At 35.5% G+C, this 72089-nt stretch overlaps 1 protein-coding gene across 1 annotated transcript; it reads left to right on the top strand.

Annotated features, from left to right (window-relative positions):
• Nucleotides 1-31351: 31351 nt before the first annotated feature.
• LOC130842430 (BET1 homolog) lies at nucleotides 31352-31948 on the top strand. The gene has a single exon (XM_057719085.1). It carries the CDS (start codon nucleotides 31469-31471, stop codon nucleotides 31823-31825), a length of 357 nt encoding a protein of 118 aa, XP_057575068.1. The 5' UTR covers nucleotides 31352-31468; the 3' UTR covers nucleotides 31826-31948.
• Nucleotides 31949-72089: the final 40141 nt, after the last annotated feature.

Here is a 72089-nt window from a genome sequence, read left to right on the forward strand (position 1 = left end):
TTCTAGATTTACTATACCCTCATTGCTCTTTACAGAGCTTTTAAATAGCTATAAGGTCAACAGTTCTGACTAGGGGTAATCTAGCTTAAGAAAATATAGCTAATAGACTTTGCCTTTTAATCCAATTAATAGAAGATCTAAAAGTCAAGCACAAAAATATATATGCCAGGCTACAATATTCACATTTTTGTGAACATTTTTATTTGAAGACACTATTTAAGAGGAGATGAGAGAAAAAATAAACTCCTTCAAGAAAAAAATTAATAGGAGGGTGGGGGGGGAGTTGAGAGAGGGAGGGAATACGGGGATATGTGTATAAAAACAGATGATTGAACTTGGTGTACCCCCAAAAAATAATACATAAATTAAAAAGAAAAAAATTAATAGACCATTTTCAATATGCCTAACCTGAAGGCAACTAGAAAGTACTTTTAAAATCAATGAACCATTGAGGTTTAAGGACAAGATTGGCCTTACAGGGTGGTATTTGTAAAAATTACAGGCTTCCTGACATTTTATTTATATTTTCTTCCGTACTTGCAATAAATAACTTTCTATCTGAATTACTTATCAGCATTAGGAAAAGAAAGTAAAAACAAACCATTAATGTTTAGATAATGGAAAATAAGAATGAATACTAAGTGAAATCTTTACTCTGGGGGACAAAAAGGCATCTGCAGGAAACAGAATTCTTATGTACTCATTGAGGCTCATTCCTGATGTGTTAAAAGATATAGTCTAACTGATCAGAAGGAGTTATTCTGCAGTCAAATCACATTATTTTTCCTGGAAACTGCTGTGACAAACACCTTATCTGCAAAAGAAAAATTAACCTTCTTATCTATTTAACTTAGCTTGTGAAAAGGCACAAGGTCAGTGCCTGGAAGAAAATCCTATTTGATCCATGTTTCTTCACTTTTGTGTAGAAATTCTATAGAATTTATATGATTTGAGAGGGAAAAAAAATAGAAGGGACCACATAAGGAAATCTCCCCATTTGGTTAACTTGAAGACTTTGGTAGCACTTTAGCATATCTAAATAGTATATTGCTAGGTTGATTAGGTTGCTTCCAAGCACACTTTCCACTTTGCTGTTTCTGCTGACCCACTGAATGAGTCTACAAATATTAATTCTCTAGACAATAGTCAACACAACTCAGAGCTTACAGTCAAACTGGGCTATTGCCTGGAAACTAGGTAGGAAGGAAGGACAAAAGTAAGGGGAAAAAGATTAAGAAAGAAAAGGAACAGTTGTAGGCAGGCTTAAGATGGCTTCCATGACTCTTGTCTCCTGGTATTTGTGCCCATGTGTCATTCCCTCCCACTGAGGGTACTTCTAACTAATAGAATAAAGGTGATGGGGTGTCACTTCTATGAATGTGTTAAAAAAAGATTAACTTTTATCTTGCCAGAGACAGCTATCATCTTCTTGGCCTACATGTTTTGATGAAGAAAATACATGTCAAGGAACTTAAGACAGACTCCAATCAACAGCTTGTGAGAAACTGAGGCCCTCAGTCAAACAACCCGAAAAAGATGGAGTCCTGCCAAATATTACTAAGTGATCCTTTACCAGGGAAGCCTGGGCCAACACCTTGATTTAAGCCTTGTGAGAGACCTTAACCCACAGAAACTGTGAAAAAAAATTGTCAAACGGGAATAGATAACTAATACAACAAAAATTAATTTTAGGGAAATACTATAATTGTTAGTAAATTTACACTGTTGCACCTCAGAGAATATCACTGGGAAATTAGAAGCTAAAGCAATGAGAAGAGACCTTTCACAAGCTTCCATTACCAAATGCACCTACCTACCAGCAATAGTGTGTAGATACCCAGCCTTCCCTGCCATTACTATGGATGAATTCTTAGCAAAGGCCAAGCTCTGCACTCATTCATGAGATCCCATGCTCGCTCACTTACTCAGAGGCATTGATCTAACAATTCTTCCTCTCTCCTATATCACTGTTTTTTCACTTTACCAGATTGTTTCCATCAACATTTAAACGTTATTTTTACCATCCTAAGAACAAAAAGTAAAAAAAAAAAAAAAGAGAGAGAGAATAATACCAACAACACTCTCCTAATCCCATTTGCCCTTCTATTCCTACCTGTGAAAGTATCAGCTCATCAATGTTTCAAATTCTTGTCTTCCTATACTTTCATGAACGCTTTTGCTATGAGTTGAAATGCACCCCCCCAAAAAAAAAAGATGTGTTGAAGTCCTAACTCCTGGTACCTGTGATAGTGATCTTATTTGGAAATAGCATTTTTTGCAAATGTAATCAATTTTAGGTGGGGTGATTAGGGTGTACCCTACTCTAATATGACATGTGTCCTTATGAGAAGAAACAGAGAGACAGATGTACAGTGGTTAAGATGACAGAAGACACAGGGAGAACACCATGTGAAGAGAGACATAGAGACTGGAGTGCTGTGCCTATAAGCCAAGGAACACCAAGAATTGGCAGCAATCACCAAAAGCTAGGAGAGAAGTAAGAAATAGTTTCTCCCTCAGAAACTACAGGAGGATTGAACTTTGCTAACACTTGGATTTCAAACTTCTAGCTCCCAGAACAGTGAGAGGATAAATTTCTGTTGTTTCAAGCCACCCAGTTGTAGCAATTTGTTATGGCATCCCTAGGAAACTAATATACCATTCAAACTGGAATTTTACTTACAGCACTCCACTGAAACTGTTCTTGTCAAAGTTATCAATGATCTTATGTTGCTAAATCCAAAAACCATTTCTTACTTGTCATTTTAAACTATCAGCAACATATGAGAGTTAATCATTCATTCCTCCTTAATACAGTTTCTTTCCTTGGCTTCCAGACCACCACACTCTTGGTTTTTATTCCAACTTATTAGTCATCACTTTTCTATTTTCTTTGCTGGTTGCTCCTTAACATTGGAGTACCCCAGGACTTAGTACTTAGATTTCTTTCTCCTCTTTCATTCACCTTCTTGGTGATATACAGTCTTATTAATTTATGCTATCCATACACTTATGACTCTAAATTTTATATTCCTAGCCTTGACATCTCTCCTGAATGCCAGTTGCCTATATTTGGATGTCCAATAGTCTTCTACAACTTAACACTGGCAGGCTCACTCAGTCATCATGAAATCAGGTAGGAAAGCAAATGGTGGCTCTATATACCATGTGACAACCAATTATTCCTCACCTCTCCAGAGCGAATTACAACCTCTGAGTTATGTACTTAATGCTTGGAAGGGCTATGAAAATGCAGTTTATCATCAGGTAGAAAACCTTGCTTTTAGATGATCAAGCTTAAATATAGAGTCCAGACAATGGTAGAAAATACTCTTTGTATTTCCAAACGGTTGTCTGTCAAGCTATATTCAGTCCACTTCTGATGGTCATCAGGGAAGGGAGATCCCCCTTCTGTTCTCTCTCCTTCTTTTCCTCCTTCCCCATAACTCATTGGTTTTATTATATCTCTAGGGTACAGATCCTCCTCCCTCTCCTCTTCCTCCTCCTTCTCCTCCTCCTCCCCTCCTTCAAGACCTCTGGTTTTTCACTGTTAGGTAACTAGTTGCATCTAGTTTCTCCCTTGATAGAACTGAGGCAGGGGGAGCTATTGTTACTTTAGGTCCTGTGAGTCATAAACATTGCAAAAGAGAAGTGGCACCCCTGTCCAGACTCAGAGAAAAATATCTAAAAGACAAACCTTTCTCTTCATAATATTAACCACCTCTTGGTGTATATGTCTGTTTTTATGCAAGTAACATACTGTTTTGATTACTATACCTTGCTATGTTAATTTCAAATAAGGAAGTGTGATGCCTCCAACTTTGTTGTTCTTTCTCAAGATTGCTTTGACTCTTCAGGGGTGTCATATGGTTCCATGTGAATTTTAGAATTGCTTTTCTATTTCCATGAAGAATGCCATTGAAATTTTGATAGGGATTAAGTTGAGTCTATATACAGGTTGGGTTATATGGATATTTAGACAATATTAATTATTTTACTCCATGAACACAGGATATCTTTCCATTTGTGCTGTCAATTTATTTCATCAATGTCTTATAGTTTTCATTATACAGATTTTTTTACCTCCTTGGTTAAATTTATTTCTAAGTATTTTACTCTTTTTGATACTATAATAAATGGGATTGTTTTCTTGATTTTCTTTTCAGATAGATCACTACTGGTGTAAAGAAACACAACTGATTTTGGATGTTGTTTTTGTATCCTGTAACTTTACTAAATTTATTGATTAGTTCTAACTGTGTGTGTGTGTGTGTGTGTGTGTGTGTGTGTAGAGTCTTTAGGGCTTTCTACATAGGGGATCATGTCATCTGCAAGCAGATAATTTTACTTATTTTCTGATTTGGATGCATCTTATTCTTTTTTTTTTCTTGGCTGAATGCTCTTGCTAGTACTTCCAGTATTATGTTGAATAGAAGTGGTGAGAGTTGGCATTCTTGCTTTTTACTGGATGTTAGAGGAAAAGCTTTCAGTTTTTTTTCCAATTGATTTTGATGTTAGCCGTGGGCTTTTCATAAATGACCATTATTATGTTGAGATAAATTCCTTCTGCACTTATTTTGTTGAGCATTTTATCATAACTACATATTGAATTTTATTAAATGCTTTTTATGCATCTATTGAGATGATCAAGTTGTTTTTATCTTTCATTTTGTCAAAGTTATATATCACATTGACTTGTATATGTTAAAACAAACTTACTTCCCAGGGATAAATACCATTTGGTCATGAAGCATAATATTTTCCTTGTGCTGTTGAATTTAGTTTGCTAGTATTTTATTGAAGATTTTTGCATTCGTATTCAGAGATATTGGCCTTTAGTTTTCTTTTCTTGTAGTCTTTGTCTGGCTTTAGTATCAGGGTGATGCTGGTGTCATCAAATGAGTTCAAAAGTATTCTCTCCAGTTCTGTTTTTTTTTTTTGAAAACTCTAAGAAATATTGATGTTAATTCTTCTTTGAATGTTTAGTAGAATTCTGCCATGAAGCCATCTGGTCCTGGACTTTTGCTTGGTTGGGAGGTTTTTGATTACTACTTTGATTTCCTTACATTTTATAGGTCTGTTCAGGCTTTTTCTTTCTGACTCAGATTCAGTGGGTTGTACATTTCTAGGAATTTATCAATTACTTCTAGGTTATCTAATTTGTTAGCATATAATTGTTCATAATAGTCCCTTACAATGCTTTTCATTTCTGAGGCAACCATTGTTACATGGCCACTTTCATTTCTGATTTATTTGTTTCCTTAGTTAATCTAGCTAAGAGCTTGTCAATTTTAACTTTTCAAAAAACCGACTCAGTTTTGTTGACTTTTTCTATTGTTTTTCTGTTCTCTGATTTCTTTCTCATTTGACTTTTATTATTCCCTTCATTCTGCTAAATTAGACTTAGTTTTTTCTTTTTTTGTAACTCCTAGAGGTATAAATTTAAATGGTTTGAGATATTTCTTCTTTTTTTAATGTAGGCATTTATCACTATAAAATTCCCTCTTACTGCTTTGGCTGCACTCCAAAAGTTTTGGTAAGTTGTATTTTCATTTTCATTTGTCTTGAGGTATTTTTTTAATTCTCTTTTGATTTTCTCTTTGATTAACACTATTGTTAATAGTATGTTATTTGGTTTCCACATATTTGTGAATATTCCTGTTTTCTTCCTATAATTGATTTCTAGTTTCATTCAATTGTGGATGGAAAATATACTTAATATGACATCAATCTTCTTAAATTTGTTGACTTGTTTTGCTACCTAACAAGTGATCTATTTGGAGACTGTTCTATATGCACTTGAGAAGAATATGGTTTCTTTTGTTGTTTGGCAGAAAGTTCTGCCTATGTCTGTTAGATTCATGTGATCTATAGTGTTGTTCAAGTCTACTGCTTCTTTACTGATTTTCTGTCTAAATGTAATATCTATTATTGAAACTGGGGTATTGAATTCCCCCACTGTTGTATTGCTGTCAACTTCTCTTTTCAGATCTATCAATATTTGCTTTATACACTTACGTACTCTGATGTTAGGGTGCATATATACTTACAATTATCATACCTTCTGTTGAATTGATACTTTTGTTATTTTTAAATGACCTACTTTGTCTCTAGAGAGAGTTTTGACTTAAAGTCTACTTTTTGTAATATAAATATAGGTACTTCTGCTTTCTTTTGGTTACCATTTGCATGGAATATCTTTTTCCATGCCTTCACGTTCAGCCTATGTGTGCACTTGAGTCTAAAATGAGTTCCTTGTATATGACAAAACAGAAATAGACTAACAGATATAGAAAACAAACTAATAAGCCTGGTAGATAGCCCCATCCACCAGAGGGCAGACAGCAGCAGCAAGAAGAACTATAATCCTGCAGCCTGCAGAATGAAAACCACAGCCACAGAAAAATAGAGAAAATGAAAAGACAAAGGAATTTGTATCAGATGAAAGAAAAAGGTTAAACCCCAGAAAAACAGCTAAATGAAGTGGCGATAGGCAATCTTCCAGAAAAAGAATTCGGAATAATGATAGTGAAGATGATCCAGGACTTTGAAAAAAAGACTGGATGCAAAGATCGAAAAGTTGCAAGAAAACTTTAACAAAGACATAGAAGAATTAAAGAACAAACAAACAGAGATATGCAACACAATAACTGAAATGAAAAATACACTAGAAGGAACCAATAGCAGAATAACTGAGGCAGAAGAATGGATAAGTGACCGGGAAGACAGAATGGTGGAAATCACTAATGCGGAAAAGAATAAAGAAAAAAGAATGAAAAGAAATTAAGAGAAATTAAGAGAAACTAAGAGACCTCTGGTACAACATTAAATGCACCAACATTCACATTATAGGGGGTCCCAGAAAGAGAAGAGAGAGAGAAAGGACCCAAGAAAATCTTGGAAGAGATTACAGTTGAAAACTTTCCTAACATGGGAAAGGAAACAGTCACCCAAGTCCAGGAAATGCAGAGAGTCCCAGGCAGGATAAACCCAAGGAGAAACATGCCAAGACACATAGTAATCAAACTGACAAAAATTAAAGACAAAGAAAAACCATTAAAAGCAACAAGGGAAAAACGACAAATAACAAACAAGGGAACTACCATAAGTTTAATAGCTGATTTCTCAGCAGAAACTCTGCAAGCAAGAACAGAGTGGCATGATATATTTCAAATGATGAAAGGCAAGAACCTACAAACAAGAATACTCTACCCAGCAAGGATCTCCCTCAGATTTGACAGAGAAATCAAAAGCTTTCCAGACAAACAAAAGATAAGAGAATTCAGACCACCAAACCAGCCCTACAACAAATGCTAAAAGAACTTCACTAAGTGGGAAACATGAGAGAAGAAAAGGACCTACAAAAATGAAACCAAAACAATTAAGAAAATGGTAATAGGAACATACATATCGACAGTTACCTTGAATGTAAATGGACTACATGCTCCAACCAAAAGACACAGACTGGCTGAATGGATACAAAAACACAACCCATACATATGCTGTCTACAAGAGACCCATTTCAGATGTAGGGACACATACAGACTAAAAGTAAGGGGATGGAAAAAGATATTCCATGCAAATGGAAATGAAAAGAAAGCTGGAGTAGCGATACTCATACCAGATAAAATAGACTTTAAAATAAAAAATTTCACAAGAGACAAGAAAGGACACTACATAAAGATCAAGGGATCAATCCAAGAAGAAGAGATAACAATTATAAGTATATATGCACCCAATATAGGAGCACCTCAATACAGAAGGCAAATGCTAATAACTAGGAATGAGGAAATTGACAGCAACACAATAATAGTAGGGGACTTTAACACCCCACTTACACCAATGAACAGTTCATTCAGACAGAAAATTAACAAGGAAACACAAGCTTTAAATGACACAAGAGACCAGCTAGATTTAATTGATATTTATAAGACATTCCATCCCAAAACTGCAGATTTCACGTTCTTCTCAAGTGCACATGGAACATTCTCCAGGATAGATCATATTTTGGGTCAAAAATCAAGCCTTGGTAAATTTAAGAAAATTGAAATTGTATCAAGCATCTTTTCTGACCACAACGCTATGAGATTAGAAATCACTTACAGGAAAAAACTGTAAAAAGCACAAACACATGGAGGCTAAACAATACCCTACTAAATAACCAAGAGATCACTGAAGAAATCAAAGAGGAAATCAAAAAATACCTAGAAACAAATGACAACGAAAACACAATGATCCAAAACCTATGGGATACAGCAAAGGCAGTTCTAAGAGGGAAGTTTATAGCAATACAATCCTACCTCAAGAAACAAGAAAAATCCCAAGTAAACAATCTAACCTTACACCTAAAGAAACTAGAGAAAGAAGAGCAAACAAAACCCAAAGTTAGTAGATGGAGAGAAATCATAAAGATCAGAGCAGAAATAAATGAAATAGAAACAAAGAAAACAATAGCAAAAATCAATAAAACTAAAAGCTGCTTCTTTGAGAAAAATAAAATTGATAAACCTCTAGCAAGACTCATCAAGAAAAAGAGGGAAAGGACTCAAATCAATAAAATTAGAAATAAAACAGAAGTTACAACAGACAACAGAGAAATAAAAAGCACCATAAGAGATTACTACAAGCAACTATATGCCAATAAAATGGACAACCTGGATGAAATGGACAGATTCTTAGAAAGTTATAACCTTCCAAGACTGAATCATAAAGACATAGAAAATATGAACAGACTAATCACAAGTAATGACATTGAAACTGTGATTAAAAATCTCCCAACAAACAAAAGTCCAGGACCAGATGGCTTCACAGGTGAATTCTATCAAATATTTAGAGAAGAGCTAACACCCATCCTTCTCAAACTCTTCCAAAAAATTTCAGAGGAAGGAACAGTCCTAAACTCATTCTACAAGGCCACCATCACCCTGATACCAAAACCTGACAAAGATACTACAAAAAAAGAAAATTACAGACCAATATCACTGATGAATTTAGAGGCAAAATTCCTCAACAAAATACTAGCCAACAGAATCCAACAACACATTCAAAGGATCATACACCATGATCAAGTGGGGTTTATCCCTGGAATGCAAGGATTCTTCAGTATATGCAAATCAATCAATGTGATACACCATATTAACAACTTGAAGGATAAAAACCACATGATCATCTCAATAGATGCAGAAAAAGCTTTTGACAAAATTCAACACCGATTTATGATAAAAACTCTCCAGAAGGTGGGCATAGAGGGAACCTACCTCAACATAATAAAGGCCACATACAACAAACCCACAGCAAACACCATTCTCAATGGTGAAAAACTGAAAGCATTCCCTCTAAGATCAGGAACAAGACAAGCATGTCCACTCTCTCCACTACTATTCAACATAGTTTTGGAAGTCCTTGCCACAGAAATCAGAGAAGAAAAAGAAATAAAAGGAATCCAAATTGGAAAAGAAGAAGTAAAACTGTCACTGTTCACAGATGACGATACTACACATAGAAAATCCTAAAGATGCCACCAGAAAACTACTCCAGCTAATCAATGAATTTGGTAAAGTTGCAGGATACAAAATTAACACACAGAAATCTCTTGCATTTCTATGCACTAACAATGAAAGATCAGAAAGGGAAATTAAGGAAACAATCCCATTCACCATTGCAATGAAAAGAATAAAATACCTAGGAATAAATCTGCCTAAGGAGGTAAAAGACCTGTACTCAGAAAACTATAAGACACTAATGAAAGATATCAAAGACGACACAAACAGATGGAGGGATATACCATGTTCTCGGATTGAAAGAATCAACATTGTGAAAATGACTATACTACCCAAAACAATTTACAGATTCAATGCAATCCCTATCAAACTACCAATGGCATTTTTTACAGAACTAGAACAAGACATTTTACGATTTGTATGGAAACATAAAAGACCCTGAAGAGCCAAAGCAATCTTGAGAAAGAAAGATGGAGTTGGTGGAATCAATACGAACTGATTTTAAAGATATCATCTAGCTGATAAAAAAAATTAAGTCAAATTCAAAATTAGGCAGATGAAATGTATACATATTATAGATGTGTGGGGAGGGCACCATATGCTTTTCATTTTTAGTGTTAGTGGTGACTATGAATTGACCCTAAGAACTAGAGATAAGGAAAATAAAAAAATAAGATAGTCTTCTGAAATGTAATTCAGTAAAATTCACTAATATTGTGTGAATAAGCACCTTAGAAAGTAAATAAGGAATTATGTGTGAATTAACTCAGAAAAGTTTAGACACAAAAAATCCAATCAAGATGACCCAAGGAAGCAAGGCAGAAATGTAATTTTAATTAAATTAAATGGAAGCATAATCAACCGAATTTCATCTTGTTTGGAAATTTAATGAACTGTGTGGTACTCTTTTTAAAGAGAGATTGGGTGAACAGAAGAGTCAGCTGAAATTACAGAATTTGTGAAACCCAAAGAGGCAGATGTGGGCAGTGTCTACCCAAATATTGTCCAGGGGAGAGTGTTTTATGTGGCACTATTCTTCCTCTGATTCTACATCCAAAAAATGTTTAATCTGACAATTTTCTTGAATACAGGGAGAGATTGTCTAGATCTAGAGAAACAAGCATTCTAGCCTTCTTGATATTTTTATTTCTCAGAATAAATAGACATTTGTTTCATATATCCATCTTTCCTACCATGGTTAATGTTAATCTAAGCTTCCTGTCCTCCTCATTCCCACAAAGGAAACAATTACTTTGATGTGCTGAGAGAATCAAATTCCTGATGGCCAAACCCTGAAGCATAGTGAATTTATCAAGATAAACACTAAGCTGTGAGGCCTTTCAGCACTCAACCAAGACTTCTGTTAGTATATTGTGGTGGGAAATTAGAACAACTAAATTGATTATTGTGGTTCTTATTTATAATGCACTTACTGGCCCAGAATATTTTCCAAGTATTCTCAAAAATAAGCTTAGTCTGATTCCTCAATATAGAGAAATGGCTTTTTACCAAATGAGTTGCTGAATTCAGCCACTGTTTCTATTGTCAGTGCTTTCTGAAGCTTCCTTTAGAATTGAGGAACAGAAATGTGACTTTAAAAAAAAACAAGGTCAGACATTTTGAAAAAGAAAATTTGAATGAGGTTATTAATCTATTGTGAAACTTTAAGAATCATTCATGTTTCGTTCCTCTCTTCTGACAGCTTATACTTAATATGAAAGGAGAGACATAAAAAAATTACTGACCAAGAGAGCAACTAACAGCACACTACCTGTTAGTTTGACAACTAGAGAAACCAAGAAATTCATCAGACATATATTCTCAGAATGGTACTTTCAAATTGTCAGATCCCCAAAAAAGGTCCTGGCTTTTACTGATAGTTGAAGTAATAACTATTTCCAGTTAGGACTCTGGTGGCGAAAATGCTATTTTATAGCCTCTCTATTGCAGGTCTTTGTATATGTAACAAAATAATATCTCACCTGTTTGGAACTGAATTCTTCAGCAAACCAAACTGTCCATTATAGAGCTGAAAACCAGAGGATAAAAAATGAATTGTTTCATTCAGTGAAAATAGCCCATGCAAAAAAAACTCATGTTATTTTACTAAAAGGAAAACTTCCCAGTCCTCTATTCATAGCCCGTGTCTATACAATTCTAACAATCTTGGTTATACGCTTTACCAATTAGAGTCTATATATTAGAATGAAGGAAGGGATGTTGAACTAGGAAGTCACACTCTGCAAGAAGTGACATATGATAGCACAGGAGAAGACAGAAACATAGAAGTCACAGATGTAATCACCATTTCTCCCCACAGAAAGGGAAAAAAATGCTCTTGTCTTAAGCCCCTATTACTGGAAAAAACATGTGAGCACACTTAATGAAGTTCTGAGCATAATGATAGCCCTGAATCATTGTTAAAAGGTAGAATAAACAAAAGGGTATATTTACTCTCGTTAAGGTGATGGAAAAGTGGGTCACATATTATGAAAAACATTGCTAAATATATCTTAAAATAATGCTTAAAGAAATATGCCCAACACAGGTATCCAAAATAGCTCATTTTCACTTAATTTCTAAATGGCTCAGATTTCACTGTAAGTGTACTTAAGACTACTGGCAATCCAAGACTTCTGGACAGGAGGCTTTGAGTTAAAGTAAAATATCATATATCTATCTATACAGCCAAATAAATTTCTGGAACTCAGATGTTCTATATCAGAGGTTTTCAAATGAGAGTTCCTTGGATCTCTTCAGAAATAAGACGGTAGGAGGCTTCTGCCCTGTTTTCTGTTTCATTTATTGGGCTTTCAAATAGAGTTTATTTGAAGAAAAAGGCCTAATGCATTTTAAAAGTTTTATTGATGTATAAATGATAAAATATAAACTGCACTTTTTAAAAATTTATTTATTTATTTATTTATTTATTTATTTATTTTATTGGCTGTGTTCAGTCTTCGTTGCTGCACACTGGCTTTCTCTAGTTGCAGCGAGCAGGGGCTACTCTTCCTTGTGATGTGCCGGCTTCTCATTGTGGTGGCCTCTCTTGTTGCAGAGCACAGGCTCTAGGCACGTGGGCTTCAGTAGTTGCAGCACATGGGCTCAAGAGTTGTGGCTCATGGGCTCTACAGCTCAGGCTCAATAGTTGTGGTGCATGGGCTTAGTTGCTCCGTGGCATGTGGTATCTTCCTGAGGCAGAGATCGAACCCGTGTCCCCTGCATTGGCAGGCGGATTCTTACCCACTGCGCCACCTAGGAAGTCCTAAACTGCACATTTTTATGTGTACAATTTGGCTAGTTCTGATATCTATACACTCATGAAACCAATAACACAAGCAAAATAATCAGCATATCTATCACCCCTAAGACTCTACTTATAGCGCTAATAAGCCCTTCTTCCATCCTTCTCAAGCAACCACTCATTTTTCTTGTCACTATAGATTAGATTGCATTCTTTGGAATTTTATATAAATGGAATAATAAACTATGTACTCAGTTTGCTGGCTTCTTGAACTTATCACAATTACTATGAGATTATTCATATTAGGTATGAATAGTATATTACAGTATGTATATATATATTCATATTATAGTATCAATAGTCTTTTCATTTTGTTGATGAGTAGTATTCTATTTTGTGAATATAGCAAATTTTTTTTATCCATTCACCTTTTGAAGGACATTCGGGTTGTTTCAAGTTTGAGGCTACTATAAAGTTCCTATGAACATTTTGTGTACAGTCTATATGTAGATATATTCTTTCTTGCCTCTTGGGTAAACCCCGAGGAGTGGAATGGCTGAATCATGATAGATGTATGCTTAATTTTTAAGAAACTACCAAACTGTTTTCCAAAGTGATTGGGCAATTTTATCTTCTCACCAGCAACATGTGAAAGTCCTAGCTGAACTAATATTTGATATGGTCAGATTTTTTAATTTTAGCCATTCAAATAGATTGTTATGATATCACATTCATTACCTGATGTTCATTATCTCAAAAACTGTTGTTTCATTTATTTTCTGTTTGTTTGCTTTTAGGTGCTACACATAGAAGGGTAAACCTGGCCTTTGTTACTCCATTTTAGCTAGGACCAGACATTCTAATTCTTTATGATATAATTTTAAATTGCTGATATAGAAATAACATTTACTAGAAAATCTAAAATGAAAATGAAAAATTTTTTCACTTTTAAAACTAATTACTTATTGACTTTTACTCTTGATATGCCCTCTCTATAGAGAAAATTCTCAATGAAATTCTTCTAAGATACCTCATGAGTCCTGTCTTCTGTAAACCATCTGACCCTGTGTAAAGTAGTTTACATTGTATCTGACTGCTATTCAGATGGACTTGAATATTGCCACAGGGCAATGTTCAAAATGTATTAGAATATATGAGAAAATTTTGTCACATTAGAGAGTAAATGGGATAAATAGAAGTAGCCATTTGGTCACATATTTTAATTACCTGAATGTTAGTTGATGTCCTCTTAGTATTCAGAATTTATTAAGATATGAAATATTTGAAGAACATATAAAAATATTAATTCCTAGGACCAACTTCAGATCTATTGAATGAAAATCTGAGAATTAGGCATGGAAGTGGGAGACATGCTTGGTAATTCCACTTTAAACAAACTCCTCAGATAATTCTTATGCATGCTAATGTCTGAGAACTACCTGTTTTGTACTAGCCCCTGTCCTTGGTTCTTATGTTCTTACATAAAGGCTAAGACACAGCCTCACTCCTTAAAAGAAATTTAATGCATTGAGGTGTGTGCGTGTGTGTATATATATGTATATGTGTGTGTGTTAATACATTGTATAAATATTAAAACAGAGAGATGTACAAAGTTCTGAGTGAAGGCTCAGGAGAAGGAGTTACATGTGAATAAGGTCTCCAGAAATAAATAGGAATTCCACCAGATAGTAATTTGAGAAAAAAGGCATTGGAGGTCTAATGAGTGAATGAATACCTTTGCAAAGCTATGGCATTGCAGAAAGTGAAGAACATTTGAAAGAACAAGGAGAAATTTGGGAGAGCAGACAACATTGCAGTGTTTCTGAAATTGGAGCATATGAATCTCCTGGGGGCTTGTTAAAAATCTATATTCCTGTGTCCTATTCCAGAACTACAGAATCAGAAACTTAGGGAGGACTTGAGGGATCTCATTGTCAACTTCTCTTGGTGATTCTAATATGCAACAATGTTTGAGAAATACTCACCAGGTTGATTTGCCTTTATTTCCCCATTGAACTTTCTTTTTAGAATGAATGAATGAATATAAGGCAGTTATTTAAGCATGCCAAAATCACCAGTGCTTACCAAAGCCATGTCAGACAAAAATTACCTTCATTACCTCCCAAAATGATGGGGGAAAAATGTAAATATTGCACCAATCCATTGTAGTCTGGTTAGTATTTAGATTAATTTTGCCAGAAAACTTTCTACTTTATATTTATTTTTCTGTTTAGATTAAGCATTATCAGAATGTTGGTCAAAGGTTTTTAAATTGTTGTCAGATAACATAGATTTTACCAAATGTAGTTTAAGATATATTGAGGATTATAGCTCCTCATTCAAAACAGAACAACATACGGGATGGGGGGAAGCTCTTTCAAATAAAGAATCTTAAGATAGGTATTGACTGTAATCTTCAACACCTATTTTATATAACAGGTTCACTTCAATATATGTAACATCCATTTCTTCTTTTTACTGTGGAATTTGGGCCTTTGAAATGCAACTTTCAGATATATTCCATTTAGTTAAATTTAATACAAATGCAGATTTAAGTTTCTATATTTTCTGCAAATGTCTGATCACTTTATTATGTATACATCTAACTGCCTTTTATAATAAATTTACTTTTATTTAAAATACTTTCAATTTTATTCCTTTGATAGAAATATTCAAGGACATGTCAATTAATAGTTATGTTCAAAATGTTTATGTTTTTGTTTCCTGGAAAAAAGAACTCTACTCTTTACCATGAAACCCAAAGAACCTACATACCTTATAGGCTTTTAACTCACTAAAAACTGACAAAGTCTGAGAAAATCAAGAGCACTCTACTCTACTACAGATTGCCTCTCATTAGACTTTAGACAAAAGAAAAAAATGTGACTCAAGAATTCACTTTGAAGATGGGCTATTTTTATTAATTATAGAAAGCAAGATTCATTAATCAGGAACAATGGATAATCTATGACATGAAGCTGGAAACATACTTCATGCAATTATGGTTAATTTTTCTCATCATCAAGATAAGTATCTAACTACATAACTGAGTAAAACAAAATTCTCAAGTATCAGCCTATGGCAATTAACTAATGCTTTATATTTGGCCTTTTATGGAATCCCCAGATTCATTTATACATCAAATTACATACCACTTTATTTTGCACGTTGTATGTAAGATTCTATTCCTACATTTGAGCACACAGTCTACTCTAAGAGATCTCGTATTACATTTACATGATATATTTATGTCTAAGTGCCACCATGGAAGTATATACTACATGACATGAAAACCCAAAGATATCAGAAATAAACCAACTATTTACCTCTAGAATAGCCAGGTAGAAGTTAATTGAAAAGGTGAAATTTAAGCAGAAAAAATGGAAAATGGGAAAGGGGGGTGCCAGGTAGAGATCAGCACATGCAAAGGCCCCAGATATGTTTTGTGGTTGGCTAGTAGTTTGATGTAGAGAAGGAGTGGAGATCAAACTATAGTATGACTACAAGATACTCAGGATGGCAATGTGAAACCACTGAAGACTTCAAACAGAGGCAATGATAACAATCATATTTGTATTTTACAAGGTCCGTGTGGCTTCAGAGTAGAGACTGCATTGAAGAGAGGGAGAATGATTTCACTTTCAATCCTGTTAAATATGAAATATATGCAGGATATCAGGGAAGGATATTTAGTACCCAGTTGGGTACAAGAATTTAGAGCTTAGGAGAAAGGAGGCTACTGGAGAAAAAAATTCCCATGGATTCCGTAGAAGTACATAGAATTACCTAGAGAGACTATGCATGCAAGAAAAAAATAAATGATGAGAGTGATGACTTGGAGAGCAACAATGTTTGAGCATTAGGTAGAGAAAGAGGAGCCAGCAAAAATGACGAAGAACTAATGAGGGAGGTAGAAAAAGCAAGAGAGAACTGTGTCGTGGAAGGCAAAAGAGAAGAGGTTTTTGTGCTTGTCTGTTTGTTTGAGCAACAGGGCTAAATGCTGCACAGAGAAACGAAGCACAATGAGGAACTGAAAAACAGAATTCCGGATTTGGCAGTTTCAGGGAAATGATGGAAATAGAAAGGAGGACGCGACAGGTTAAGAATGTGAGAAAACTGATGCAGCAAGTGTAGACTACTCTCACAAGAATTTGGTTGTGAAGAGAAGAATACTAGTACTTGGCATGTTATAGGCATCCAATAAATCTTTGTGTAAGAGAAAAAGGAAAGGAGTATGGAAAGCAGCTGCTTAAGAAGATAGCCTGATGGATAAATGAGAAAGTTTCCTTAATCTAAGGATCTCACCAAAAAACAGAAGTGACCTTACCAGAAGAAAGTTGTTTTCTTAATTTGGTCAACAAGAAGGTAAAAGAGCATGTCTAACCAACTCTTTGAAAATTATGAACAGTACACAAAGTTATAAGCAAAGCAGCTGTTCCATGAATAAGTAATTAATGTTTCTCATTCTAGACTTTACGAACAAGGGTTACGGGGCCTTTATATGCTGCTTGCTCTACCTGGAATGTCATTCCCTCAGAGAAGTGTTTTCTCATCCTCCAAATGAGGCCATATTCTTCCCATGATACTCTCTCTGCTATGGTCCCAAATGCCTCTCCTTCACAACTCATGCCTTAGTTTGTAATTATACATTTGTTTGTGGGATTGCTAGCTTCTCGGCCTCATCTGTTTGACTACAAATTCTATGAGAGGATGACAGGCCTGCCTCCGCTCATCAAAATGCCCTCAGTGCCTGACAAATAGTAGGAACTCAACAAATATTTGCAGAATGAGGATCAAGTGAAAGGTCTATATGATGAAAAAACTTCCTAAACTCAGGGCCTTGCACTGGAAGTGTTCATGCTCTCTGTGGCCCTCTTCTTTGAGGCAAATACAGATAAAGGTCAATCAAACTGAGATAACTTACATCAGACTCATGATACAAGTGTCACCTCTCCCCCCAGAATCGGTAATTCTTAGCTATTTTTGTTAGATTTCTTGATGAATAGCTAAAATTTTCACCTGAAATTTGGAAACTCTTTTTTTGCTTGATGACATCTCAATAGCTTCCTAATGACAGCTTTAATGTTAGCCTCGGTTAAATGGGCACCATAGCACCTCTATCCCCAGAAGTAGCAGGGGCTTCATGTAAGAGAAAGGAAAAGGTTAAGATAAGAATTCTGAAGAAATAAAGATAGCAGGGAGCCAGGCATCTGAGTTCAAATTCTAGCTTCATTTTCTAGATTTGGAATCTTGACAAGTTACTTAACACCTCTGAGACTCAGTTTCTTCATCTTTGAAATATGAATATCAATATGGATACCAGCTGTTCTGAAAATTAATCTAGTTAACATATGTAAAGGACTTAGTGCCTATCACATAGTACATGCTCAATAAACACTAATTGTTTTTATATTATTATTATTGCTCAATATATATGACCCAGCCTTGTTCCAAAATTCAGTATTTAAGGTCCAGAAAACATACCGCCTAAACCATAGAGGAACACAATCCATCTTTGCCATTTTACCCATTCAGTGGCTTCCCAATTAAAGGGAAATAAACTTACTTTGTAAGACTTTTTTCACCTCTATTCCATTCCAGTAAAGTAAAGGAAAATGAAAACATCATAATTTAGCCTTTGTTCCTTCCTTCCCTACAACTTTCCCAGTCCTCTCCCTCCCACTTAACTTCAGGAATATCCTCCAGTCACCTCCTCCATTTCTAAAGGGAGGATTCTGTTCCTATGTATCTCCTACAAGCACTGACAAAATAAGCTGACAAGTCTCAAGCAAATAAGCTTATAGAGGCCACCTACATAGGTTTGTTTAGCTTGCAACCAACTCGTACTATTTACCTACAAAAAATATCTTTGGTTTTACCCAGCTGTGTTTGAATCAGCTTAACTTCCAAGGAGGTTAAATTTTCAGATAAAAAAAAACATCATTCCTTCTGGATTATATTCAAAGAAATATCCATCTGCATGTCAGGATGGGTGCAGGATGCCACTGTGACTGAGAAGTGGCCTGAATATGCCTTTACATGTTGAAAAGCAGGGAACACAAGGCTAATCCCTGATGATTTTGTTGATTAAAAACTTCTAGGGGCAGAAGGACAGTTGCTTTTTTAGCACTTTCAAGTTTTATTTTGTTTATATAAGTAATGATAATATAGAATATGTCATGATGCATTCCAAAAGAGAAGTATAAAACCGTTCTGCCTTCATAACCCAGAGGAAACTGTAACCAGAGCTTCTAGCATAGAGTCTTTTTTATATTCTAATCCCAAAGCACAACCTTCAGAGTCCAAGACATTATTTCAAATAGGAAGAAAACGTACATTGTAGCTCTCTGGATTTCTTACATCAAAAGAAGGTTTTCTCAGGTGGAGAGACAAGCCTATTACTTTATGAACTATTAATAGTAAAGAGTGTATTGCTCTTAGTGTCTAATGGTGAGTTCCTCCTAACTTGCTGTGTGAGCTTGACAAGTGCCTTCACCTCTCTGGTAAAGATATTCAACTTCACAAATGTTTTGAGAGGATAAAATTAGATAAAATACGAAAGTGCTTTGAAAATGTTTCAGGTCCTCTATTACTGCCTGGTATTACTACCATATGGTTGATGCCAAGAAAAGTTTGCTTAACTCATAAGCTTGAGTTAGTATATATGCTGTTAATTAATTTTATTACTTTTTATTTTAAAATGTCATGCATGTTAACTTTTGTTCCTAGAAATAAGGCAGATTAAACATCTTGAGAAAAATCCATTAAAACTCCAAGAAATTCTGGATAAAATACAATGACTGCTATTAAATTCATAGCTGATCAAAATATAAAGTATGAGATCCCAAAAAAGAGAGCAAATTTTTGAGGTAAGAGGGAAGGGGGAGAGAGAGATTGGAGGAAAGAAAGAGAGTAGGAGAGAAAGAAATAGAGGGAGAGAGGTGGAAATCCGAGAGAAAAGCTGATTATGAAGTTGCAGCATCTCAGAAGAGATTTACTAATATCAAAAAATAAAATATTTGGCTTAATAAAGCAAAGATCTGTGAACTGTTAGATAGATCTGAAAAAATTACCCAAAAATGCAGTCTAGAAAGACAAAGAGATGGAAAATATTGAAAGAGAAGTTTAGAAACATGAAAATAGAATGAGAAGGTCCAATGAGTATATGATAGGAGTCCTGGAAAAAGAAAATTATGAGACTGGGGCAGAGATAAGAGTCAAAGAGATAATGAATGATGCCTTCAGGTTGAAGAAACACAATGAATCACAAGCAGGATAAATCAAAAGAAGTCCACATCTGACATGTCATAGTGAAACTGAAGAATACCGCAACAAAAAATTGTTAAAAACAGAGAGTAAAGACAATACCTTTAAAGAAATAACTATTAAACTGACTGTAGACTTCTCCAGAGTAGTACTGGAAAACATGACAGTATAATAACAACTTCAAAATGCTGAGAAAATATATCAGCTCTCATTCAAAATTCACTTTTCTGGAAAACAAAAATGGAGGGAATTTATATAAAACAGACTTTCACTAAAGGGAATTTTAAAGGATATACTTCAGGAATCAGGGAAAGGGAGGCTTCCAAAAGGAAGGCTTAAAAATGCAAAGAGAAATGACAAGAAAAGAATGAGGTTGTACATAAATATAAACAAATATTAAATGAATAAAAAATAACAGTGTCTTATTATGGAGAGTAAAAAGAAAAACAAGATAAAACCAAAATACAGGACAGTTGCAACATGTAAGATGTAGGTGGAGTGATCAGAGACAAAGCATTCTAAATCCTCAGATTGTTCAAGAGAAGCCTTAAAATAGGGAGTAAGTATGCATCTTAAACTTTTAATGGTAACTACTAAAGGAATGGAAATAGAGTGTACTTCCTTCTAAATTGTTAGAAGAAGCATGAAAAAATGCATAAAGGAAATGATAAATTTCTGGCCATCTGGTCCAGAGCCTGGAAGGAAAAAGGACTGGAAAATTAGAGACAAAGAGGTCTGGAGTAGAGGCATATGAACATATGAGAGTAGGCACTAAATGTAAAGATTTTTTTTAATATTATACATTAATGCCCAGCAGAAGGCATCCACCAAGGAAGAGGCACTGAACAAACGAATAGACAAAACTCAGCCAGTTATCATTAGCTAGCCTTTGTCATGGACCACCCTGCAAATGGTACAATGGGCACATGAACAGAGTGGCCAGGGTGGCAAAGATGAACAGAGTGGTCAGGGTGGCAAAGATGAAGGTTACATATAGGCCTAATAGCATGGACTTCTACCTTCTAAGACTAGTTTAGCAGGTGCTGCCTCTGAATATCTAACCTGTCAGCAATAGAGACCAATGCTGAGCTCCTGTTATGGCTCTATGCCTCATGGAGAGCAGCCAGCCACTTGGTGCAAAGTCATATACATCAAGTCCCATCTGTCTGAGAAAGGTCAGTGGTTTGTCTTCACAGGGATATATGTTTATTCCAGGTATGGGTTTGCCTTTCCTGTACGAAGAGCTTCAACTAACGATACCACCCAGCGGCTTAAGAAAGGTTCAATCCATGAGTATGGAATCCTATACAATGTAGCATCCAACATCCCACCAAGGTACACAGTTTCAAACAAAGGAGGTTCAGAAACGGCCTCATGCCCATGGTATTCACAAGCGGTATCACACATTGCACCCTCCAGAAGCAACTGGCTTCAAAGAGCATTGGAATAGCTTTTCAAAGGCACAGCTAAAGCAAAAGTTCAGATGCAATGCTTTGCAGAGAAAGAGTGCCATCCTCCAAGAAGCAGTAAATGTATTAAATTAAAGATCTCTATGTGGCATTGTATCCCCAAGAGGAAGACTACGTGAGTCCAGGAACCAGGGGGTCAAAGCAGGAGTGGTCCTCTTACCATCTCTTCCGACAAGGAGGAACTCACATCTTTACAATCCTAGGTTCTGCATAGTTAGGGGTCCTGGTCCCTAAAGAGGGTAAACTCTTGTCAGCCAGCACTTCTATTAACTTTTAAAAACAGCTATGTTTAAGTATACTTGGCATGTTTAAAGTGTATAATTTGATAAGCTTTGATATATCTACACAATCATGAAACCATCACTCCAATCAATCTAATGAACACATTCACTTCCCTCAACTTTCTTTGTGTCTCTTTGTAGTCCCTTTCTCCTGCCCCTATTAACACTCCCCAACAAGCAACCAATGGTCTGTGTTCTGTAACTATAAATTTTTAATTTTCTAGAATTTTATATAAATGGAATCATATAATATGAGCTCCTCTTTTTTGTTTGACTTTATTCATTTGGCATAATTAGAGATTTATTCATGTTGTTACATGTATCAATGGTGAATGTACCACAGTTTGTTCATTCATTCACCTCTTGATGAACATTTGTTTCCAGTTTTTGAGCATTATAAATAAAACTGCTCTGAATATTTTCATACACAAGTAATTGTAGGGGCATATGCTTTTATTTCTCTCGTGTAAATCATTGTGAGTAGAATGAGTGGATCATGATAGGTGAACATTTAACTTTAAGAGAGTGGCAAACTGTTTTCCCAAGTGGCTGTACAATATTACATTCTCATCAGCACTGTACAAAGTTCCAGTTCCTCCACAAACTTGCCAACATCTGGTATGGTGAGTCTTTTGAAGTTTAGCCATTCTAATAGGTATTTAGTGGTATTTCATTGTGGTTTAAATACACATTTCCTTAATGACTAAAAATGTTGAGTATTTTTTCATGTGTTCATTTCCTATGCATATATCTTCTTTGGTGAAGCACTGAAGTCTTCTGTCCATTTTATTATTAGGTTGTTTGTATTTTTTATTGTTATGTTTTAAGAGTTCTTTATATATTCTGGTTAAAAGTTCCTCATCAGATATATGATTTGCAAATATTTTCTCCTAGTCTGACTTGTCTTTTCAGGCTCCTAACAGCATCTTGTGAAGATTTATGAAGAAATTTTTAATTTTGCTGAGCACAGTTTATCATTTTTTGCTTTTATGGATTGTGCTTTTGTTATATCTTATACAGAGGCCAGTAAATTTTTTTTCTCTAAAGGACTAGATAGTAAATATTTTGGGCTTTTTGGACCATATGGTCTCTTTCACGACTATCCAACTCTGCCTTTGTAGTAGAAGAGCAGCCATAGACAATACATAATAGGCAAGAATATGATCCAATAGATCTTTATTTATAAAAACATATGGTGAGCCAGATATGCCTGCAGACTGTTGTTTGCCAGTCCTTAATCTAAGAAATCTTTACATTTAGGTCTATGAACCATTTTGAATGAATTTTTAATGTGTTATGAAATATAGACTGGAGTTTATTTTTGCATACAGATATTCAATTGTTTCAGCACCATTTGTGGAAAAGACTCTCCTTTTCCCACTGACTGAACTGTCATTGCACCATTGTTAAAAATCATTTTTATATACATGTATATTAATATTTCTGAACTCTTTATTTTATTCTGTTAATCTATTTGTGTATCTTCACACCAATACCACACTACTTTGATTAGTATAGATTTATAATAAGACTTGAAAACAGGTAATGTTAGTCTTCCAACTTTTGTTCTTCTTTACAAAAGTCATTTTGACCACTCTAGGTCCTTTGCATTGCCATATGAATTTGAGAATCAGTTTATCAATTTTTACAGGAAAAACCTGCTTGGATTTTGATAAGCATTGAGCTTACTCTATAAATTAATTTCTGGAGACCTATATCTTAACAATCTTAAGTCCTACCCATGAACTTCGGTCACCAAGAAATATGCTGCCTAAATCTGCTTCATGGAGCTTAGCTGACCAACAGCCTAAGCTGTGGCTCCTCTGGGGCCACTACCAATTTCTGTAAAAGCCACATTTCCCAGACTCCTACCCAAAATTTAAGTACTGTAGGGAAACGTGAACAGGGTTTTTCTTGCAGGACATGGGTCTTCTCTAATGGGCAACTTTGGATCAAAGAATACCTACTGACTTGCCCAAAACTTTCTACGAATAGCACTGCAGTCTAAGATTCTTCTGCGATCTTTCTTCTTTCCTTTCTTTGCCTTCTCCTACAGAGGTCAGACTTGTACCACTGTCTGAAGATGCTCCCTGCCTACAAATCCCTTCCCTTTATCTTTGATAGGCATTTTCCCTACTAAATCTCTTACATGTCTAATCCTGTTTGGGCATCTGCTTCTTGAAGAATCTAAACTAACACACATGATGAAGATTTGTGGTTTGCACTGCTGTTTAATCAGAGCTAGATAGTGCATTAGAGTGTGGGGAGGAATTGAGCAGCAGAATCACTTTAGTAGTAGAAAAGACTAACTTGTCAAACTCTTCAACTCACATTATTTGAATGCAATGGATTGTTACATAACAAAGTTTCATCCCAGAATGGTGTTTAGCATCCATTTTTTGCTTCTCTTCCTGATACAATGGATGGTTTCTGAGAAACTCAAAACTCCAGCAACTGCACGTGTTGGCTGAGAAATAGTTTGCATTATTAAGCAATTCACACTATTCCTAAAGGTGTATCTACATCTGTCAAGGTAGGACATGGGTAAAATATAATACAATTTTTTTTTGGTTACTAATGCATGTCAAACTAAAAATTTGTGAATAATCTCATTTTATACAAATATTTAATAAGGTTTATTTATCTTTTTAAAAAATTAAATAAAATATTTAAACTACATAATTTTGATTTCAAAGTATATTAACTTTGCTTTTTAATTTTATTGATTTTACATTATAAGAAAAATAGCTTTTAAAAAACAAAAATCAATTTTATTTTAAATTTATTTAAATTTATGTTATATAAAATACATTCAAATTTTGTAAATTTTCAATATATATTAATTTTATCCTTTAAATAATGCAAATAGAACACAGATTATGTGAAAATCTTGATTCTAACAATCTTATAGTGATCTTTTTTGCAATGAAAGCAAGAAAAATAGAGTTAATGGAACAAATATGTACTAACTTATGAATTATGCCTTTATTTTATTACTCCTACAAACACCACCAAACTTTAAACAGAAAGTCATATATGTAAAATTGTAATTCAGTAGTTTTCAGCATTTTACTGATTTTCAGCATAAGAAAACCATGGTTATAATGTTTTGATTTTATCAATATAAAGGTATAGCCATCAAGGTGGGCGATAGAATATCTTATTTAACCTTTTGTTAGCTCTATCTTCAACATTTCAATAGATACAAATATGATACATATGCTTCTGCTGGTATACTTGCTCTGGACTCTGCAAATTTAGGGATAGGCCTGGCTTTCAGTGTACGTGTAAGGTAGAAGGATAGAGCAGAGGTCTTGTCAAGAGCTCCTGGAGCCGAGGCCCCCTCTTGTTGGAGGTGAGGGAGGGATATAAGTTACCACAAGCAAAAGGAGCTCAAGGACTCCCTCTTTATACATACCTGTGACGGTTTGGAGGCCAGGAGAAAGGTGGATCTGAGAGATATGCAGCTTTTTTAAAATTGAGGTATAGTTGATGTACAATATTATGTAAGTTACAGGTATACAACAGTGATTCACAATTTTTACAGGCTACACTCCATTTATAGTTATTCTAAAATATTGGCTATATTCTCTGTGTTGTACAACATACCTCTGGAGATTTTTTTTCTCCGTTTTATGTGTTTTCTGTTTTTTTTTAAGCTCTTTATTGGAATGTAATTGCTTTACACTGTTGTGCCAGTTTTTGAGGTACACCAAAGTGAATCAGCTGTATTTATACATATATCCCCATATCCCCTGCTTCCCACGACTCCTTCCCACCCTCCCTATCCCACCCCTCTAAGTCATCACCGATCATTGAGTTAATCTCCCTGTGTTATGCAGCAGCTTCCCACTAGCTATCTAGTTTACATTTGGTAGTGTATATATGTCAATGCTACTCTCTCACTTCATCCCAGCTTCCCCTTCGCCCCTCATCCCATGTCCTCAAGTCCGTTCTCGACATCTGCATCTTTATTCTTGCCCTGTCACTGGGTTCATCAATACCATATTTTTAGAATCTATATATATGAGTTAGCATATGGTATTTGTTTTTCTCTTTTTGGCTTACTTTGCTCTGTATGAAAGACTCTAGGTCCATTCTCCTCACTACGAATAACTCAGTTTCATTCCTTTGTATAGCTGAGTAATATTCCATTGTATATATGTGCCACATCTTCTTTAACCATTCATCTGTTGATGGGCATTTACGTTGCTTCCATGTCCTGCCTATTGTAAATAGTGCTGCAGTGAGCACTGTGGTACATGTTTCTTTTTGGATTATGGTTTTCTAAGGGTATATGCACAGGAGTGGGATTGCTGGGTCATATGGTAGTTCTATTTTTAGTTTTTTGAGAAACCCCCATACTATTTTCCACAGTGGCTGCAGCGATTTACATTTCCACCAACAGTGTAAGAGGGTTCCCTTTTCTCTACATCCTCACCAACATTTGTTATTTGTGTTCATTTTGATGATAGCCATTTAACAAGTAAGAGGTGATATCTCACTGTGGTTTTGATTTGCATTTCTCTGATGATTAATGATGTTGAGCATCTTTTCATATGCCTATTGCCCATCTGTATGTCTCCTTAGGAAAAATGTCTATTGAGTTCCTTTGCCCATTTTTTAAATCATGTTGATTGTTTTTGTTCATGCTGAATTGTATGAGCTGTTTATATATTTTGAATATTAACCCCTTATCAGATTCAGGATTTGCAAATATTTTCTCCCATTCAGTGGGTTGTCTTTTCATTTTGTTGATACTTTCCTTTGCTGTGTAAAAGTTTTTAAGTTTAATTAGGTCCTATTTGCTAATCTTTGTTTTTGTTTCCTTTGCTTCAGGAGACAGATCCAAAAAAATATTGCTACAATTTCTGTCAAAGAGTGTTGTGCTAAAGTTTTCTTCTAGGAGTTCTACAGTTTCAGGTCTTACATTAAGGTCTTTAATCCATTTTGAGTTCATTTTTGTATATGGTGTTAGAGAATGTTCTAATTTCATTCTTTTACATGTAGCTGTCCAGTTTTTTCCAGCACTACTTATTGAAGAGGCTGTCTTTTCTCCATTGTATATTCTTGACTCCTTTGTCATAGAGTAATTGCCCATAGTGTGTGGGTTTATTTCTGGGCTTTCTATTATGTTTCAATGATCTATGTGTCTGTTTTTGTGCTAGTGCCATACTGTTTTGATAACTGCAGCTTTGTAGTATAGTCTGAAGTCAGAGAGTGTGATTCCTCTACCTCTGTCCTTCTTTCTCAAGATTATTGGGGCTTCATCAAAGCCCCTGATTTCACACTGTGAATTTATCTCTGCCCTTCCATGTATGCAATGCTTAAGGATCCTTTATTACACATAAGTAAAAATTTCAGTGACTTCTGCCTGTATCTGAAACTGGAACTCAGTTATGCCTGTGGTTTCACCACCAAGTATATCGCTACTCTATTTCTGTTTCACACAGTAGTTTATCATTTTGAACATGACCATGTCTTTCTAACTGGTAGATCAGAAGATATAAACTCATTATGCATTTTTTTCCTACTACATTTTTACTAGTAAGTACAAATCTTTTTACACATTTATTTGTATTCATACTTCTGTGAATTTTTGGTTCATAGTTTTTGCCCATTTTTTATTGGGATGTTACTATGTGTGTATTTTTTTTTTAATTGTCACTGGCTCTGCAAAATTTTCTTTACATGTCAAATGCATTGGCCCTAAGTCTGTATATATTTGCAAAAATTTTACATCTGATTGTCATTTGTCATTAAATTATGTTTATCTTTCATTGAGATAGACAAATGTTTCAATTTCATGTATTTATTTTTAAATTATAGTCAAATTATACTGTTTCCTTTGTAATTATTATCTCAGTTTATATACTATAAAATTCAATATATTCTATGGTTCTACTGTGGCCATGTGTCTTCTCTTAATGTTTCCTTGTCAATGTTATGAATCCTTACTTTGAAATATTTTTAATGTCTTCATTCCCTTTAAATAGTGACAATAAACTAAAGAACATATCACTTTCTACCTACAGTACATATTCAAAATCTGTATAACATAGCTTCATTATACTGATTCCCTACTTTATGACTAATTGAATCCACATGCACAAAAACATTTTGCACAACAGCTGGAGAGTTAAAATATTAAACTCCCACAGCTGATTGCTAATTATTTTGTTTCTTTCTTTGTGACAGTTCTCAAGTCGTCAGAATGCAATGGCAATGTACATTACAAATAGAAATCACATTACTGTGAATTCAATTTGCACACATCTTTATTACAGAAAGACACTAATCATAACTTACCAAAGAAAACACTGTAGCCTGAATCATTCCTACATAATCCTTCTTAATGCAAATAATGTAGAAATGGTCCTGAAGTTTCAAGAAAGTGTTCCCCCCATGTGAGAGTTAGCACAAACAGGTTAGCTTGTTTCCATGTGAATTCTTCACTGAAAATAAACCATGCTACTTAGCTAACTCCAATGGTTCCCCTTTCAGATTGCTCAGTTCTCAGCTATATTATCATGTCCACCTTTCAAGATTTTATTTCTCTGCTTTTCCTCAGATTTCCCTTTTCTATTTATGGAATATAATCCAAAAAGCACCAGATTTGGAATCAAAAATCAAGTATTAGAATTGATTTTGTTTTAGTTACATAATTCTTCTGAGCATTAGTATCACTACAAAGCTGTTATGATAATTACAAGATCACATACGTAAAAACACCAATCTTAGCACACAGTGACTAATCACTAAATGGTGTTGAATCCAAATCTTGATTTACCCGCTGACTTTTGGAAGGCACCATGGTTCAGTCCTAAGCTCTTTGTTCACTGTCCTCTAAATTCATCCACTTTCTGTAATACCTCTTGAAAGTCTAACTGGCACGCATCAGATCCCTTCCTTGACTGCCCCAAGAAGAGTGGCCCACCTTGACTAGGAGCACAATTTGTTACAAAATCAATCTGTATTTGTTGATATTTTCCTTTTAAAATGTTTCCAATTGTGTATGTTTGATTGCACCAAGTAGATGATCAATTTCTTGAGGTCAGAGGCCATGTCTTCAGTTTCTGCAGAAGCTGCTGTGAGCATGATACAATGAATGAGGCACTCCATAGCATGCAGTGTTTTATATACCCTTTTTCAAACAAGTGCCACAGTACTTTGCCTACTTGCAGATTTGATTTAACTAGTATGACAGCCTCATCAATCAAAGACAACACAATTATTCTGCTTTTTCACTAGCTTAAATGATATAAAGTATACTTTTCATGCCATGACTATGCAAAGGAAGGCCTAGGTAGACTATAAAGAAGAAGGATAGGAGTAGGAAGTGAAGCAGCCTAGTGAGGAATGAGAAAAGAATCAAACAATCTGCAGAAGGAAAATGATGTGTAGGAAAGTCTCATTCTTACAGTTTTAATAAATGTGACAATACTCCATTCTCATTTACTAGTCTATCAGTATTTTCCTCCATTGAAATTCATATTTTACCTCTATACACCATATAGGTAAGCCTTTGCCCTGCTGCTTCACTGTCTATTGCTTTAGGGGAGTAAATAACGAGAAGTAAAAAAGGGACTAGAGGGGAATGAGGTGTAAGGTATATGTAATCTAGGGGAAAGGATTCCAGGTAAAGTCAAAGAGAGAAGACTGGAAAGTATGAGGGAGTACGAGGTAACTGGGGCGTTTGAAAAACTTAAGAGTAGAAGGATTTTACCAACCTCATACACTGCATTAAGTTAATTGTTGATCTGAAATTAAGATGGCAGAGTAAGAAGATGTGGAACTCACTTTCCCCCATGAACACATCCAAAAGACATCTACATGTGGAAAAATTCTCACTGAAAACTAACTGGAAACTGGCAGAAAGACTGCTGTACAAACAGGCTATGGAAATGATCCACATGTAATCAGGTAGGAAGGAAAGAAGAGCGATAAGGTCAGCACCTGTGCCCCTGGGAGAGGACTCAGAGGAAAAGGCAGAATTCATGGGAAGAGATGCACCCTAGGAAGTAAGCAGTGAAAGCCACAGACTGGGCACCCCACTCCTGGGATCTTATACATAGGAGACAAGCCCCCCTGCCTGGCTGGAGAACCACTGGAACAGATAGAAAGACTGGAACAGACAGAAAGGCCAGACTCCACTCATGAGGAGCGTGCAGGTGCTAGCTGCCTCCGGGCAGGGTGGAGAGAGTTCTGCCCTAGTGGCTGCCTGGTTTCCTGTGACCACATCAATAGAATATTACTCAGCCATAAAAAGAACAAAATTCTGCAAAATACAACATGGACGCACCTAGAGAACATTATGCTCAGTGAAATAAGTCAGAGAGAGGAAGACAAATATTGTATGATATCTTTCATATGTGGAATCTAAAAAACAAAAAACAAATGAATGTGTATAGCAAAAGGGAAACAGACTCACAGATACAGAAAACAAACTAGTGGTTGCCAAAGGGGAGAGGGAGAGGGAAGGGACAAATTATGGGTATGGGATTAACAGACACAAGCTAGTATGTATAAAATAGATAAGCAACAAGGATATACAGTATAGCACAGGGAATTATAGCCATTATCTTATAATAATTTGTAACAGAGTATAATCTGCAAAAATACTGAATCACTATGCTGTACACATGAAACTAATATAATATTTTAATCAATCATACTTCAATTTAGAAAGAAGTTAACTGTTTTTCAAAGCTGCTGTCAGGGGTTGAAGGGGCCTACACCCAGGGTTTGATCATACTCTTTTGTATGGGGACAGACAAGACCATAGGAAAACTTTCAGGAGGCAGATGAGGAAGCTGAGAAATTTCTTCTCCAACATACTCTTGCTATCTTCTCAACTTGCTGATTTCTCACCTACCCTTTTCCCTTCCAAGTCTCTCCTTAATGCTGTATTTTTTTTCTACCTCCCTGTTGACCTGTTTTATGAAAACTCTCTTAAAACTGTTGTTAAACAATAAAATTCAACTGAGTAAATTTTAAAGATCTTATTGGATTTATTCAGTGATTCATGAATTGAGCATCAACCAATCTAGCAGACAGAAAGGAGCTCCAAGGAGCAAAATGAAAGACTTTTATAGGCTGAGAGGAGTGAAAACAAGTAAGGTGTAGTTGGCAAAAATATGGGTTGGTTATTGTAAAGTTACATTCCTTGAGGGGATGGTAGGGGTCTATCAGGCAGATGACCTAACCAGTGCTGATCAGGAGATTCTTGATTCACTGGCTTAAGGTTCCATTTCTGAGAGAGCCAAAACTGTAATTAAGTCTAGGTTTGGTGACATGGGGCTTAGTATAAGTGACTCCATTTCAGACCTGCAAGGCAAATGCACTGTATTCTGCCTCTTGCCCATAACCAAGTTTGATCACTTGGAGTGAGCTGTATTACGCATGAGCTCTCTGAACTCTTATGTAACATCCATCCACTCAAATCTCACATAGTTTGTCCAGGATAAGTGATGGTAGAGGTGGGAATCTATCACTGATTATAAAAGTCAAATCTAATCAGAGAAAAGAGATTGACTTATCCTGAAACATTCAACATGCACTGTGTAAAGTACATATAGGCTGTCGTGGCGCCTTGCGGGAAGAAGTTGGTGTTTCTCTGGGCCCTGGTGCTGAGGACGCAGTCCGGGTGGCCCCTGGCCTCTTCCTACCCACCCCTCAGCCCGCCTTTTCCCCCGCTCATCTGGCAGGATGAAGCGTGCAGGCCTGGGTGAAGGAGTACCTCCTGGCAACTATGGGAACTATGGCTATCCTAATAGTGGATATAGTGCCTGTGAAGAAGAAAATGAGAGACTCACGGAAAGTCTAAGAAACAAAGTAACTGCTATAAAATCTCTTTCCATTGAAATAGGCCACGAAGTTAAACATCAAAATAAATTATTAGCTGAAATGGATTCAGAGTTTGATTCTACAACTGGATTTCTAGGTAAAACTATGGGAAAACTGAAGATTTTATCCAGAGGGAGCCAAACAAAGCTGCTGTGCTATATGATGCTGTTTTCGTTGTTTGTCTTTTTTGTCATTTATTGGATTATTAAACTGAGGTGATGCAAGTTAGTGTGAATTTGGAATTTGTTCCAACTTAACGGCTTGGAGTACCACTTCAGTAAAAAATCAGCATCAGAACATTCTTAAATTTCAAATAATACTATGGCTTTTTCCATCAAAGATTACTGAATTTTACTTGTTTTATAAATCACATTCGCTAATACAGTGCTCTTCGAATACTGTTTCTTAGTGATTCATTTTTTGCCCCTATTTTCAGGGGTACTGAGGTGGTCCAAGGTCAGTCTGGCCCTAACAATTTTTTTTTCCTGTTTTTGCTGTCAGATTAAATAGCAGTATAATATTCTGTTGTTACCATAAATGTAAGTTTGTGTTCCACATAAAGAAACTTAGTGGGAGAATACAATGCCTGGAGAGCCTGGTGCTGAGCTCTTAAGGTGGTGAGCAAGTTTGTGATGGGTGGTAAATGTAGTTTCCTGAATTGTCATTGCCCCTGATGATGTACTCTCCTTTCCTTCTTTATTTGGTTAAAATTGTAGGCTGATTTCTTTTTACCTACAGTTTTCCTAATAATGTTTGATGATATGACCCTTCTTCTGCCTATGCCCAAGGACCTCATTCTTTAATAAAACTTGTTATTTTGGCATATTTCTAGTAGGGTCCAAAACAAATGTGTACCAGTATAGTTGTCATTTTATATTAACTTTGTATATCTACCATTGACTTGGCTTATAATAGTTTTATGATTTTAGCTACTTGGGCCATTTGTTATCATTTATGATAGGATAATGTGAAGCTGAAGTGATTGCTAAGCTCTGAATGGAAATAAAGTGTGCAAGAAAAGTAATTGCCTCTGCTCTATTATGTGCTCACAATAAATATTGGAAATATTCAGGCATTGAACTTGGGGTTAAGAGCACTGTTGCTTTCATCCAGTATATTTGTTTATAGAAAACAAAATGCAAAAGTGGACTGCTGAATAGAAAGAGATATTAAAGTGTGAAATACTCTGTATTGCTACTATTTTGGAATTTGTCCATTTATGGGCTCCAAAAATAAAACTTTTAATGAAATATAAAAAAAATAAAGTACATATAAAATGGTCAAAGAAAGAAATGTAGAAAAGAAGCATACCATAAAGAGCTTATGTAAATATTCCCCTCCCCCCAAAAGATTTCCTTATTCTACTGAATATAGGACTATTTCAAGGAGTATCATTCTCAGAGCTAGTACCACAGTTCTGAATTATAGTTAGATTTTTTTCCTTTGCCTCCCAAGAAGCATATGGTATTTACATACAGTGGAATATTACTCAACCATAAAAAAAGAAATGAAATAATGCCACTTGCAGCAACATGGATGGACCTAGAGATTAGTATACTAAGTGAAGTAAGTCAGATTAACAAATACACACTGCTATATATAAAATAGATAAACAACAAGAACCTACCACATAGCACAGGAAATTATATTTAATATCTTATAATAATGTATAATGGAAAAGAATATGAATATATATATATCTGAATCACTTTGCTGTACACCTGAAACTAACACAACATTGTAAATCAGCTATACTTCAATAAAAAATTGCATCTAAGGCATAACTGAGTGTATACATCAAAGGAATAGTTATTGACTTCAGGAAGTACTCTGTTCCTTACTCAGAAATGTGAGGCCACATCAATCACTCAGATTTCACAGATGAGCTATAAGTGATCCAATAAATGGAAATAGTACTATAAGATAAGAATATTTAATCTGTTCTGACCTGGACAGAGAGTAATTATTATTATGATATAGTTTATCAAAATACTCCAAAGGGAACAAAGTGAAAGGAAATCCATTCCCTCATGCTTAATTTATGTAAAACATCAAATCAAATGAGCCTAAATAATTGAGGCTACTTACAATTGCAAAGACTTCGAAGAGTGAAAAACACAAGGAAACTCTGAATGGAAAAACATAAACCTGGGTAAAAATGCTAGAAAGTAAAAGAGTTAATGACAGTTGACAGTTGTTGAATGCTTCCCCTGTTTCAGGCACCTTTTGAAGCACTATACATATAACATCTGCTTTCATCACCAAGACAATCTTATGTAGTAGACACTCTTGTAGCTTTACTTTATAGATGAGGAAGTTAAAGCACCGAAAGAGACTAAGGAACTTGTTTAAGGTCACGAAGTAAGTGATAAATTCAAACACTGAGAGCCTGGTTCCAGAGGCCAAGCAGTTAACTGCCAAGATATTAAACAAGAAACAAGAGAGCTTAGTAGAAAGGAGACCAGTTAGGAGGCCAGAGTCAAAGTGGAAGGTAACGAGTGCTTGAAATGCTGATAAATGCAGTACGAATTTAAGATTTATAACAGATTTTGCAGAAGAAGAATCAGTAGAAGTTGATAACTGATTATATATGAAGGAAGAAAAAGAGTTCAGTTGACTGAAGTTTTAAGTCTGAGTAATTTGGTAGTTATATTAACTAAATAGGAAAAAGGAACTGTGGCTGGTTTATGAGAAAAGATGAGTTCAGTTTTAGATGCATAAAATTGAGATATCCTTAGGATATATTGTGTATAAATAAATGCCCAGAAGGCAAATGAAAACATAGGCTTGAATCCTTCAAAAATGGCTATTGACACAATTTTGGGAATATATATTTATACAGAAAATTGATCTGGGGACTGATCTTTAAAAGGAACTATAATGAGTAGACAGAAGAATATGTTTAAGGGAAGGAAACTTTATCCATGTTTATCAGAAAGGTAAGAGGAGAATCAGAAGAGTTCACTGTTCTAGAAATCAAGAAAATGAAAATTTTCCAGCAGGAAAAGATATTCAAAAGTGTATAATGCTGCAAAGGAATTGAGCAGGATGAGAACTTAGAAGATGTCATTGTATTGTCAGAAGAGTGTGAAAGAGTAGTTTTATTATAATGGTGAGGGCAGAAGACATATTACAAGTCATCAAAAACAAAGAAATATTAGTGGAGATAAGAGATGAATATACAACTCTTTTAAGACATTCATTCAGGAAGAAAACATAAATGATTAAGCACAGCTTTAAGAAGAAAAAGGGGTCAAATAAGGACTGCTTTAAGCCACTGACTCTTTAAGCAGAGGTGTAGACAGAGATAAAGAAATTAGAGGGGAGATGTATTCAAAATAAAAGATGGAAGAAATAATTTATTTCATTTCCTAAGAAGAGATCAGAATAGGACTAAAAACACAAGAATATAAAGGCAGATGATGAGACATTAAGATCAATGTTTTCCAAATGCCAGTTCATGAACTGATTCTACAAAGCATCAGAATCATCCCAGGAGCTTACTTAAAAGATTGATTCCTGTGCTTATGTTCCCCATAGGTTCTAATTCAGTAGGGCTTAGTTGTGTCTAAAAACCTGCATATTTAAATAGCTGCTCAAGCAACACTTGAATAGCTATAGAGCAGTTGTCCTCACTTCTATCAGACCAATGCCGCCTTGTCTTAACAAATATTTTGCAATATCCTCTTTCTGAAAATCATAAATAATAGAACTCATCCACATACAAAATATCAATGTAACAGTCTGTAGAAGAGAAATACCAAGAAAGGGCTACATAATATGGTAATACATATACATAAATATAATGTATTACATATTTCAATTTGTAAATGTTTGGACAGGAATATACTAGAAGACATAATGGAGTAGTCAGATGCTTGTACCTACTTAAAACAAAAAAGTTTCAATTTAAGATAAATAAGACAACATTGAACTGAATATCTTCACTACTTTATATTTGCCTTTTCCAAATAAGGGCTGTAATTTGCAGCAACATGGATGGACTTGGAGGGCATTATGCTAAGAGAAATAAGTCAGACAGAGAAAGACAAATACTGTATGATATCACTTATATGTGGGGTCTAAAAATTCAACAAACTAGTAAATACAACATAAAAGAAGCAGACTCAGAGATATAGAGAACAATCTAGTGATTACCAATAGGGATAGGGAGGGGAGGGGCAATATAGGGGTGGGAGAGTGGGATGTTCAAGCTATCGGGTGTAAGATAGGCTACAAGGACGTATTGTACCATATGTGGAATATAGCCAATATTTTGTAATAACTGTAAATGGAGTGTAAACTTTAAAGTTGTATAAAAAATTAAAATTAAAAAATAAGGGCTGTAGAACTATATCCATAGAATTACCATGAATATGACAAAATTGCCATATATGTGTCAACTACAAATGTGGGTTAATACAGGGGTATTGTATTGACAACTCAAATACCACAAGTGGGCACTGGCACTGATGACATGATTTTTGGAAATAGTAAACAACTCTATGTGAAATACTAAGCAAAATAAAGTAAGATCTTACCTTGATTTACACAGTAGTTGCATTTCTGGAAAAGTCAGCAGGTAGTAAACCTATACAAAAGGAATTTGCATTTATATAAAAAATGGAGTTGTATTCTATGCCCAGATAATTTTAGGTTTTTGCCTACATGAATTTCTGGGGGAGGCATTTGAAAGCCATATGGAGAACCACAAAAGACCCTGAATAGCCAAAGTAATCTTGACAAAAAAGAACAGAGCTGGAGGTATCACACATCCCTGACTTCAGACTATACTACAAAGCTACAGTAATCAAAATAGTATAGTACTGCCACAAAAACAGACACATAGACCAAGAGAATACAATAGAGAGCCCAGAAATAACCCCATACACATATGGTCAATTAATCTAGGACAAATGGGGCAAGAATATACAATGGGCAAAAGATAGTCTCTTCAATAACTGGTGCTGGGAAAACTGGACAGTTACACATAAAAGAATGAAATTAGAACATTTTCTCAGACTGTATACAAAAAGAGACTCAAAATGGATTAAAGACTTAATGTAAGACCTGAAACTACAAAAATTCTAGAAGAAAACGCAGGCAGAACACTCTTACATAAATTATAGCAGTATTTTTTGGATACGTCTCCTTAGGCAAAGGAAACAAAAGCAAAAATAAACAAAAGACACCTAATTAAACTTACAAGTTTTTGCACAGCAAAGAAAATCAACAAAACAAAAATACAGTCTACTGAGTGGGGGAAAATATTTGTAAATGATATGACCAATAAGGGGTTAATATCCAAAATATATAAACAGTTCATACAACTTAATATTAAAAGAAATGAAAAACTCAATTAAAAATTGGGCAGAAGACTTGAATAGACACTTTTCCAAAGAAGATATACACATGACTAACAGGCACATGAAAAGATACCAACATCACTAATCATCAGAGAAATGCAAAGCAAGACCACAATGAGTTATCACGTCACATCTGTCAGAATGGCTGTCATCAAAAAGAACACAAATAACAAATGTTGGTGAGGATGTGGAGAAAAGGGAACCCTTGGTGAAAATGTAAAATGGTGCAACCACTGTGGAAAACAGTATGGGGGTTTCTCAAAAGACTATAAATAGAACTATCATATGGTAATATGGTCTAGCAATTTCACTCCTGGATATATATCTGAAGAAAATGAAAACACTAAATTGAAAAGATGAATTATTACTCAGCCATAAAAAAATGAAATTTTGTCATTTGCAACAACATGGATGGACCTAAAGTGTATTATGCTTAGTGAGATAGTGAAAGATAAATAACATATGCTATCACTTATATGTGGGATCTAAAAAATAAAATGAATGAATATAACAAAACAGAAACAGACTGACAGATATAGAGAACAAACTAGTGATTACCAGTGGGGAGAAGGAAAAAGGAGGGGCAAGCTAGGGGTAGGAGATTAAGAGGTACAAACTACACTGTATAAAGTAAATAAGCTACAAGGATATATTGCACAGCACAAGGAATATAGCCAATATTTTATAATGACTTTAAGCAGAGTATAATCTATAAAAATATTGAATCACTATGTTGTACACCTGAAATTATCATAATATTGTAAATCGACTATACTTTTCTTATGTCAAAATTAAAAAAAAATAGAACAATATGGGATACAGGGAAAATCTTCACCCTGTGGGGTTGTCCCACGTATTGCAGGGCATCTAGTATCCTTGGCCCCCACCCGTTACATGCCAGTACCATCCCCATGCATTGTGACAACCAAAAGAAAATGCCACCCCCTCCATTTCTAAAACATCCCCTAGGAATGGTACTGCCCACTTGGATAACCACTGCTCCAAAAGAAGATAACAGAGACTAAAGTTTAAGTTCCTTCAGGTACATAAGAAATCATAGAAATGTGGGAAATGTATGGATGCTAAGCAATGGGTTTTGTGGAGCCTGTGATGAACTAGAGAATACAGATCTCACCTTAAGGTTTTACATTAAAAGTATTTTAACCTTAAGGTATTTACATGTTAAAAATGTTTCCATATTGTATCAGCAAATGTACTTACTTTTCTAATTAACAAATGAATGAATTTAATTTGTAATACAAGGATAGCCTTTATGTAGGCGTGTGTCATATTTGCACTTTTACAAAAAGCAATCCTTAAACATAAGAATTTTATTCTTGAAGGAAAGTTTCCAAGCATCAGCCAGATATGAGCTTTTCAAAATGAGAGCTTGATGTTTAGGAAATCATGACCAGCAATGCTATAACCAAACTAATTAAAATAGACTAGAATAGAACATAGCAGACTACATAAGGGTATTATTTTGTCAAGTGTTTATTTCAGGTGTGCGTTCATGTGTGTGAATGTGTATATGTTACACATGATGTAAATTGTATTTAATTAGGGGTCTTAGTAAAAACAAGCATTGAAAACACTGGAGTAGATGATTAGATAAGGATTTGGAGTACTGCAGGATCTTCCCCAATAATACTATAGCCATTCAGCATAGTACTCTCCTTTTGTATACTTGTTAGGAGCACACTTTGGAGTCAAAGAGACCAGGTTTTGAGTTCCAGCTGTACCACTCAGGCATGTGACTATTGGCAACTTTCTTAAACTCTCTTAGCCACAGTTTCCTTATCAATAAATTGAAGATGGTAATGCATTATAAGATTTTTATAATAATTAAATGAAATAATGTATGTAAATGCTTAGTATATTGTTTGCCACATAGTAAATAATAAATGACAGGTGCTATTATTACCTTAATAATCACGAACACGTAAGGTTTTCCTGGTAGACCAGGCAAATATGAGATACAAATGTCATGTGGTCAAATATGTCAAATGCTTTCTTCCTTTTTTAGAGAAATTCTTTGAAATGTCTGAAAATATCATTTGTATTAATCATCTATTTCTGTGTAACAAATTACTCTAAAATTTAGCAGCTTAAAACAACAAACATTTATTATCTCACACAGTTTTTGAGAATCAGGAATCTGGGATCACTGTAGCTGGGTGGTTCTGACTCAGGGTTTACCATAAAGTGGCAGTTAAGCTCTGACTAGGAATACGAGCTCTAAAGGGGCTAAAGTATCCACTTAACAATCACATTTATGTAACTGTGGGCAGGAAGCATCAGTTCCTTGCCATGTGGGCTTCTCCACAGGCCTGCTCATGACATGGCTTTCCCCAGAGCACGTGATCCAAGATAGAGAGAGACAGTTAGAACACCAAAGATAGAAGCCACAGTTTTGTATAACTTAATCCCTGAAGTGGCTTAACATTACTTCTGCCATAAACTATTGGCCACAAAGTCTAACCGTGGTACAATATGAGAGGAGACTATACAAGTGTGTGAATACCAGGAAGCAGGAATCATAATTGGGGGCCATTTTTAAGGCTAGCTGTCACAATATTTATTAAATGTTTACCCTTTTCAGGTAAATTTTAATGCAAATATGATATTTTTCCAAACATAAGTAATTATCGCTCACTGTCTGAGTTAGCATTAATACAAATTTGAGGAGTCATCGGTTTTGTTACTGATGCATCACGGCAGCTTACTTAATAAATCATATTTAGCTATCAGAAAAATTTTGCACATAACCTTAGAGTGTTATCTTTCGAAAAATTAAACTTCATTAAAAGTATTAAAAGTATTTAAATATATCTCTCTGTTTTCCACTACATAATATCTGACTCTTTCTGTAGAAAAATTATTTCCCCTAGTTATACTTTATTATAGTCTAAGAATAAATGTTTGACGGGGGGCTTCCCTTTCTGGGTATACAATCAGATAGTACTATAGGGTTAAGCTTTCAAAAGTAAAAATCAGTTAGGATTTTTTATTAGCATAAACCTTTTCATCAATGAGGAAGGTAGAATGTGAAACGTCAATATTCGTAATGCCAAGTTTTTGATGAACTACCACAATACATTAAAATAATTGCAAAGGACGATTTTAATCATAATATAAAAATGAAGTTCCTTATTCAGATGATGATAGTGAGAATAACTAAAATCAAGCAAGAAGATCAATACTCTTCCCTTATAAAATAAACAAAAAACCCTCACCGATTTCCAAGATGTCATCTAAATTTTAAAAATGCTGGTACTTATTTTTAAGTTTGACTTTTATTTTAATGTAAAGTTTATTTTGTCTTCAATATTAAACACTGTATATTTCAAATTTCCTTCTGATTTCATTCACATTTTTAAAGTAATAAATCAGTTGTGGCCTTTGGCAAAATAATGTAATTGACTCTCCCCTCCTCATCTGATCTCTCTTCTTCCCTTCTCCCATGCTTGTTCTCTTACTTTGTGCTCTAATTTTCACACTTCTCCCATTAAAATATGCTCTGATACTCATTCACACTGAGGCATAAATTACTGAAAAGAATTTAAAAGTGAAACACACAGGTATTTCCCCAGAGGATAGAATATTCATTGATATAACACATGTAAACTGCCTATCACAATTCCTGACATAAATTAGGTGATTAATAATTGCAAATTTTCCTTTTTTGCAGCTTTGCTTTACCTCTCTTATAAGTCAAATCTGCCTAATAATATTAACTCATACTTTTAAGGAATGCTAACTCTTGCCAGCCCCCGATTAGCATATTCATATGTATGTTACCTTATTTAATTATCACAACAACCATACAAACTGGGTCTTATTATTATTATCCTCATTTTACAGATGAGGAAACTGAAACTCAGAGCTTGCCACAGCTAGTAACTGGTGAAGTCAGAATCAAGATGAAGTCTTTTTGATTTCTAGATCCATTTTCTAATCCTTTATGCTTTATCCTGTTATCCACTTCTCAAGAGCTTTGCTTATTCTTTGGGTTTTACTCCTTCCCTACCTCTTATCAGTGTACACATTCAACACAACATCACTCAACAGCCAGTGTAACTGCAGGTATACAACAAAGCAATGTATACTGTACACAAAACTTTTTCAACCCTTTTTTTTCCATTGCAAATCACCCAATAGATCAAGTTCACAAATGGCACATATTCCCATTGACACTGTGATTCAGGATTCGTTATTTCACCTCTTTCTTTCTTACATAAGAAAGTGTTCAGAAATACAAGTATGACAGAGTCTGCTAGTTGCCCAACAAAATCAGTTATCCTATTTTTCCAGAGGAATAGGAAGAAGAAGAACAGCTAAACATTACATTTTCAGAACTGTCTTGCAGTTATCTGGGGCCATTTCGCTAATTCTGGTCAATAGGATGTTAATTAACGTGATATGTGTAACTTTTGTGTGATCTCAAATAGATTAAACAACAACATCAACAACCTTAAACTTTCACTTTCCCTTAAAGTTGAACGTGAGATGCCTGAGACTCAGTCTTGATCATGTTCATCAGGACAATTATTTTGGGTAAAGGGAGGTAAACTTTTACTGTAAAGGGTCAAACAGTAAATATTTTAGGTTTTGTGGGCCACATAGGCTCTTTGTTGCAACTACTCAACTTTGCCATTGTAGCACAAAGTAGATGATACATATACAAATGGCACAACCAGACGGTTGGCAGGCCAGGTTTGACCCACTGGCTATAATTTGCTGATCTCTTCTCTAGCGGATAGTAGAGCAACAAGATGAAAGGAACCTCAAAGTCCTTGAATTTCCATCAGTCAGTTTGGACCACTGGTATCTGGGTTTTTTGTTAGATGAGAATTTTCTTTTTTCTGTAAACTACTGAATTGGGGCAGTCCCTTTATTACAGAAGTTTTACCTTCACCCTAATATGGTGATTGATAGAGAGAGCTTGATTACCTAAAGTTTGAATCTATAATGAAAAAAGTTAAGTAAAAGTATTCAATGTGCCGGTATTTTATTAGTATTTAAATAAACTAACCAACAAATAAATACTTGGCACATACTTTCCAAATGAATTGCCACAATTAGGGAATTAAAATGCTAAAGAGAAAAGCAGATGCTAGATGTGATCAGCTTTACCACAGTTTCCAGAAACCCAAATTATCAGAAAATTGGGGATGATCTTTATTTATGCTTTTAAAAGGAGTCAAAGCTTTCAGCTCTACTACCGAATTTCAGTTATCAAACAATGGGAAGGGAGGACAAGTATTTAGGGAGACAACAGGACTCTCCACCACGCTGAACACCTAAGTCATATGACAAAGGCAATGGCCTACTTTGCCTGCATGTGTAGCTGTCCCTATTGATGAAAGAATGCTAAAAGGCCACATCAACACAATTCTCCATACTATGAGTATCAATTACACATGGGAGGGGCACTTGAATCTATCTAAATTGTAGATCTTATATTGTGCCTTCCACCCATGTTTGTTATTTATGTAACCAATAAGTTGCACTATAGGGGTCCCAGAAGCAGAAGAGAGAGAAAGTGATATAAAACTTATATGAAGAAATAATGGCTGAAAACTTTCCTAACCTGTGGAAGGAAAAGAATATCCATATCCATGAAGCATAGAGTCCCAAGCAAGATGAACCCAAAAGCATATTGTAATTTAAATGGCAAAAGTTAAAAATAAAATGAGAATTTTAAAGGCAGCAAGAGAAAAACGAGTCACACACAAGAGGACCCCCATAAAGCTACCAGTTGATTTTTTTATCAGAAACATTGAAGGCCAGAAGGGAGTGGTAAGATGTATTTAAAGTGCTGAAAGGAAAAAATTCATAACCAAGAATACTCTACCCAGCAAGGCTATCATTCAGAATGTAAGTATAGAGTTTTCCAGATAAGCAAAAACTAAGAGTTCATCACCACTAAAAAATCCCTGCAAGAAATATTAATAGGCCTTCCTTAAGTGAAAAAGAAAGGGACATAACGAAAATTAAGAAAATATATGAAAGAAAAAAATCTCACTGGTAAAGGCAAATATATAGTAAAGGCTATATATCAACCACTTAAAAAGTTTAAAAGACAAAAGTCATAAAGTCAACATTAACTACAATAAGCAGTTAAGAGATACATAAAGTAAAAAGCTGTAAAATGTGATGCCAAAAACAGAAACTATGAGTAGGGGAGTAACATGTAGTGCATTTAAAATGCATTCAAATTTAAGCAGCTGTCAGTTTAAACAGGTATACACACACACACACACACACAGTGATATATATGAAGCTCATAGTAATCACAAACCAAAAACCTGCAATAGATACACACAGAAAAAAAGAGAAAGTATGGAATTCCCTGGTGGTCCAGTGGCTAGGACTCCATGCTTTCACCGCTGAGGATGCAGGTTCAATCCCTGGTCAGGGAACTAAGATTCTGCAAACTGAATGGTGCAGCCAAAAGAAAGAGAAAAAGAGAGAGAGAGAGAAAGGAACCCAGGAACCCAAGCATAAGACTAAAGAAATCATCGAACCACAAGGGAAGAGACAAAAAGAAGAAATGAACAGAGAAGAACTACAAAAACAACCAGAGAACAATTAACAAAATGGCAATAAGTAGATACTCATCAATAAACCCTTTAAATGTAAATGGAATAAAAGTTCCAAGACACAGGGTGGCTGAAAGGATTTAACAAAATAAAACCACCTATATGCTGCCTACAAAAGACTCACTTTAGATCTAAAGACACACACAGACTGAAAGTGAAGGGATGGAAAAAGATATTACATCCAAATGGGAAAAAATGAAAGCTGGGTTAACGATACTCATAGCAGACAAAACAGACTTTAGACAAAGACTATAACAAAAGAGAAAGAAGGGAATTACATAATGATAAAGGAGTCAATCCAACAAGAAGATATGGCATTCCTAAATATTTATGCATCTATAGAGGAACATGTAAATATATAAAGCAAATATTACCAGCATAAAGGGAGAAATGGACAGCAATGGGACTTTATTATCCCACTTACACCAATGGATAAGTCATCCAGACAGAAGAGCAATACAGCAAGTCCCCTACATACAAAAGAGTTCCATTCCGAGAGTGTGTTCGTAAGTCCAATTTGTTCATAAGTCCAACAAAGTTAGCTTAGGTTCCCAACTAACACAGCCATATAGCACTGTACTGGAATAGGTTTATAATACTATTCACCAATAATATACAAAAAACAAACACAAAAAATAAAGAAAACATTTAAAATTTACAGTACAGTACCTTGAAAAGTACAGTAGTACAGTACAACAGCTGGCATACAGGGGGTGGCATCGAGTGAACAGGCAAGAAGAGTTACTGACTGGAGGAGGGAAAGGAGGTGGGAGATGGTAGAGCTGAAGGATTGTCAGCAATAGGAGATGGAGGGCAAGCTGCAATTTCACTCACTCCTGACATTGATGGCATGGGCTGGGCGGTTCCTTGCTGGATTTAATTCTATCTACCCTCTCGAAAAAATGATCCAGTGATATCTGGATAGTAGCTCTTTTTTTCTCATCATAAATGACATGGTAGCACTAGATTACATTCTGAACGCTGCTGCAACCTTCATATACCTTTCTACATTTGGGTCCTGTGCCTCAAAAACTAACAGTGTCTCCTCAAATAAAGAATATCCCCACATGGTTGGACAGAGAGAATGTTGCCTGTCACTTCATGTCTTAGGCTTCTAGCTGGCTGGCTAGCTGCTGATGCAAGCCTGAAAGACAACAGGCACCCCCAAGTGGCAGAAACCAGAAGGAATATTCTCACTGGTTACAAAGCCAAGTTCTCAGTACAGAAAACAAGACAAATGGAGATGCTCATCTTATGGTTTTTCATCCTTATGACAAGTGACACAAAGGACAGAGACAAAGGAAAACATGACTTTCTGGGAGGCTAAGAATCAGTACCCATAGGTGTTGATTAAGAGTCACGTTTCAAGATCTATCTTCACAAATGTTTTTCTCCTGCCACTGTGAATTTGGAAAGGAAGGGACAAGGAGAAATGTTTATCTCCTCTCTTGACTGTGCACTACAGACAGAGATCTGGGAGACTGACATGGTAAGAATTCCTACCTGCTGCTGGTCCATCATCAGTTATCCCAAATCCCAACTGCAGTCTCCTGGGAGAGTGGAGTGTTCCAGCCTTTTACTGTGCCATCCTCATCACCAGAAACTGGACAGGAGGAAACATTGGTTTCCTTGTACCCTTTTAGTTTTTCAGCTAGGGCTCTGCAAGAAAAGACAGATTAACAAGAGAAAAACAAGTTTATTAACATGTATCAATATATCCCACATAGACTTATGAGAAATGTGGGGACGAGTTACTCAAAGAGGTGGCTGCAACCTGGGCCTCCAGATCATCTTAACCAGAGAACAGTATACTTTTAGAGGAGCGACAAGACAGAGGAAAAGAGTACTAGGTTCCAAGGGTGACACATTGTGGGATGATCCATATATAACAAACCAATGGAAGATAATAGCTAGTCAGTAAAGGTTGTTTTGTAGAGTCCTCTTTTGCTGTCTTGGGGCTAAGTGTCCAGGGTTGCTGGTGATTAATTTCTGCACAAATGTATGTTCTGCTTTCAGGAAAACGGGGAGGGCAGAGAACTTTTCTTGGATCTGCTTCTTCTCAGTTGCCTTCAGCTCAAAATAATCCTCATGCCAAAGGCCAAGATTTTTGGTGGCATATTCTGGTGTTCTGTGTAGGTTTTCCTATAAAGTTCCCTTGCTTTACAATGACCCTTTATGCTCTGACATGGAAATGTGAAGTAAGGCATTGTCAGAAAGGAGTTAGGCTTTGAAGACCTGTAGATTTGTACTCCCTTTCTTTTCCCTCAAACATAATAGTTATGCTGAATTTTGTGTTCATAATTCTGTTGCTTTTCTTCATAGTTTGAACCATGTACCCCAAAACTATGTTGTTTACCCATATTTTTTAGTTTTATATCAATATTTTATATATTCTATGACTTGCTTCTTTTGTCAACATAGTGTGAGATTTAACCATATAGCTGTAATTCATTTTCATTCCTCTGTGGTATTCTATTGTGTGATTATATCATGTTTTTTAATCCATTCTGTTAATAGAAATGTAGATTGTTTTAAAATTTGCTATTATAGTGCTGCTATAAACATTCTTGCACATGTTTACTGATGGGTATGCACAGGTTACTCCAGGGCAGAGTTTTGCAAACTTTTTCCATAAAAAGACACATACGAAATACTTTAGACTTTGCAGGCCCAACGGCCTCTATCACAACGGATCAATCCTGCCATTGTAGCATGAAAGCAGCCATGGACAATATGTATAAGAATGAGTGTGGCTGTGTTCTGATAAAACTTTATTTACAAAAACAGGCAGTGGCAAGATTTAGCCGGTGGGCCATAGTTTGCCAGCCTGTATTCTAGGATATATATTATGAATGTGGTATCACTGAACATAGGGTATTTGGAACATACAAATATCTTCAGCTTTAATAGACAATGTGTGATATTTTCCAAAGGAGATTTTTCAATTTTTATTCTTTACTAACATTCGAAATTGTCCGAATTTTAAGTTTAGGCCAATCTCATAGATGGATATGAAATGAAATCTCATTTTAATTTGCATTTCTCTGATTAAGGTTAAGCTTTTTGTTTCTCTTTGGAAACATGTTTACTGGCCATTTGTCTAACATGAAATGCCTATTAAAGTTCTGTGCTCATTTTTTTCTTGGGTTGTCTTATTATTAAATATACAACTTTATAAAAAATATTTTGAATGTTTTTCTTGTGTTATTCATATGTGTTGAAAATGTCTTCTCCCTGTTTATTGCTTGTCTTTTCATTTTCTAGGGAATCTTTTAATAAATAAAAGTTCTCTGTATAATGAAAAAAAAAAAAAAAGAAAATCCCCTTGCCATTTCCTGCATTGTGAATCTCTTACAGTTCTTCAGTTACTTCCTCTTCATCTTGTTCCTCCACTCTCTCAATTACTTTCACTTTTGTTTCCATTGTTATCACTTGGTGCTTCTTAGCAGTACCAGCTATGTTACTGCTGCTTTTATGCTTGCTTCCAGGCATCCTAGGCTTGAAATAAAGATACTGTAATACTGTACTCTATACAGTACTGTACAGTAAAATACACAAAAGCACAACCACTTGTAGAGGATGCACACATGTGACAATGTATGCCAGACACATGAGCTAACTTATGTGATTGAACATGCGAACACATAGATCACATTCTAGGCCACAAGATAGTCTTAACAAATTTAAGAATTTTGAATTGTATCAAGCATTTTCTTCTGACAGCAATGGTATGAAACTAGAAGTCAATTACAGAAAGAAAAGTGGAAAAAAACACAGATACATGGAGAGTAACCAACACACTACTAAACAACCAATGAGTCAATGGAGAAATCAAAGAAGAAATCAAAAACTATCTTGAGAAAAATGAAAATGGAAACACATCAATCCAAAATCTATGAGTTGCAGCAAAAGTACATCTAAGAGGGACAGTCATAGTGATAGAAACCTACCTCAAAAAATAAGAAAAATGTCAAATAAACAACCTAACCCTAGATTTAAAGGAACTAGGAAAAGGAGAACAAACAAAGCCCAAAGTTAGACAAGAAAGGAAATAACAAAGACCAAAGTGGAAATAAATGAAGTAGAGACTTAAAAAGTCATAGAAAAAAATCAATAAAACTACGAGATGTTTCTTTGAAAAAATAACAAAATTGACAAAACTTTAGCCAGTCTCACCAAGACAAAAAAGATAAAGTGCCCAAATGAATAACATCAGAAATGAAAGAGGAGAAGTTACAATAGACAACACAGAAATACAATCATAAGAGACTACTATGAACAATTATATGCCAAGAAATTGGACAAGCTAGAAGAAATGCATAAATTCCTAAAGACATGCAATCTTCCAAGAATGAATCAGGAAGAAATAGAAAACCTGGACAAACTGATCACCAGTAATGAAAATAAACCTGTAATTAAAAACTCCCAATAGGGACCTCCCTGGTAGCATAGTGGTTGGGAGTCCACCTGCCAATGCAGGGGACATGGGTTCGAGCCCTGGTCCAGGAGGATCCCACATGCTGTGGGGCAGCTAGGCCTGTGTGCCACAACTACTGAGCCTGCACTCTGGAGCCTGTGAGCCACAACTACTGAGCCCACATGCTGCAACTACTGAAGCCTGCACACCTAGAGCCTGTGCTCTGCAACAAAAGAAGCCACTGCAATGAGAAGCCTGTGTGCCACAATGAAGAGTAGCCCCCACTCACCACAACTAGAGAAAGTCCATGCACAGCAATGAAGACCCAGTGCAGCCTAAATAATTAAATACATTTATTAAAAAAAAAAACTCCCAATAAACAAAAGTCTAGACCAGTTGGCTTCACAGAGGAATTCTATCAAACATTAAAAAAAAAAGTTAATACCTATCCTCAAACTGTTCTAAAATATTGAATAATTAAAATATTCAAATATATTGAATAAAATATTCAGATGAGATTGGGCACATTCAGGGTGGTATGGCCATAGATGAATAAAATATTCAAAATATTGAATCATAATTCTATGATGCCAGCATTACCCTGATACCAAAATGAGCTAAATACACTACAAAAAAAAATTCCGGCTAATAACCCTGATAAACATTGATGCAAAAACCTTCAACAAAAATAATAGCAATCTTAATTCAGCAATACATTAAAAGGATCACAAAAAATTGTGTTGTATTTATCCTAGGGATGCAATAATTTTCTTTTCATTTCCTTAGTTTATTAAAAATGACAATGAACTGTGTATGAATTGCAGCAAGTGGAATTCCAGTTCAGAACACGAGTTTTACATACACAAGAACATTTCTATGTAGACTCTTGCTCCTTTTATGTTAATTCAAAAAAAGGTCTAAAGCCTTAGCAAAGAAAGTCAATTAACAATCTCATTTAAGTGAAAAATATTTGCATTTCACTCTTCTGCTATGAATCTTGTCTCTACCTTATAAGCAAATCAATCAACATGATACACCACATCAACAAAATGAAGAATAAAAATCACATGATCATCTCAATAGAGGTAGAAAAAGCATTTGACAAAATCCAATATCCATTTATTATAAACACTCTCAACAAAGTGGATATAGAGGGAACATATCTCAACAAAATAAAAACCATATATGACAAGCCCACAGCTAACATCATACTCAGTGGAGAAAAGCTCAAAGCATTTCTCTAAGATCAAGACCAGGATGTCCACTCTCACTATTTTTATTCAACATAATATTGGAGGTCCTAGCCACAGCAACCAGACAAGAAAAATAAATAAAAAGCATACAAATTGGAAGGGAAGAATAAAATTGGCACTATTTGTAGATGACATAATACTATATGTAGAAAACCCTAAAGACTCCACCAAAAAACTTAGAATTAATAAATGAATTCACTGAAGTTGCAGGATACAAAATTAATATACAGAGATTTGTTGCATTTCTATACATTATTAATGAACTATCAGAAATAGGAATGAAGAAAACAATCCCAGTTACAGTTTCATCAAAAAGAATAAAATACCTAGGAATAATTTTAACCATGGGGATAAAAAGACCTGTACTCTGAAAACTGTTAAGAAATTGATTAAAGAAATTGAAGGTGACAGAAATAAATGGAAAGATATACCATGCTCATGAATTAGAATTATTAATATTTTTAAATATACTACCCAAAGCTATCTACATATTCAGTGAAATCCCTACCAAAATACCCATGGATTTTTTCACAGAACTAGAACAAATAATCCTAAAAATTGTGTGGAATTAAATGACCCCAAATAGCCAAAATAATCTTGGGAAAGAACACAGTTGGAAGTAGCACCCACTCTACCTTCAGATTATACTACAAAGCTATAGTAATCAAAACAGTCTGGTATATCTCAAAAAAACAAAAACAAAAACAAAACACAGCAATCAAGGGAACAGAATAGAGAGCCCAGAAATAAACCCATACCTACATGGTCAGTTACTCTATGACAAAAAACACGAGAATGTACAATAAGGAAAAAACAGTCTCAATAAATGGTGTGGGGAAAACTGGGCAGCTATGTGTCAAAAAATAAAACTAGACCATTTTCTTATACCATATACAAAAATAAACTCAAAATGGATTGAAGAGTGAAATATAAGACCTGAAATCACAAAACTCCTAGAAGAAAACATAAGCAATTAACCCTTTGACATCAGTCTTAGCAGTATTTTTGGATCTGTCTCAGGCAAGGAAAACAAAAAGTAAAAATAAATAAATGGGACTACATTAAACTAAAAAGCTTTTATACAGCAAAGAAAACCATCAACAAAACGTAAAGACAACCTAATTAATGGGAGAAGATATTTGCAAATGATATGTCTAATAAGAGGTTAATATTCAAAATATATAAAGAACTCATACAATTCTATGTGGACAGAGGGCTTGAATAGGCATTTTTTTCTAAAGAGGACATACAGAGGGCAAACATGAACATGAAAAAAGTGCTCAACACCACTAATCATCAGGAAAATGCAAGTTAAAACTCCAGTGAGATATCATCTTACACCTGTCAGAATGGTTATTATCAAAAAGACAAGAAACGGCAAAAGTTGGTGAGGATGTGGAGAAAAGGGAACCCATGCACACTGTTGCTGGAAACAAATTGGTACAGCCACTATGGAAAAATATATGGAGGCACCTCAAAAAAATTAAAAATAGAACTACCACGTGATCCAGCAATTCTACTTCTTGGTGTTTATCCTAAGAAAACAAAAATACTAGTTCAAAAGATATATGCACCCCAATGTTGATAACAGCATTATTCACAATAACCAAGATATGGAATTGACCTAAGTGCCAATCAACAGACGAATGGATAAAGATATGATGTATATATATACAATGGAATATTACTCAGACATAAAAAACCATGCCATTTGCAATAACATGGCTGGACCTAGAGGATATTATGCTAAGTGAAATAATCAGACAGAGAAAGACAAATACTGTATGATTTGACTTGCATGTGGAATCTAAAAAAAGAAAAAACAAACAAACATGATAAAACAGAAGCAGACTCATAGACACAGAGAACAAACTAGTGGTTGCCAGAGGAGAGGGGTGTGGGGAATGGATGAAATCAGTGAAGAGGATTAAGAGGTACAAATTTACAGTTATAAAATAAATCAGTCACAAGGATGTAATGTACAGAATAGGGAATATAGTCGATAACACTGTAATACATTTTATGTTGACAGATGGTAATTAACTCATAGTGGTGATCATTTTGTAATGTATAAAAATATTTAATTAACTATGTTGTACACCTGAAAAATACAATATTGTAAGTCAACTATACTTCAATTAAGAAAAGAAAGTCAGGAGAACTCGAGGTATGGGGGGGGCGGGGGTGAAGGGGAAACTGAGACGAAGCGAGAGAGTAGCACAGACATATATATACTACCAACTGTAAAACATAGTCAGTGGGCAGTTGTTGTATAACAAAGGGAGTCCAACTCGAGGATGGAAGATGCCTTAGAGGACTGGGGCGGGGAGGGTGGGGGGGACTGGAGGGGTGGGGAGTCAAGGAAGGGAGGGAATACGGGGATATGTGTATAAAAACAGATGATTGAACTTGGTGTACCCCCCAAAAAATAATAAATAAATAAATAAAAGAAAAAAATAAAAGAAAAGTCAGGTGTAAATCAAAATTTCTAATACCCATACAGTTTGGCCTAGCAATTCTACTTGTGACTCTGCTACATATAAACCTATAAAGGGTCTAAGAGTATGTGATAAGCAAAATTCTAAGATAACCTCCAAGATTCCCACTCCATCGTGTACATGCCTTCTGTAATTCTCTGGAGTGTGGGCAAGACCTGTGAATATAATGGGAATCATTCCTGTGATTATGTTATCAATCAGTTGACCTAGGAGTTACTCAGAAGGAAATTATCGTGACAATTCTCCTCTGATTAAGTGAGCCCCAGAAAGAGATTAAGCCCCTCCCAACATCAGAGAGACTGAAAGTGTGAAAGGGCCAATGAAGGGCACCATGTGGCAAGGACCTAAGAGTTGCAAATAGGTGCTGAGAGTGATCCCTGGCCAACATCCAGTAAAAAAGCAAGAACCTTAGTCATGTAGCCACAAGGAAAGTCATTCAACCATCAACCTGGAAAGGATTGGAATCAGATCCTTCCCTAGTCAAAATTCCCTCATCAAACCACCCTAGTCAAATCACGAAATAATGAATTTGTCTTGCTTTAAGATGCTAAGTTTGTTATGATTTGTTATTCAGGAATTGAAAACTAATAAAAGGTATTTGTATTGTACAAGAATGTTGATGACAACAGTATTTGTAAGAGTGAAAGATAAGAAATAATGTGGCATGCAACATAATAATTTGTCAAATAAATCTAGGTATATTTGGACTATGAAATGCCATGATGTCATTAACAGAGTAAGTTCTCTAGGTACTAATATGAAGGTATGTCCTTGATAGTATGTTACATAAAAAAGAGGCATTTGCAGAACAATACATATACCACAATCCATCTTTTGTAATAAAAAATCATTTTTTAAAAAAAGAAATATACATATATATATTTAAACATGCATGGAAAAAATCTGGAAGAAAAAACATCAATCTTGTTAGAGTAGTTACACTTTGAACATGGGCCTGGCTCAGTCAGTGCGATGAGAAGGTTTTAAGTTTTTATTCTCTACACTTAGGTATTGCTTGAATTTTTTCAAAGAGCATATATTACTTTGTGTTAAAATTAATAAAAACTAATAATCTGTGATAGTAATAGTAAAAGCTATTTATTCTTTTTCCTAGATATATTCCTTTATCTTGAGATTTCATTGCTTTGAAGAAAAGTTCACTTTAAAAGTATTATATTTTTGAACATTTATTTAATATTTGCAGAGGCTTACCATTTTGGTTCAAAAGATCTACTTTTTATGTATAAGTAAAAAATCTATGTTTGAGACTTGAAATATAGAACCATTATTTTCAGTTTTAGGGAAATCACTAACTGTAGCACACTAATATCATTTGATGGCAGCAAACCAAATCACAAGGGCAGTTTTTGAAGAGTGGCATAACCTTATCTGTAGCTAGCACTAAAGAGATTGACCTCTAATAGGCGAAGCACCTGTGAGGTTAGTGAAATAAAGGGGATTTTTCTAGATGGGCATAGTAAGTGAGGCCAGCTTGAAAGGGGATAGAAAGTTTTAGGTTATAGACAGTGATCAAGGTTAAAACTAAACCAAAGATGAAAACAGAGCCATAGTCAGGCCACAGGCCCTGCTGTCCCATACAGTGCTTTTGTGCAAACTATTTTTAAAAAGCTCCTATTCCTTCTAGGCAATAGAGCCCCATGCCAGACTCCATTTTTACCCTCATCTTGGTACTTTACTGCAGTTAACAATCTGTACCACTAAATAGGCACTAATCGTGAGTCAGTTTCAGGAAAGCAAAAAGGAACTGGGGTGTGAGAAGTGGTATATGAAATTTAGGTCAAATTAGGCTCTAATGGGGTTACCTGTTTCTGATGTGACATTGTGCTCAGCCAGCCTGAAGCAAAGTAGGGGTCAGACATGAGTCTGACGAAAGCCAAACACACCTGACACCCTATACTCGTCAGGGTTGACACATAAAATTAAGCAACATAGACCCTATGAAAATCTATAAGATAATACCCATAATGTGAAAGTTTTGTTGTATTTATGTAGAAATGATTACTAAAATGGACTAAATGAACTTATATTGAAACTAAAAATATACAGATATTTGAAATTTTATAAAAATAAAAATGAATAAAACCTATCCTCACAATCAAAAAATTCAGTTTGATCAGGTGTGATCACTTTTTATTTTATAATATTACTGACACTGCTATGTTCCAAAAATAAAATTTTCTATTGCACTAATATTGATGCTGTATGTCTGCTGGTCAGTGGTGAGAAGATAACGAATTAAAGTTTATTCACTAATCAGGCATCTGAATGGCACATTCTTCAAGGCATCCAAGTGTCATATTTGTTTTCTCAAATTTGTACAAGGTACATGTTGCTCTGAATCAGTTTTCATCAAAGCACATCGATTAATCAATCATTCAATCAAGCACCTTCTATGTGCCCAGAAGCATGCTAAATATTGTGGGGAAACATAGGAAGTCGAGAAAGAGAATCCTGTTATTAAGGCACCTGAAAACCAGCTGAGGAGACAAGGCTTACACTCATAAATTACATAAAGAATGTGAAAGTATAAAGTGTTAAAGTCTGTGATATCAAAACTAAACAATCAGGAAGGGTTGGGGTGGGATGAATTGGGAGATTGAGATTGCCAGATATACATTACTAATAAGAAAAAAACTATCAAATTGTACACTTTAAATATATGCAGTTTATTGTATGTCAATTGTATCTCAATAAAAGTTCTTCAAGAAAGAAATAAATTTTTAAAAAGTGCTTAAAAAAACTAAACAATGAGGTCTTATTTGTGACATATACAACAAATGCAAAAAAAAAGGAGGAAGGGAGAATTCATCAGAAAGCATTTCACCACAGAGGATATAGGACTTGAGCCTTAAAGAATAGGTTGGGTAAGCTTAATTTTTCTGGGATATAAGCCTTTTTGAAAGCACAAAGATTGCATGAAAAAAGTATATATTTTTTCTTATGTAAACTAAACGTCAATGCAGGACTTCTAGAGAACACTAAATATGTTTCTGGCTCTCAGATGCTTTGCTGGGGTAAGGAAAGGGGCAAGGTCTCAGCTATTGGCATAGAAAGCTTGCTTATCCTTTGTTGAGGGAGACAATCCTAGCTTCCACTTTGCTTGGTCATTCAGACTCTAGATCAGTTCTGTTTCATTATGATGAATATTTTAAGTAATTACAGCATTCAAAATCTCCATTTCCTTGTGACCAAGTCCTTTCTGCCATTTCTAAGGGTATATAACACTTTTAATAAAAGTCTCTGGAATGATTTGAAAATTCAATACGCGTTCTCTTCTATCTGTAATAAAAGTTCTTACTCGTTGTTTTCTTAAAGAGGAAAATAAGACAATTATAAAAGGCTGATCAGGGTATTCCATTTTTCAATTACTTTACCAATAATTAATCATCTCAATTCTTATATCTTACAACTTTGCAGTAGGAGGCATGCTCCCTAATTACCACAGGGCATTTATGCCTGATTATTAAAGCAGCAGTATAACTAAAGAGATATGCATGTACTGAAGATAGAAATCATTTACTGAAATGACTACAAAGGGCAATGATAAATTTTTGACTTCTTATGGTGTCCCATTTCTTCAGCCATGGGTTTCCATTTTCAGTTTTCTTTAGTTCTAATTGTAAATGCCATGAAAATATATAAAAGAGCTAGTATCTTTCTAGGACTAAATATATACTCATAGGATCAGAGAATATCATTGCTGGAAGACATATTAGAGATTTATGCCTCATTTTATAGAAGAAATAGCCAAAGATGAGATAACTAGCTATTGACAGAGTCAGAAATGTAATTCATGTCTCTTGTTATGAGTTAATATAGAGTTTTTCTTTTCGGTTTGTATTTAAAGAGGGTGGGTAAATTGAGAAGAGTAGAAGTGTTGGCAACCTAGAAAGCACTGCCATAGTTCTCCTACACATCATCAATGGCTATAAACTCTGCAAAACTCTAAAAAACCTTGATGCCAACTTAAGGCAGATCTTTTGCCAGTGCCAAGCCACATGAAACAGTTCTTGGGATAGGTCCACAGCTGAGCCCAGTACTAGACTCCATAGGAAACACCTACATACTCGACAGTTTCTATAGGTCATTTTAAAACATGCTGTGCTTCCTCCCCATTGCAGCCCCCAACTCAGACCTGCATTCACACACTGCCAACACTCTAAAACTCTTTTCCTGACTCACATGGTTATTGATTAATTGTTGGCATATACCATATAAATATTGAAAAAGAAATCTCGCCAAGGAAATTTCTAGTAGCTAAAAGATCTAAAAGAAGTTCTGGGTGATTGGCCCCGAAAAGCATTAAAGTGTTGAACAAAAAGCCATATTGAAAAAGACTCAGTAATGGGAGACCAAAACTCATGCTTTTTCTCAAGATCCACCATCAAGCACAGTGCTCGGTATGTAACAGGTGCCCAATAAATATTTTTAGAATGAATAGACTTTAGTAAGCCATGTCTACAGGGATGTTAGATTGGAATATACACTAGATTTTGGAGTTATAATGACTCAAGAGGGAAAGAGTTTGTAAAGAGTAAGGCATAAAGGTAAAATAGTAAGGGAAGTACCACTTATATTAAATAAACAGAACTGAGGACTTCTATTGAATGGCATTTAGAATCAACTAATAAACTAGACTTATGATGCCATGAAAGCATAACAACAATTGCTAGTAATTGGTTGAAACAGGCCATGGTACACAATCACAGGTTATAGTAATCTGAACTTAAAAGTAAAGCACAATCCCTAAGGATTATATTTTAAAATAATAATAGTAACTGTTCTAGATTAGCTAATATTTAGCACATACAAAGTATAAGCTTTGCCCTTCACACTTACCCATGGTATGTGAGATTTAATAAGAAACTCAACCAGAGCAGTAAAACCTCATTATCTATTCTCTCCTCCAACTGTCCCAGAGGATCCTTCTGGAATGACCAGAGATTCATGGGATGTGCAGGAAATTTCTCATCATTCATTCCTATGTGGAATAACTACCTGATTCTTGGATATAACTATTCTAAGAGTCAAAAATAACAGTGGCTTCAAAAGACATGGGGCCTATGACTTCCTAATATCTCAACATCACAGAGGAAAAAAAATATAAGTCAAAAGTAAATGAAAGCTTTGCAAACTGTGAAACAAGGGATATGGTGTTATTTGTTGTGTGACTGTCACAAAAATTTCATTAACATACAAAATACAAACAAATCATAGGAGAACTACCTCATGAAAAGACCTACCCTTACTATATCTACATTATTTTTCTCTTCCAACCATTTTCTAGCATGGTCAGGAATTGCCTTAATTCAAGAAGACTGAATATTTCTCCATAGCAAGGCTTTGGGAAAGGTTTTAGAGGGAAAACAAAGTTTATAATGCAAGCTGTGACAAGTCATGAAATCTGACATTTCCCCTTCGTTGACAAGGTTTCATTATCTCCCAATACATAGGATTCTGTACTAATATTGGAGATCCAAAGAGGTGTCCAAAGGATCCTAAATAAAGCCTTTTCCAAATCTCCATGGCCTGACTCTTATGCATTTCTCAATAAAGTGCTATTGAATGCCTAGTATTTTCCAGTCACTGTGATAGATTTTACAATTACAACAAATATCTGTACAGCACTTTAGAGCTATTAGAAACAAGATCAATGACAAAGGGGCAACACCTACCCAGGGAAAGCTCTTTCCATGGCTCTATCACAAAGGGCAAGAGTGCCCAACTGCGCAAACACAATTTAAGACTGCTTGATTATATCTGCTTATAACCAACTGGCCAAATTAGTCATAACAATTCACCTAGCCAAGCCCAACAACATTGGAGAAAGAAAATATACTCCTCCAGTGGAAGAGAAGTGGTAGAAAGTATTGGGTAAACAATCATCTGATCTTCTGCATAGGGTATTATATTAGAGTATGAATATAGAGGCTTCTTTAGTTGGGATGTTTGGGGACAAATGCTCCAAGGAGGTAATATTTGAGTTGGATCTCCAATGTTGAAGAGGGGAACTATTTAGAGGAAGAGCATTCCAAAGAGAAGAAAAAAAAATTCAAATACTCTGAGAACGAAAAGAACCCTGTGTGTGTTCAAAAACAAAACAATCAGCAGAGTAGCTAGAAGGTAGTGAATGGGGGAAAGGGTAGAGTGAGATGAGTCAGAGAAGTAGACAAATCATGTAAATCTTGTAAGGTCTCTATAAGGGATTTGAATTTTATTGTATGTGGTGTGAAGAGCCATTGGAGATTTGTTTGCTTTTTAATGAAAAATCCCAAACATATATACAATAGAGGCAATGATATGATAAACTCCGTATAACCATCACTCAAATTTATTAATTATCAAAATTTTGTCATATTTGCTTCATCTGTCCTATTTTTCTTTACGTATTTAAAGCAAATTCCAAACTTCATGTTATTTCACCAGTATATACATAATTTAGTAGGCATCTCTGAAAATTCTGAATATTTTAAAATTGAAGTACAGCTGATTTACATTATATTAGTTTCAGGTGTACAACATAGTGATTCAATATTTTTATAGATTATACATCATTTAAAGTTATTATAAAATATAAAATACTCGAGGGAGGGTGGGGGGGAGTCAAGGGAGGGAGGGAATACGGGGATATGTGTATAAAAACAGATGATTGAACTTGGTGTACCCCCCCAAAATAATAAAATTTAAAAAAAATAAAAAAAATATTTTTATAGATTATACATCATTTAAAGTTATTATAAAATATTGGCTATATTTCTTGTGCTGTACAATATATCTGTGTAGCTTATTTATTTAATACATAGTAGTTTGTACCTCTTAATCTTCTACTCCTATCTTGCCACCGCCCCCCTTCCCTCTCCTCACTGGTAACCACTAGTTTGTTCTCTATATTTGTCAGTCTTTCTATTTTGTTATATTCATTTTATTTTTTATATTCCACATATGTGATAACATATAGTAACTGTTTCTCTGTTTGACTTATTTCACTAAGCACAATACCCTCCAGGTCCATCCATGTTGTTTAAAATGGCAAAGTGTCATTCTTTTTTATGGCTGAGTAATATCGCAGTGTGTGTGTGTATGTGTGTGTGTGTGTGTGTGTGTGTATCTTCTTTTTTCATTCATCTGTTGATGGACACTTAGGTTGTTCCCATATCTTGGCTATTGTAAATAATGCTGCTATGTACATTGGGGTGCATGAATCTTTTCGAATTAGTGTTTTCCTTTTCTTTAGATATATACTCAGGAGTGGAATTGCTGGATCATATGGTTAATTCTATTTTTAATTTTTTGAGGAACCTCCATACTGTTTTTCTAGTGGATTTATCAATTTACATTCCCATCAACAGTGTTAGGAGGGTTCCCTTTTTTCCACATTATCTCCAACATTTGTTATTTATAGACTTTTTGATGATAGCCATTCTGACAGGTATGAGGTGATACCTCATTGATGGTTTTGACTTGCATTTCTCTGTTTATTAGTGATTTTGAGCATCTTTTCATGTGCCTGTTGGTCATCTGTATGTCTTCTTTGGAAAAATGTTTATTCATGTCTTCTGCTCATTTTTTAATTGGACTGTTTTTTGATATTGAACTGTATGAACAGTTTATATATTTTGGATATTAATCCTTTATCAGTCATATTATTTGCAAATATTTTCTCCCACTCAGTAGGTTGTCTTTTCATTTTATCAATGGTTTCCTTTGTTTACAAAAGCTTTTAAGTTTAATTAGGACCCATTTGTTTATTTTTGTTTTTGTTTCCTTTGCCTTAGAAGATAGATCCAAAAAATACTGAATGACATAATCTGATTTACTCTTTAGATGCATTGTGGGCTGGGGGACAACAAGTATAAAGGCAGAAAAACTAGAAAGCTGGAACAAGGTCCAAGTAAGGGATGCTGTCCTGGAATAATATTTTAATTCTGGAAGTGGTGAGAATTGATAATAATTAGGAGATGTTTTGGAAGTATCCAAGAAACCTTGTTGAAGGATTGGATGTGCACTGTGAAGAAAAGAAAAAAATTAAGAATGTCTCCTAGGTTTTTTGCTTAAGCAAGAGGGTGTCATTTACTAAAATGAGAAACATTTGTGGATAATAGATTTGAAAGAGAGTAAGGTGGAAACAATTCAACAGTTCTGTTTGATCATGTTTAGTTAATTTTGTCCATAAGATACCTAAATGGAGTTATTGAGTAAGCAGATAAGTTAGATACTATTAGTTTTCCAAAGTGGTTACTACAGTCAACACCCTTGCTAGAATATTTTGAAAATACCAATGCTCTATATCCTCACTAACTATTCTATGCTTTTTTATGTTTTTTGCTTTTACTTGTTTTAGCCATTCTGATGGACACCTGGTATTGTATTGTGGTTTTAATTTGCATTTTCTAATGACTAATGAAGTTGAGCAACTTTTCTAATTTTTATTGGCCACTGGATAGCTTCTTTTGTGAGCGCTCTTTATCTTAATACTAGTCATTTGTTAGTTACATGTCTCACAAATAATCATGTCCCACTTTGTGAGTTACCCCTTAATTCTCTTAATAAAATATTTTGATGAAATTAAGTTCTAAAAATCAATATAGTACAATCTGTTATTTTTTTCTTTTTATGGTTAGCTCTTTTAAGAAATCTTTGCCTACTCCAAGGTAAAAATATATTTTCCCATCTTTTCCTCTAAAAGCTTTTATCAATTAAGCTTTCACACACAATACATCTGGAATTGATTTTTGTATATGATGTGAGGTAAGGGTCAAGATACAATTTTCCTTACTTGGATAGCTGATAGAGCCAGCACCATTTATTCAAAAAAGCATCCTTTCCCTAATGCACTATGGTATAATTTTGCCATGAATCAGATGACTCTGTGTGTGTGGGGGGGGGGGGTATTCTACTCCATTCCGTTCCATCAGTCAGTTTTTCTATTCTTGCACCTGTTTTAATCACTATGGCTTTATAATACGTTTTAGTACGTGGTAGTATAATTCTCTAGCTTTGTTTTTTATTTTTTATGATTGTCATGGCTATTCCTTGGAATTGTAAATTTGAGTCATTGGCCTTTAAATGATATTTTATGTTTTATGATTGCTTGCAATGATCAAGGAAAGAGTGTACATAGAGAAGAGAAGAAGGTCCCAGATATAACTTAAGCATTTCAACAGTTAGAAGTCATATAAGAGAGGATAATCCAGAATCAGCATGAGAAGATGCAGCTAATGAAGTAGGAAGAAACCAGGTAAGTGTAGTGTCATGGAAGACAAGAAAAGAAAATGCTTCAAAATGGAGGAAATGGTCAAAATGGCAAATACATTTGAAAAGTTAAAGGAATTCCCTGGTTGTCCAGTGGTTAGGACTCAGCACTCTCACTGCAGAGGCTGGGGTTCCATCTCTGGTCCGGGAACTAAGATGCTGCAAGCTGTGTGATACAGCCAAAATAAATAAATTAATAAATAAACAAATAAATAAGTAAATAAAATTTAAAACAAAAGTTAAAATAATGACACAATTGGCCATTGGCTTTGGTAATATGTAAGTCATTGCTGTCCTTGATAAGAGCTGTTTCAGTGGAGTTCTGAAGAAAAAATCCTACTAGAATTACTTCAAGTGAGAATGAGAAGTGGAATTTATATTGCTGATATTAAAATAATATAATATAAATATAAAATAGAAGAACAGTACTAGTACCAAAACATAAAAATATGAAAGAGAGCAGAAAGCTTAGAAACAGACCAAATATAAATATTTTGTTTTACAGTGAGCAAATAATGGTGGCATTTCAAATCTGGGGTAGGAAAAAGGAAAGAATATCAATACATAGTTCTAGGTTATTTAGAAAATAGACATTTTACATTGTACAACAATTGGATTAAAACAACAGTTCTCAATGTGTGGCCTGAGGACCACTGAAGGTTATTGAGACCATTGCAGAGGGTCTACAAAATTAAAACAATTTCCTTAAATACACCAAGGCATTATTTGCCAATTTTACTCTTTTTCTCTTATCTGAATAATGGAGTTTTCCAGAGGCTACCTAATGTCTTCTATTAAGCCGGCCATTATAAAGATTTGCAAAAGTGTAAAAGAATAATATTCTTCTCACTAAGTTTATTTTCATTTCAAAAAAGATAGTGATTTTCCATTAAATGTATATATTAATATTATTTTTTAAATAAATAGATAAATCTTTTTTAAATTTCTCAGTTTTAATAGTAATTTAAAAATCTCTAATATGGTAATTATTCATAGGTATAACCTATGTAAACAAAAGCTTTGAGGGGTTCTCAGTAATTTTTGAGTGTAAAGGTGTCCTGAGATCAAAAGATTTGAGAATCATTGAGGTGAAAGATTGAAATTGTAAAAAAAGAGAAAGAAAATATAAAAGTATAGGAGGAAACATAATATTGAGATAAGAAAGATCTTTTAACTAACAGCAACACAAAACAACAATAGACACTGATCATTTACAATATGCTAAGTGTTTTACATACTTTCTCCTCAAAACTCATAATATTCTCATGACATAGGCATAATCATTGTTTCCATCTAAAGATAGAAATACTAAAACTTAGAGTAGCTAATTTGCCCATTGTCAGAGTAGATAAGTAAATGACTGGGTTATGAACCCAGATCTACACTCCTAACTACTATTTCATATTGCCTCGCCCTGCTTTAGTATTGCTCCATCCAGCATGTTTTTCAGATATACACATTTTTAATTTAAATCTACAAAACATGTGAATTTGAAAAACATTCACTGACCTCTCTAAAATGATAAAAGTCAAGGGAGACCTCCCACCAATTCCTAAATATAGCATCCAACAAATGGATCTGGTTAAAGAGGGAAAAAAAATTCATGCGAACAGCCTTAATTATGTCTCCAAACCTACCACATCTCAGAGAAATAAGAAATCTGTTCCATTTGTGGACCTATGTTGTTGTTGTTGTTGTTGTTGTTGTGATACTTGTTATTAAAAAGAAGAATTCTAGGGGGAAGAAAGATGGCAGCGAAGTAGAAGGACGTGGAGTGCATCCCTCTCCACAGATGCATTAGGAATACACCAAGAGACGCAAAAATTCCCACAGAGAACCAGCTGAACACCAGCAAACGACCTCGGACAACAGAAAGGACTGCAAAGATCCCGACATAACCGGTAGGGAGGCATTTGCGACTATCAAAGAGGGTGACACTCTGGGGGAGCAAAATGCATTCATGAAAGTGCCCAGTGTGTGGCAGGTGTATCTGCTGGTGGCTCAGAAGCTGCAGAAACAGAGGCTGGCTGTCCACTTTAAAGGCGGGCCCTGATATGATAAGAAGTTATTTCCTCATTGGGAAGCGAGATAGCTGTGGCCTCCAAGCTTCAAGGAAATCACACTTGCTACCCGTCTTCTCTTCACTGCTGACAAGTGTCCCAGAGAACATGTGAGTCTACTCAAAAGAAACCGGGTGCTTGCCCTTCCTGGCCTGGATGGCATCCCACAGCACTCTGTAATCTGAGGTGAAACAAAATGACTGATAGTCTCTAGGTGAGCTGCAGGTTCTCCATCCAGAAAGGGCTGCAGCCCAAATGATCTCTTCTGGCTCCCTAGCGGAGAGATTGCAGGCCGAGAAGGCATAACAATGTTAAGGACCATGGGAAGCCTACAGGATCCTGGTACTTGTTGAAGCCGTTGAGCTGTGGCAGACGGGAGGGAGTGAGAAACACACGGAGGGTCCACACCACGGCTCAGAGTGCCCAGACTGAGACGTCGATTCACAGCTGAACAGGGGGTCTGGGAGCGGGAGCATGGGAACCGGAGAGCTGGTTCAGGGTGAGAAACATTGTTGGTGCTGGGGAGAGAGACCGAGGGGAAAGGAGGAAAGAGGTCTGCAACGAGGAGTGCTTACTGCAGAGCTGCGAGACCATAGCAGCTGCTGGATACTGCTGATTCACAAGCAGAGGGGAGGAGCTGCGGATGCAGCCTCTCTCTCGGCTCCTGGCGCCTGAGACGGACAGAGGAAGGATCTAGCTAACGCGCTCAGGGATAACAAAGGGCCCTGGGCGGGGCTGGCTTAGAGTGCCTGCAGCGGAGAGCCAAAAGCCCTGCAGAGCAGCCCAACTCTGAGACATTCTGTTTACACCTGAGCCGCTGGCGTCCCTCTGCAACAGGCACTGGACGGAACCGCAGAGTCCCAGACAGGGCACCACTGCTCACTCACTCCCAGGGGAAGGAACCACTATTGTACCCTCTCTCTCCCCACACACCAGCGCTTACAGACGAACAATAAAGGAAGCTCTGCTGGTCGCAAAATAATACAAAAAACCCAAGGCGGGTAGAAGGATACTTGCAGCTGAGACCCCAAGGAAACAGAAATATTAGTATTGATTCTATTGAACTGGTCCAGTCTGGGGTCAGTTTGAGTTTTTTGGTTGTTTTTTTTTTTTTTTTTTTATTAATTACGAGCTTAGTCCTAAGGGATCCACAAGTTTTTACAACATATTTTTTATTCCATTTTTATTCTATTTTTATTTTTAGCCTTTTTATATATTTCTCTCTCTAGCTAAGTTTTTTGTAGTGCTGACTGTATCTCTCCTACCTTCTTTTCATCTCTATCTTTTAAACATTTCTGTTTCTTTCTTTTTATTTTCATATCTCCAGTCATACTACGCTCTTCTGTTGCCCTGTCTTCCACCCTTCTTTAGTGTATTTTATCTTAATATACTTATAAGCAATATTATCAGCCTGCTCTGTCTCCTTGCTTTACTCTCCAGATGACAGACTGCTTTGGTATTTGTTATTAGGTTTTTATCTTTATCTTAGTTCTAAGTATAATTGTCTGATTTCACTCTGAGAACCTTCAGTCTGTCTGGTGGTACTCTAGCTCTTTATTATCTTTGATCCTAGCTTTCAATATCTCCCTGGATTTGTGTTTGTCTGTGTGTGGTGTTATTTGTTGGTTTGTTTGCTTGTTTTTGCTTTTCTTTCTGTTTTGTTCTGTTTTGGTTTTCAATTTCTGTTGGTTTTCCTCTTTGAATGTCTGATAGCATACTGGGGCTCCTCTGTCAGGTCTTTCTAGTGCCTTATGTTCTACTGGATTCAGTATTTGTGTGTCTTATACATGTATGTGTTTCCTTTACTTACTGTATGTTTGACTCAACACTCCGCCATTAGTCTGGGGCTTGGAAAGTTTTCTTTAAACCCCTTTATAGCCGGGACAAGCAACCTCTGTATTTTGGACTACCATGAGGAAACAAAGAAACACCATGCAGGCAAAGGAGCAGGAAAAAAACCCACAAGACCAAATAAATGAAGAGGAAATAGGAAAATTCCCTGAAAAAGAATTCAGAGTAATGATAGGAAAGATGATAAAAAATCTCGATAACAAAATACAAAAAATACAAGAAACAGTTAATAAGGACTCAGAAGAACTAAAGAGCAAACAAACAGCAATGGGCAACAAAATAACCAAAATTTAAAATACTCTAGATGGTATAAACAGCAGAATGCCTGAGGCAGAAGAATGAATAAGTGATTTGGAAGATAGCATGGGGAAAATAACTGCCACAGAGCAGGAAAAAGAAAAAAGAATAAAAAGAATGGAAGACTGTCTCAGAGACCTTGGTGACAACATTAAGCACACCAACATTCGAATCATAGGCATTCCAGAAGAAGAAAAAAAAAGAAAGAGTCTGAGAAAATATTTGAAGAGGTTATAGTGGAATACTTCCCCAACATGGGAAAGGAAATAATTAACCAAGTCCAAGAAGTGCAAAGAGTCCCATATAGAATAAACCCAAGGAGAAATACACCGAGGCACATATTAATCAAACCAATGAAAATTAAACACAAAGAAAAAATATTAAAAGCAGCAAGAGAAAAGCAACAAATAACATATAAGGGAAAACCCACAAGGATAACAGCTGACCTTTCTACAGAAACTCTGCAGGCCAGAAGGGAATGGCAGGATATACTGAAAGTCCTGAAGGAGAAAAACCTACAGCCAAGAATACTCTACCCAGCAAGAATCTCATTCAGATTTGAGGGAGAAATCAAAAGCTTTACAGACAAGCAAAAGTTAAGAGAATTCAGCACCACCAAACCAGCCTTACAACAAGTGCTAAAGGAACTTTTCTAAGCAGGAAACACAAGAAAAGGAAAAGACCTACAAAAACAAACCCAAAACAATTAAGAAAATGGTAATTGGAACACACATGTCAATAATCACCTTAAATGTAAATGGATTAAATGCTCCAACCAAAAGACACAGCCTGGCTGAATGGATACAAAAACAAGACCTTTACATATGCTGCCTACAAGAAACCCACTTCAGACCAAGGGATACATATAGACTGAAAGTAAAGGGATGGAAAAAGATATTCCATGCAAATGGAAGTCAAAAGAAAGCTGGAGTAGCAATACACATATCAGACAAATTAGACTTTAAAGTAAAGACTATTACAAGAGACAAGGAAGGACACTCCATAATGATCAAGGGATCCATCCAAGAAAAACACATGACAATTGTAAATATCTATGCACCCAACATAGGAGCACCTCAATACATAGGGCAAATGCTAACAGCCATAAAAGGGGAAATCGACAGTAACACAATAACAGTAGGAGACTTGAACACCCCACTTACATCAATGGACAGATCATCCAAACATAAAATAAATAAGGACACACAAGCATTAAATGACACATTAGACCATCTTGATTTAATTGATATTTATAGGACATTCCATCCAAAAACTACAGAATACACTTTCTTTTCAAGTGCACATGGAACATTTTCCAGGATAGATCACATCTTGGGTCACAAATCAAGCCTCGTTAAATTCAAGAAAATTGAAATTATATCAAGCACCGTGGCTGACCACAATGCCATGAGACTAGATATCAATTACAGGAAAAAAAAATGGCAAAAAATACAAACACATGGAGGCTAAACAATTCACTATTAAATGACCAAGAAATCATTAAAGAAATCAAAGAGGAAATCAAAAAATATCTAGAAACAAATGACAATGAAAACACAACAACCCAAAACCTATGGGACGCAGCAAAAGCAGTTCTAAGAGGGAAGTTTATAGCAATACAGTCCTACCTCAAGAAACAAGAAAAATATTGAATAAACAACCTAACCTTACACCTAAAACAATAAGAGAAATAAGAACAAAGAAACCCCAAAGTGAGCAGAAGGAAAGAAATCATAAAGATCAGAGCAGAAATAAAGGAAAAAGAAAGGAAGGAAACAATAGCAAAGATTAATGAAACTAAAAGCTGGTTCTTTGAGAAGATAAACAAAATTGATACACCATTAGCCAGACTCATCACGAAAAAAAGGGAGAAGATGCAAATCAACAGAAATAGAAATGAAAAAGAAGTAACAGCAGACACCACAGAAATACAAAAGATCATGAGAGACTACTACAAGCAACTATATGCCAATAAATTGGGTAACCTAGAAGAAATGGATAAATTCTTAGAAAAATACAATCTTCCAAGACTGAACCAGGAAGAAATCGAAAATACGAACAGACCAATCCCAAGTACGGAAATTGAGACTGTGATTAAATATCTCCCAACAAACAAAAGCCCAGGGCCAGATGGATTCACAGGCGATTTCCATCAAACATTTAGAGAAGAGCTAACACCTATCCTTCTCAAACTCTTCCAAAATATTGCAGAAGGCAGAGCACTCCCAAACTCATTCTACAAGGCCACCATCACCCTGATACCAAAACCAGGCAACGATGTCACAAAAAAAGAAAATTACAGACCAATATCACTGATGAATATTGAGGCAAAAATCCTCAACAAAATACTAGCTAACAGAATCCAACAGCACATTAAAAATTCATACACCATGATCAAGTGGGGTTTATCCCTGGGATGCAAGGATTCTTCAATATATGCAAATCAAGCAACGTGATACATCATATCAACAAATTGAAGGATAAAAAAAATGATAATCTCAATAGATGCGGAAAAAGCTTTTGACAAAATTCAACATCCATTTATGATAAAAGCTCTCCAGAAAATGGGCATAGAAGGAAATTACCTCAACATAATAAAAGCCATATATGAGAAACCAAAAGCCAGCATCGTTCTCAATGGGGAAAAACTGAAAGCATTCCCTCTAAGGACAGGAACAAGACAAGGGTGTCCACTCTCACCATTGTTATTCAACATAGTTTTGGAAGTTTTAGCCACAGCAATCAGAGAAGAAAAAGAAATGAAAGGAATCCAAATTGGAAAAGAAGACATAAAATTGTCACTCTTTGCAGATAACATGATATTATACATAGAAAACCCGAAAGACTCTACCAGAAAACTGCTAGCACTAATTGATGAGTTTAGTAAAGTAGCAGGATACAAAATTAATGCACAGAAATCTCTTGCATTCCTATACACTAACAATGAAAGAGCAGAAAGAGAAATTAAGGAAACTCTCCCATTTACCATTGCAACAAAAAGAATAAAATACCTAGGAATAAACCTGCCTAAGGAGGCAAAAGATCTGTATGCAGAAAACTTTAAGACACTGATGAAAGAAATCAAAGATGACACAAACAGATGGAGGGACATACCATGTTCCTGGATTGGAAGAATCAACATCGTGAAAATGACTGTACTACCCAAAGCAATTTACAGATTCAATGCAATCCCTATCAAACTACCAATGGCATTTTTCACAGAACTAGAAAAAGAAATCTTACGATTTGTATGGAAACACAAAAGACCCCGAATAGCCAAAGCAATCTGGAGAAGGAAAAATGGAGTTGGTGGAATTAGGCTTCCTGACTTCAAACTGTACTACAAGGCCACAGTGATCAAGACAGTATGGTACTGGCACAAAAACAGAAAGGAAGATCAATGGAATAGAATAGAGAACTCAGAGGTAAGCCCAAGCACATACGGGCACCTTATCTTTGACAAAGGAGGCACGAATATACAATGGAAAAAAGACAGCCTCTTCAATAAGTGGTGCTGGGAACATTGGACAGCAACATGTCAAAGAATGAAATTAGAACACTTCCTAAAACCATACACAAAAATAAACTCCAAATGGATTAAAGACCTACATATAAGGCCAGACTCTATAAAACTCCCAGAGGAAAACATAGGCAGAACACTCTATGACATCCATCAAAGCAACATCCTTTTTGACCCACCTCCTAGAATCATGGAAATAAAATCAAGAATAAACAAAAGGGACCTCATGAAACTTAAAAGCTTTTGCACAGTGAAAGAAACCATAAACAAGACAAGAAGACAATCCTCAGAATGGGAAAAAATACTCACCAACGAAGCAATGGACAAAGGATGAATCTCCAAAATATACAAGCAGCTCATGCAGCTTAAGACCAAAAAAGCCAATAACCCAATCCACAAATGGGCAGAAGATCTAAATAGACATTTCTCCAAAGAAGACATCCAGATGGCCAACAAACACATGAAAAGATACTCAACATCACTAATTATCAGAGAAATGCAAGTCAACGTCACAATGAGGTATCACCTCACACTGCTCAGAATGGCCATCACCACAAAATGTGGGAACAACAAATGTTGGAGAGGGTGTGGAGAAAAGGGAACTCTCCTACACTGTTGGTGGGAATGTAAGTTGGTACAGCCACTATGGAAAACAGTTTGTAGGTTTCCTAAAAAACTAAATATAGAACTACCATATGATCCAGTAATCCCACTTCTGGGTACATATCCAGAGATAACCATAATCCAAAAAGAAACATGTACCATTATGTTCATTGCAGCACTATTTACAATAGCCAGGACATGGAAGCAACCTAAATGCCCATCAACAGATGAATGGATAAAGACGATGTGGCATATATATACAGTGGAATATTACTCAGCTATAAAAAGGAATGAAATGGAGCTATATGTAATGAGGTGGATAGACCTAGAGTCTGTCATACAGAGTGAAGTAAGCCAGAAAGAGAAAAACAAATATTGTATGCTAACTCATATATACGGAATCTAAAAAAAAAAAAATGTTACTGATGAACCCAGTGATAAGACAAGAATAAAGATGCAGATGCAGAGAATGGACTGGAGGACACGAGGTTGGGGGGGCAGGGGGCGAAGGGGAACCTGGGACGAAGTGAGAGAGTAGCATAGACATATATATACTACCAAGTGTAAAATAGATAGCCAGTGGGAAGTTGCTGTATAACAAAGGGAGATCAACTCGGTGATGGGTGATGCCTGAGAGGGCTGGGACCGGAAGGGTGGGGGGGGAGTAGCGGGAGGGAGGGAATATGGGGATATGTGTATAAATACAGCTGATTGACTTTGGTATACCTCAAAAACTGGTACAAGAGTGTAAAGCAATTATATTCCAATAAAGAGCCAAAAAAAAAAAAAAAAGAATTCTATCTTAGATAAGCTTCATTTGCTCCTGACTCAAAAAAAAAAAAAAAAAAGCTAAAATGAAGGAAAAAGACAAACTATATTCAACGAAAAAAAGACAAGTATCGATCCATTACCTAGGATTCAAAACACAAGAGGCTTGAATGATCTTGTGGGCAGGAGCAAAACTAAGGAAATTGACTTGAGTATCTTAGCAAAGCATTCACAGTGTGAATAGTCAACTCAGTTCACTGACACTATTTTGATCAGAGGGTAAAGTCAAATAGTAAATTTAGCTCAGCTATTGACATTCAGTGATGAACTACTAGAGCAATTTCTTTTCTGAAACAGTGCTAAACAATATCAAACAATATACATAGTCCCCCCTTATCCTTAGGGAATACATTCCAAGCCTTCCAGTAAATGTCTGAAACCACAGATAGTACTGAATCCTATATATACTATGTTTTTTTTCCTATACATACACACCTATTATAAAGTTTAATTTCTAAATTAGGAACAGTAAGAAAATACCTGAATTGGTAGCATCACTACTCTTGTGTCTTTGGGCCATTATTAAATAAAACAAGGGTTACTTAAACATAAGTACTGCGATGCCACAACAGTCCATCTGATAACCAAGATGGCTACTAAGTGACTGACTGGGGGAGGGGGTGGTGCTGCACTAAGGGATAATTCACATCCTGGGCAGAACAGAGTGGAGCAGTGTGAGATTTCATCCATCCCACTACTCAGAATGTCATGCAATTTAAAACTTATGAGTTGTTTATTTCTGGAATTTTGCATTTAATATTTTTGGATCCCAGTTGACCACAGGTAATTGAAACTGCAGAAAGCGAAACCACAGGTAAAGAGACACTATTCTACCTTCAGAGAATCATGCTTTTGTGAATAACTATGGTCCTCTACCATGCCGAAATGATGAGGAAATCATCAAAGATGTCCAAACTGAACCCTGACAATCTAATTAAGAGATTTGCGGGCTTCCCTGGTAGCACAGTGGTTAAGAATCCATCTGCCAATTCAGGGGACACTGGTTCGAGCCCTGCTCCAGGAAGATCCCACATGCCACAGAGCAACTGAGCCCATGTGCCACAACTACTGAGTCTGTGCTCTAGGGCCCGTGGGCCACAACTATTGAGCCCACGCGCTGCAACTCCTGAAGCCCGCGTGCCTAGAGCCCGTGCTCCACAACAAGAGAAGCCACCACAATGAAAAGCCCAAGCACTGCAACAAAGAGTAGCCCTAGCTCTCTGCAATTACAGAACGCCCGTGTGCAGCAAAGAAGACCCAACACAGCCAATAAATAAAAATTTAAAAAAAAAAGAAGACTCAGTTCTAAGCTTGGAAGCATTTAAAAAAAAAGAATTTTGCATTTCCTACTAATGCATGAATAGCAGAAAGGACAGGGAAAAGCCTCTCACCAAGACTCTTTGTTTTCCAAAGAAAGCTTTCTTAGATCATATCATTTAAGCCATATACATCTAGAGAATAATATGCAAAACAGAAACAGGGGAAGGAGGCATTGATAGAGAAAGAGAGAAAAGGTGAATGAACAAAGGAGAAAATGGAGGTCTTCTTCACCATCCATAGAAATGCTCTGAGTTCTCAAATGAAGGGTTTCAAATTTCTAAAGGGATGAAGTAATGCATTTCAAAGTTTCACCCAAGAAAAATTTTCCCTTTGATTTACAGTAAGTCCCCTACATACGAACCTTCAAGTTGCAAACTTTCAAAGATGCTAATGTGTATCACTGGATCATTTTTTCGAGAGGGTAGATAGAATTGAATCCAGCAAGGAACCAGAACCTGTGCCATCAATGTTAGATGTGAGTGAAGTTACAGCTGTTCCTCCATCTCCTATTGCTGACCATCCTTCAGCTCTACCATCTCCCACTTCCTCTCCCTCCTCCAGTCAGTAACACTTCTTGCCTGTTCACTCGATG

The sequence above is a fragment of the Hippopotamus amphibius genome, chromosome X, assembly GCF_030028045.1.
Source record: "Hippopotamus amphibius kiboko isolate mHipAmp2 chromosome X, mHipAmp2.hap2, whole genome shotgun sequence".
NCBI lineage: Eukaryota > Metazoa > Chordata > Mammalia > Artiodactyla > Hippopotamidae > Hippopotamus > Hippopotamus amphibius.

Excerpts from the sequence above, each read along its gene's own strand:
- LOC130842430 (XM_057719085.1), top strand. The coding sequence starts at position 31,469 with ATGAAGCGTGCAGGCCTGGGTGAAGGAGTACCTCCTGGCAACTATGGG.